The 72,089-nt window shown below is 32.8% G+C and overlaps 1 pseudogene; it reads right to left on the bottom strand.

Moving 5' to 3' along the window:
- Positions 1 to 13,916: 13,916 nt before the first annotated feature.
- LOC149555619 (endoglucanase 16-like) lies at positions 13,917 to 58,674 on the bottom strand (annotated as a pseudogene).
- Positions 58,675 to 72,089: the final 13,415 nt, after the last annotated feature.

The following is a 72,089-nucleotide window of genomic DNA, read 5'->3' on the forward strand; positions in this document are numbered from 1 at the left end:
AAAGTGGAAGAATAGACCAGTTGAAGATGCTACATGGATTTCCAAATTTGAGTTGGGTTCAGCTTAGGTTGTGACATCTCAATGATTCATGAGAATAATTTATTTCAACCCCAATTGTATGATGCAGGAGCATCCTGGGTTGTAGTGCTATCCTACATGTTTCCCAAGTTTCTTAGTTGCTGCCAAGTTGCACTTTCTTGCATTACTGAGCTCTCTATGTTTGTTGAGTTTCTTAGTTGTTGCCAAGTTATCCTTTGGTTTTCGAGTTAGAGTGGTTGCTGAGTTCTCTTTTGTTTCTAAGCTTTCTTTAGGTTCTAAGTTTGGAGTGGTTGCTGAGTTCCTTTAGTTTCCAAGTTCCTTTGGTTTTTGAGTTCATCAAGTCCTTCGTGTGCCAAGTTATTTGTGTGCAATTTCTAGTTGGAGCTGACCTTTGCATTTAATTTTATGTTAGGTATTTTTTGAGAGCCGACTTGTGGCTTGTTTTAGCATTTAATATATGGGTTTAGTTTTTTGTATTTACAATAGGCCAACTTGTGGCCATGTGTGTATTTAAGAATATTTTGGGGTAGAGTCTTGGGATATTGAAGTAGAGTAGGAGGAGCAAAAGGAAAGTTGAAATGTGAAGATTATTATTGTGGATCAAATTTGAATTGTAATGTTAGCTGTAACCTAGAAGGCCTTACAACTAGGCATGTATTTACTATTTGAATGAATCTATGAAAGCATTTGTTCCTCTATCTCTTGTGTTTGTTGTTATTTTGTGTTTTTTTTCCTCTGTGTTTACTCTCACATGCAGTTTGAATAGCTAGTTGTGTCTTTGGCCCTAGTTATCTCATCCCTCCCTATAGCAGTCTATACCATATATCTCTTCATCCAAATCACCATGAAGAAAAACTATTTTAACACCAAGCTGCTCCAAATTCAAATCTACAGTAGCCACAATACTTAAAATAATGCAAATAGAAGTCATTTTAACAATAGGAGAGAATATCTCATCAAAATCAATGCCCTTTTTTTTTCTATGCAAATCATTTTACAACTAACCTAGCCTAAAATATTTTCCTACCTCCATCCTCTTCTTTCAACCTATAAATCCATTTATTCTGTAAAGCCCTTTTACTTGCAAATGACTTACATAAATCCCAAGTTTTATTTCTTAGCAAGGAGTCTATTTCTTTAGTCATCATAGACTCCTAGTAAATCTTAACATCCACCTGCACAAATTCATCATAACATTCAGGTTCACCAGCATCATTTAGCAAAATACAGTTAAAAGAAAGAAAATCTTTTTTGAGGTCTACTTAGCCTTGTTGACCATCTAATATTCACTAGAGCATGTGGTATTTGTTGTTGTGGTTATTGTAGAACATAAGGAATGGTTGGAACATCATCTTTTGGAGTATCATCTAGCACTACATAATCATTTTCTTTCTTCTCATGCTACTACAAAAAATCTTTGTACAATAGTTTTTCATTGAATATGACATCCTTGCTTCTTACAATTTTATGATTTTCAAATTTCCAAAGCCTATAACCAAACTAATCAATGCCATATCTAAGAAATGTACATTTCTTTGTCTTTTGTTTCTAGCTTGGTTCTATTTTCAAAATCTATATGTGCAAAAGCTTTACAACTAAAGGTTTTGACAAAAGAATAACTCACCTTCTTACCGATCCATGCTTCCTCTAGAAAACCACAATTTAAAGGAGGAGAGGGACCTCTATTAATAAAATATAAAATAGTATTGATAGCCTCTACCCACATGTTTAAGGAAAACCCAATATGTAACCTCATGCTCTTTGCACAATCCATTATTGTCTTGTTCATGCATTCAACCACACCATTTTTCTATGGAGTCCTTCGAACATTTTTCTATCTATGAATACCATTAATGGAGAAATAATATTCAAATTCATAACTACAATAATCACCACCATTATCAGATCTGAGGCATTTTAGCCTTTTACTAGTCTCATTTTTAACCAAGAATTTCCATTTCTTAAAAGTTTGAAATACATCAAATTTTCGTCTAAGGGAATAAACCCATACTTTTCTAGTTGCATCATCAATAATGAAACATAATTTAATGAGATCCACCAAGGGAAGATACCTGAGTTGGTCTCCATACATATGTATGCATTAGCTCTAATTTCTCATTTTTTTTCCTTCCCATTCTTCACAAAACTCACTGTCTTTTGTTTTTCATACACACAACTTTCATAGAAATTCATATTGACACATTTAAAATCTAGTAAAACTTTGTTTGAATGAAGTAATTTCATACTTTTGTCACTCAGTTTCCCAAATCTATAGTTCCATACCATTGTTTCACAATCTACAACAACTATTTGTTCTCCCTACCCAACTACGACAACTCTTCTTGAACATTCATTTTTGTCTGAAACAATTAAAGTAGAAAGAATAGTATGAAATGTACAAAGATATAAGGTGCCTACTTTCACACCTTTTGATACTATAAGGGAACCTTTTGAAACCTTATGATCTTTATCATTAATAGTAACTACACAACCCTCATCACTGAGTTTTCGTGCTAAAATTAAATTCCCATCCAGCCTTAGAACATGTCTTACCTCATGTAGTAGTCAATGATTCCCATTCTGCAACTTAATCTTAACCTTTCCCTTCCCAACGATCTAATAGGGTTTATTATCCCCCAAATAAGCAAGCCCAAAATTCCCATAGACATAATCAATAAAATAACTTCTATGGGGTGTAGCATGAAATGAAGCCCCATAATCTAAAACCCAAGAATCATCAACACTTTCTAAATAAAGAATAAAACAATTCTCTTTAGATTTGTTACTTACCACATTTTCCTCCTTTTCCCCTTATGGTTTATCTCCTTCATTGTTCTTTTGATTCCAAGAATCTTTCTTCTTATGCCCCAGTTTCTCATAATACTAGTAATCTCTTGGTGCTCTAGATTGAGACCTCTTCCCCTTTGATCTTCCTCTTGATTCCCATGATTTCTAGAATTTCTTCCTCTCTTAGTCATTTTCTTCTACTTTGTGTATTCAAAGAACTTCTTGATGTAGATCCAATTGAGGTTTTCCTACAAGTTTCCTCATTTGAAATAACACCAAGTACATCATCAAATTTTAGGATATTAGATCTAGAAACTGAATTATTCATAACCACTACCAAGCCATTCCATCTTTTAAGCAAGAAAATCAAGATAGATTCTTCATCAAAATTGACATTTATAGAAGTTAACTAACTAGTAACTATATTAAATTGATTTAAATGATTTGCAAAAGATCCACCTTCTTCCATCTTCATATTAAATAAATGTTTCATGAGAAATACCTTATTTGAAGTGGACGGATTTTCATACAACTTTGCTAGGTTTTGCATCAACTCTTCTGCCATCTTTTATTTTTTAATGTTAAATGTTACCAATGGTGTTAGGCATAACTAAATGCTTCCAAGTGGATTTTTGTATAAAATATCCCAATCTTTATATGTCATAGTTCCCTATTTCTTGGCTTTTCCTTCAATGGCCACAATAAATCCTTCTGATAAAGATAGTCCTCCATTTTCATTGTCCATAACTGAAAGTTCTATTCATTAAACTTCTCAACTATCAACTTACCCTTGTTTTCCATCACTCCCACTCAACCGTGAGACTCCCACTCAATTGTGAGACTTTCTTGTGGAGGATAACTAAAAAATAACTAGGCTCTAATACCATTTGTTAGGATTAACCACAAAAATAACAATTACATGCAAATATAACCAACATTATAAAATAATAAATCTCATAGAAGAGAACACAAGACACAAAGATTTAACATGGTTCACCCAATCCCTAAGCTATGTCCACTAAACAACAAGTCCAATATTATTATTTTCTAGTGATTACAACTTGATTACAATCTGTAATCCCTTACAACTCAATACCACGACAAGAATAAATTATCACATCACACGTTATGAAATCCCTAACCCTAAACCATCTTATACCAGTATTTTTTTTGCTTTAGGGTTAAACTTAGTTACATTATGTTGGCCCAAAAATGCTGATGAATTATGGAGTATCTATAGTACATCCCTGATCAATCACTACAAACTAACATATAAATATACATATTTACATGTATATATACATATACATGTATAGACACACACACGTAAAACTTATATTTGTGCAACCTATAATTTATTTAAAAATGGGTTTCGAATTTAAAAATTGTAACTAATTTGACATCTCTCAACTTTATCTATATATATTATTGTAATCATCTAAAATTGGTTTAGAAAACTAAGAGCCCTTGACCTTGAATAATTAATCCAAATGGTAAACTAGACCTAATAATGTATCCATCAACTTGCATAGTTAATAATTAAATAAAATAATCAAATCATCATACCCTATGCTTCAAATCTATCTTGCAAAGTATTAACTAAGTCAATTAAAATTCCTCTCACCTTTTAGTTAAACTTTGAAAAATAAATAATAATGTAAAATGGTAAAAATTAGTGAAATAATATAAAAGGAAAAGAAAACCTTTTTGACCTATAAAGTGCACTCACATAGATCATTAAAGCAAGAAGCTCAACCCTCTATACCTTTGCATCCCAACCACTCATTACCTTTGAGATGTATAAAAGCATGTTGTACCCTATCTCTTCATAACCATAATTTTTATAATAGAGTCTTATAACCATCATTTGTAATTAACATATTCTTAATTTCAATAGAAGAAACACATTTTTATGGTACCGTGTCAATTGTAAATGTTGATTTTTCATCACGATCTTAAAAAATATTAATGTTCATAATGCAAAGACATGTTAGTAGCATACAACTAGCCATGATTATATCCAAATATAGATGGTGTAAGGAAAATGAGGCACTAGATGAAGATAAGTATTAGGGTGTACATTTTCAAAGTAGATAGGACAAAATAAGTTAAGGAAAAGGGAGTTAATTTAGAAGAAGATAGAAACAAGTATTATAATTCCATGTAAAGGAATATAAACAATTGAGCATGAGATTAAGTAGAAGTAAGTGCTAGGGTCTTAGGAAACTTGATCGAGTAATATGTCTAATGAACTTCATCTTTGAATACTTCAATTCTGTTCTTTTATGTGATATTATATTTTATTTGTGTGGTGGTCTTAATTCCATAATACACTTATACAAAATTAGTTTTAAATATAAATATATCAATAACTATTAAAAAAGTGAAACTATACCAAGTACAAAAAATATGCTAGTAAATGAATAAATGAAAATTCAAAAGGGAAAAGTTAAATGAACTCAAATTATAGGAAAGGTAAAAACTAAGTAATGTGAGATTCAAAAGCTAAATGATAAATTGTGCACATGCACACATGTTTTCTTTTCTTTTAGCTTTTAATTGATGACTATAATGCTAACAATGTATTTTATTTATTTAATTAAGATTTCTTTGACAAATTGGAGTTGGACTAGGTTTATTTTCTTTTAGTCATTAGTTTATGGCTATAATGCTAGAGTATTGAATCAAGGAATTTTGATTGACTATATAGCTAGGCATCATTTAACACCATAAATTTGTGAAAAATCGTATGAGAGGAATCATACAATCTAATTAGTAGGTGTTATTTAATTTGATCAAATTTCTACAATCTATTTGAAATGCTTGATTTGTTTATGGATTCCGTTGTGTGTTTTTTTTAGCATCAATATTTTTTTATCACACTAGATGTATATATTTTATCTTTTTATTCTTGCATTCTTCATCCTGATGATAGATCAGAGAGTGTGGTCCAAAACATTCATGCTAAACACACAAACACACACACACACACACACACACACACACACACACACACACACACACACACACACACACACACACACACACACACACACACACACACACAATTGAACCCATAATCAAATCAAGCAAATTTTATTTATATTAAACAACAAAAATATAAAAAAGTGAGATTTCAATTTTGAAGGCCTAATATTTTTTAATTAGTTTATGGCATCAATGAGAGTTGATAAAAGTGATTTATGATTTTTTTTTAGTATATGCACAGGCTATGGTCACTCCTATTATAATTATGTAAGAAAAAAAATCATATTATTATCAATAGCAATATAACAAATTAAACTAGTATAAACGTTTTGAAATGTAGTTAACCAAAAAAATTCTAAATATAAGTAGTTAATGACCATGATGATTGTTGATCCATATCATTTAAAATATTTATATATATAAATAATATTGAATATAATTTATTTTCATATTATCACTTTTTATTATATTAAAAAATAATAAATAAAATTAAATAATACTTGTAACAATTTTTTAAAATAAAAATAAAATAGGTTATACAAAGCTATACATTTTTATTTATTTATAATTAAAAATATTAAGATAAAATTCTATAACATGGTTCATATGCACAATTGGATAGCAATGATAATTTGATAGCAGTGAAAATTTGGCAGATGTCTGTTTTCCTGACCTCATTGTGTGATTAGTGGATGGCGTCAGTGGCTGGTTGATGAGGTGGAGGAGATTCTCTCTCCTCCACATGGTTTGGTTTTCCTTACCCTATTGCTAGTTGTGTTTTTTTTTCCTTTCATTTCTCTGCTTTCATTTTATACTCTCCCTTGCTTGCTTGTGCATTCTCTAGTTCTCATTTATGGAACCCGTCCCTCCTTATGGCTCTCTCACCGAGGCACCTGATATTATCATGGCTCTTGAGAAATCCCAACCTATTTCTTCCCCTTTTGGCTCTACAAATCCTTTTGGATCTAACTCTATCAACCCTTCCACCAAGAAGAAGTCATTTGTAGAGATGGTTGCTCCCTATTCCAATGGCATCTCCCTTATTGCTTGATTTGTTAAGGCTTCTGGAGGTAAATGACCAGTCGAAGAAGGTAAGGCTTCTATCTTTTTTTTGATTGAATCTTTTATTTCACCAAATGATAAAATTTTGTAGGAAATTGCCTTGAAAAAGGATAGGTTATGTAACACTACCATATTCTTTGCATGTATTGATGTTTATAAGTATCCTCCCTGTAAATTTCTTGATGATTGGTTAATAGCTTATGGAAAATTAAGATGGGTTTAAAAATTTCCTTCTATAGACAAATTCAATGTGGTCTTTTTATTATCTTCTTTCATAATCATGAATTGCAGGTTGAAGCGCTAAATCGCCATTACTAGATTGTGGGTAAGACCTCATTTCACGCTCTTCCTTAGTCATATGAGGCTATGGATGATGAGGTCCTTTAACTTTTGTGCCCTAGATGACTAATCCTAAGGAGTGTTCCACCTTTCTTATGGAAATTTCTACCCCAGCTCCTCGAAGATTTTGGGAAGATCATTCGAATTAATGAAACTGCTTGTCTAGTCCCCAATCTTGATGCTAGGGTTCTTATTTCTATTAAGCTCAGGGTGGATATTCCTTTAGATCTTAAGGTTAACATTAATGGGAAATTTTTTTTTTGTTCTATTGAGATTCTTGGCGGTCTTAATGCTTGCTTTCTCTAGATAAAAGAGAAAGCCACCAGAGGAAAGACTGTCCTATCATAGCTAATCATTAGAAACCTAATTCTACCAAGAAATTCAACCCTAATTTGGTCTCTACCAATAATACTAAGTTAGACACCCAATATGTTAACCCTAAACCTTGCCCCAAGCAAATTCCCCCTTCCACTAGTAATGCTTCCATTCCTAAGAACCCTACCCTGCCTGCTAAAAGCAAGCTTAGTATTCCCCAAAAAATTGTTAACCCCTTCTCGACACCAATAATTGGAAATAATACAACACCCGTTTTCCCCCAATCCTTTTCTAAGGAATTTTCTCTAGCTAAGTCTTCATGTCTAGATTATTTCTAGGTTGTTGTGGATAGGAAAAGAAGACGAAAAAATGTGCAACAATTGGCTTTGGATCAAATTCGATCTAGTAATGTCAGAACTAACCCGTATGAAATTCTCAACTCTAGTTCTATACTATTACTTGAAAATAAACCCCATAATGATAATAACACCAACAATAATGTTATTGTTGATGATACCATGCTTGATAACCAGGATTGTATCCCTCCTAATCCTGGCTTATCTTCATGTCATAACCCTAGTGCTCCCGATAAGGTTAACCAAAAGAATTTTGCTTCTAGACATACTTTGTCTGTGCTTAATGAGATTGAAGATAACTTGATTATTGAGGTTGTTTATGCTAATCCTCTTCTAAATAGAAATCACCCTCTCTCAACTCCTTCATCTTTCCTTGATCATTCCATTGGCTAAGAATTTGAGGGAATAAGCGATGATGAGGATGATAATGCTAGTTGTATTTTTTCCAAAAAGAAGAGAAGACCTCTTGGGTCAAAGAACAAAAAGAAATCTGCAAACCAATCTGGTCTTCCTACTAGATCTATCAATCAAAGTTTAGCATGAAGATTATTTTAGGGAATGTGAGAGGCCTTGAGTCTCCTGATCGTAAATTCATTGTTAAGAATTTTTTAAAGAGTCATAATAACCTTGATTGTCTGATGCTACAAGAAATAAAAGCTGTGGGTTTCACTCTTGATCTTGCTTTGGATTGCATTTGGAATGATGCATATAAATTTATTTCCAATCATCCCAAAGGAAAAGGAGGAGTTGCTCTCCTCCTTCATCCTAAATGGATTAAACATATTTATAGCTTGGGTATTTCACCCTGCAATAGGGTAGCTTGGGCTGTTATCAAATACAATAACTCTTGTTTTGGCATTTTCTCACTATATGCCTCTAATGACTATAGAGAAAGGATTCAACTATGGGATTGGATGGCCTCCCTTCCTAATGTCCCTTGGATTCTTGGAGGTGATTTCAATATGATTGAATCTGATCCATTAAAATTTGGAGGAGCTCCTTTTGAATGGAAGGGCTTAGAAAAACTTTATTGGGATTGATTTAAACAACATTTTCATAGATTTGATCCCTTTTTTGATCATCCTTGTGATATTCCTTCTTTAAGGTTTACTTGGTGCAACTTTTAGCAAGGTGCTAATCACATTTATTCAAGACTTGATAGAGTCTATGCCAATGTTGATTAATTTCCTTCTCCTCTTCTACTTCCATGCCTATTTCCATTTTTTTTGATCACTCCCCCATATCTATCATTATTAATTTAAGGAATTCTATCCCTCTTTCTTCCTCCTCTTCTTGGAAGTTTATTCTCAACACTTCTCTTCTTAAAGATCAGGATGTTCATATAGCTGTCATGATGGTCAAAATTTTTAATCTTAATAATAAACATCTATCACACATCAGTAGGTGGAATACAAACATTTCCTCATGGAAATTTTTTTTTTAGACCTTCAGTCAAGAGAAGGCCAAGGACTTTAGGAGGAGGAAAATACTCTTTAAAATTGTCTCTTATTTCTAGAATCCAATATTCAAGTCCAACCTACCTCTGTTGTCTTGGATGAACAAGTCTCCCTTGCTAGAGATAGTCTTAGAAAATGCCAGCAACTTAAAATTAAAGGGACTTCTATCAGGGCCCAAAACTAGTGGCTTCAATTTGGGGACAAAGGCTCAAAGCTATTTTTTAACCTCCTGAAACAAAAGCATGTGAAGGAAAGAATTGACAAGATTGTTGTTGATGACAAAGAGCTCCTCTCTCTTCATGATATTATTGATGCTTTTTGAGACTTTTATTCTAATCTCTTCTCTTTTGAGGATTCTAATTTTTTTGAAGGAATTAGGAAACAATGTATGAACCTTATTCCCAATAAGATTTTTGAGGATGATTCTTTTCAATTGCAGAATTTGGTTTCTCCTTAGGAAATTTTTGATGCTATTCATAATCTTAAGGATGATAAAGCTTCAGGATGTAATGGGCTCCCTACTAAATTCTATAAATCTAATATTGACTAGATCAGTCAGGACCTCCATAAACTATATTCTAAAGCCTTCAATAATGGTTCACTAGGTTCTTCTATAAATAATAGTATTATCAAAATTATTCCTAAGTCTGGTGACAAGGTCCTCATAAAATATTGGCAGCCTATCATGCTTATTAATGTTTCATACAAAATTCTTGCCAAAGTCTTGGCCACAGACTTGAAAAAGTTCTTCCTAAATTTATCTTTCCTACCCAAATCGGATTCATCAAGGGTAGATACATTTTGGAAAATTTGATTACTAGTTGGGAGGCCTTGGAATGGGCCAAAACTTCCAAATAGGATGTTGCTATGCTCCTTGTTGACTTTGAAAAAGCTTATGATAGAGTTGAGTGAAATTTTATAAATAAAACGCTCAGTACTTTTGGTTTTCCTCTCAACTTTTGCAAGTATGTTCAAGTTCTTCTTAAAGATGCTTCAATCCTTATTGAAGTTAATGATACCCTTTCTCAGCCTATTATGCTCTCTCACTCCATTAGGCAAGGCTATCCCCTAGCTCCTACCTTATTTGTCATTTCCTTTGATGCTCTTTTTTACCTCCTTTAGGATAATTCGCTCTCTCCTAGAGTTCATGAGATTACCCTTCCTGATGAGTCTGAACTTTTGAATATTTAGTTTGTTGATGATACCTCCCTTTTCCTAGAACTCTCCCAACACAACATCCATTGCCTTAACCAAAATCTTGAGATCTTTGGGAAAGCCTCGAGAGCTTGCATTTCTAGCTCCAAATCTATTATACTCGGCTGGAAAGAGACTCCTCTTGATTGGCTTGATCAATTTAGCTTTGCTTGGGGTGGATCTCATAAGATTGTCATATATCTTGGCATCACCTTCTCTATTTCCTCTTCCCTTAAGAATATGTGAGAGTGGGTCAAAGATAAGATTATTAATAAGCTTAACAACTAGAATAGTAGAACTCTCTCACTTGTTGGAAGGGTTCATGTTTGCCAAAAAATCTTATCCTCATACGACATCTGCTACTCCTCTGCTTGGATGTTGAACAATTATCAAATATTTGAAATTCAAAAGGTTATTTATAGGTTCCTTTGGTCTGATGGTAAAGGAAAAAGGAAAGCTCATATGGTCAAGTGGAATTGTTGTCATTTGGATAAAAAAGTTGGTGGCCTCGGTCTTAAAGATCTTAGATTATAGGGGATTTCCCTTGCTTCCAAATGGATCTTCTAGGCTTTTGAGGGAAATGAGCCTTGGAAAGTGCTCATTAGGAATAACATACAATGTGCTGTTCCTAAGAAAGCCAAATCCTGGAAAGGTCTTCCTTTTTGTGTTTTGGTTGCTGGCCATTTCCCTATTTCTATTCAAGGGACCCGCGTCTTCAAATCCATTTGGAAAGCTTGGGAATTTTTCTATAGCTTCATTGATAATTCTAATTTTGATTACCATCACTCCATTCATGGGGAGTAGTTTATATGGTGGAACCTCACTATGTCTGATAAGCCTCTTACTCTTACCAAGGGATGCTTTACTAGATCCTGGAATTATAAGGGCATAAAATGCATTATGTATATCATGGAACACAATACTCTTATCAGCTAGAACAATCTATCCAGAATGTTTGATCTTCCTAATTCTTAGATTATAACTTATAACTTAATTAAAAATGCTTGTGCTTCTTTGAATCTTCCTAGAAATATTGGTGTTGATTCCCGTTGGCACTTATCTTTTAGATGGAGGGATGGTTCCATTCTTACTAAAATTAAAGACAAAGATGTTTACACGTTTCTCAATTTTGACACTTCTGTGACTAATCATATCAACCGTATATGGTATTGCAACTATAATACTTCTAAATGGAAAAATTCCTTTGATAAGATGTGGAAGTCTCCTATCCCTCCTAAAGTTAAATGTTTCAAGTGGCAGCTCCTTCTTGATAAACTCCCTATCAGGAATCACCTTACTAGTTTTGATACTTGTCCTATATGCAGAGTTCCTGAAACTATGAGACATATTTTCTTTGATTGTATTATTTCTAAAGAGATCTAGTTAATGTTCAAAATCTCTATTTCTAAACATATCTATACTATTGAGATTATTACTAGTTTTATTAAAGGTCTTCGAAAGGATGCTAACCTTTTTTGACATATTCTGTCATCTTTCATTGTTTGGTTCACATGGAAATATAGAAATGAAGCCAAATTTCAAGGCACTAATAGAAGTCTTATTAGGTTTTTCAAAAAACTCACACATTTTAAAATTGCCTCTTAGGTTTGTTGCATTATGAATTTGGAGTAGGATAATCTGTTGAGATTCCTTAAAGAAAGACATGCTTCTATGTTTATATATGAGTTAAAACATGGTTTTGAATGGGCCAATATCATGGAGGATAAAAGTGCTTTTGACAAAGCTTTGAACACTCTGATCAAAGAAATTAGAGAAAATAGTGCTCCTCTTGAGAAGCTTGACATGTATGCTCAGATCTTGGAAAGGAATAAGGTGGTCTAGATGGAAGGCTCACATGGATGGACTACTTGGCTCGAGGATGGGGATGATATTCTACACTAGTTGCTTATGGTTCCTCCTCTTTTTTTTGTAATTTCGTACATTATACTATGTAAATCTGCCACTCTCTTTTGAACTTGTGGGTTTGTTGTTTTCCCTTGGTTAACTAGTTGTATATGAACTTTTGAACTCTCGATGTTTAATATATATAAAAAAGATTTTATTAATCTAGGCCGAGACTTATGTTTTCACCTCATTTACTACAATTACTTTGTGTGCATTATGAAAATATTAAACTATATTTGTAATGTTTGTATAACCTTTCTATTTTATTTTTATTTTTATTTTTTAAAGACTTTTTATTATATTTTTGCTATAGTTTTTTTTCATTTTTCTATGAGATATGCATTTTAAAGATGCTTCAATATGATTTTTTTTATTTCTATAAAACTTATTTTTATGTTTATATAGTTCAACAAGTTTATATTATAAATTACAATAAAATTACATTTTGGAAATTAATATTTTATTTCCTTACAAAATATTTATTAAATATATTTGTAAACATTTAAATTTTTAATATTATTTAATATACATTATTTATATATATTAAATATATAGAAAAATTATTAAATATAATAGAAAAATTAATTTTTTAATTTTTAATAAATTAACATTAAAAATATTATTTATTAAATTGGGTAAAAATTATCATTGCAAATTAATATTATCAAATCCCAAACCACATTGTTTAAATGCATGCCAATAGACAAGATTATCTTTTATACAAAACCTATTTCAGACAACATTTTTCTTTTGCAATTTAAAAAAAATAAAAATAGAGCTAGAATGTCTATCTTCAAGCACTACCAATGTTATAAATTTCAAAAGTCTAAACTTAAGATGCTTTATCCATATTTTCAAATTTCTGTACAAAGTTTTCAAAGTTTTCCATAGTTCATTTTTGATGATACTGATCCAACATATTTCCTTTCAATCTTAATTCATTTTTGCATTCAGCATAGGTGAGACTCCATTGTTTATAAAGTAAATAGATTTATATTTATTTTGAACTTTAAAACCTTTTTCCCCATTAAATTTTTTAAATCTAATTAGTAATTATTATTAGCATGTTAATATAATAATGACATGTTTCTTCTAGGAGGCCTTCTTTTATCTAACCTTCATAATTATAAAAATATTTCTTTTAATTTTTTAATTTTTTAATTTTTTAAATAATTACTTTTTCTATATAGAGAAGTCTTTGACATATTAGATGTCATTTAAAAATAGAGAAATGAAACTACATATTCACATTATATTTTTATGAAAATTATATTGTTTGATAAAATATGTTTTTAAGTGCAGTTTCCATATGAAGAAGACAAATTAAGATTCAACCTTTTTATAAAGAAAACACTTGTTTTTATCTAATACAAAGAATATTGCACAAACAGTGCTCATGGCACTCATTCAAAGTGTCAAAATTAATATGTCCACAAATTCAACATTGTTGGGTATTATTAATATGCCCACAAATTCAACATTGTTGGATGGTTTTGCATGTCATGGCGTACAATTTAGCAAGAACACCTACGGGAGGAGAATTTATGTATGTTGCAGGTTCAAGCATGTTAGATTTGGTCCTGAGTTCTATAAAGTGGTCATATGTATTTGATCCCCCTACAATTTCTCCAGTTAATGTGTTTGGATTAAAAGAATTTGTGTTTAACCAGTTCATGAAGCTTTCAATGCATTTGATCTTCGCAGCTGGTTGTTGATAAATAGAAACTATAGATGCTCCTCTGTGATGTGGTTGCCTTGACTATTTGGAACCATAACTTATCATATACGAAATGCCCAATGGATTCCTTCCTAATACGTAATCAATCTACAAAAGTTATGATTAGGTTTCATTAGATTGCATGCCCCACAACACAAATACAAATATATGTAGCGGGCTTAGTTGCAGCTTTGCAAAGCCCGTAACATCATTGGCTCTATAGATTGTGCTTCCACATGATAATATTTGCCTCTTATCTGATAATAAATCACCGTATCTTGCCAACAAAAAAGCAGCACTAGTAACATATTGAGTATTGGCACCATCTCTAACATACAACAAACCTCCTGCAACAAAACAATTTTAGAGTATTGATATCTATGATTAGAAAAGGAAGATAATAAGATCAATGAGAGTTTGATGGTTATTTGTAGAAAATAAACTATTGTTATCCGTACTGGTGGATAAATAGAGAGATAACCCTAACATGGAGTGCTTTTAACATAACGAATGGGACTATTTTGAAGAAGTGAACACAAAAAGCTTTCTACATGACTTCTGTAAGTTGTGAATTGGGCTTCCTCTTGGAAATATAACTGATTAGTGAAATGCACAATTTAGCTTTAAGCTAGAGTATGTTTATGTTATATTTTATTCAAAAATTTGCACCAATCATTCTATGCTTACATCTATTAGGAGCACTTGAATTCCTGCATATTTGAGATCCCAACTGAATTCATTAACATAGGTTCTTAGATCATCGTGTTGCTTAATGTAGTTTGAATAATATGGAGATATGGTAGCTCTGTATAGCCAAGATGCAGCCCAGAGAAGTTTGTCCTGAAATCATGCTCTATTGATTAAAAATGGAACATCTTGTTAAAAGTGGACATGTTTAAAGAAAACCAAATTATACTTATATTGTAGCTTGAATAAGAACAATAAAAGGGGCACTCTCCTTTGTATGTGCCCTTTATCAATCAGTAAAACTAAAGAGCTAAAGGAAACCTTAAAGAACCAATTAGAATTAAGATGGATGTATAAAAACAACTTCAAAATTTCATGGAATTGGTTGATTATTGAGTGTTAGTTAACATCAAGGCTTTTTAGTTTACTTGTGCAACCAAAGGGTAACAATACCAATTGAGAACATTGGAGGAGAAGGTATGAGTAACTAGGGTCTACCACTCTGAAAACAATAGAGGAGGTAGATAAGGCTGCGACTATTTCTGCTGCAATTTCTGATCCAGGGTTGTCTTTATCAATCTTGCAAAGAGTTCGAGGAGTGTCCATATCTTTTGGATGTTCCCAACAATTATGGTCTACCATGGGATCACCTAACTTTTTTATGTATCAACATCAACATTAATCTTGTTAGTGTAGTATTAAGGTGAGTGGCCTCTAGAAAAGTTAGCCTCATTACTATAAATGCTAATTATTCTATTCATTAAGAAATAGATTTCTTGTGAATCACTATTCATATAATAGTAATAATTGAAAACTACACAATTCAAGATAACAATAATAAATCTCCTATTTATAGAATGCTCATGAGGATATTAGAGAAATTAGTCATACCTGAGGCCACAATTGATTTGGAGTTGCACTAGCCTTGAGAAAGTAGTCAATGCTCCATCTGATTGCGTCCCTTGCATTTTGAATCTCTCCTGCAGCTTCCAACTCTTCCCCATAATCGAGTGTCCCCCAAGCAAGTGTTGTGATAATGAATGCCATGGGAAGTCCATATTTCACATTATTGCATTCTAGTAACCACCAACTAAATCAACTTGCATTTGTAGATGAAGTCAATTAAGAGTTATACTATGATCCACATGTCTATTTTTTATTCTCAAACAAAATGAATAAGGACCAACTTCTACTTACATTTTGCAAGAGCCCATCTGTGAGGCCAGAATCTCCTCTCCACTTAACTTTTTGAGATTATGGGAGTTTACCAGATTGTTGGGCCTCTAGAAAGAGGACAGACTTTGATAGAGCATTTCTTTGTGAACAAACTACCACTTACCACAAAATAGCAACAACAAAACTGACAAAATCTTTTGCATTGCCTTGACACATGTTGCCTGTCACTCGGCACCTTCAAGTGCCGAGAAAATTGCCACTCGGCACCTTCATGTGCCGAAAAAAACTGGCACTCGGCAATAGTTTATGCCAAGCAAAATTTTAGGTTTAGGGTTGTGAGTTTTAAATTGAATTTTATATTTATCACATGGTATCAGAGCTTTGAGGCCCCACATCTACAGTGAGTTAGGGCATTTTTTTTCTTGGGATATTTGACATGGCAATAGATTCAAGAAAAATATGGTAGTAGCCACCACCCTTCAATGGACAAAATTATGATACATGGGCAAAGAAGATGAAAACCATTATGGTTGCAAATGATTTATGAGAGTTTGTAATTAATGGGTTCAATGATGTGACCGACCCAACACAGTATGCTACACTCACCAATAATCAAAAGACTCAGTTGAAGGAGTCAAGGAGGAAGGATGCTAAGGCATTAAGTTTGATTGAAGCAACAATGACAGAGACAATATTCTCCAAGATTGCAGCAACAAATTACGCAAAAGAAGCATGGGATATCCTTGAGACAAACTTCAAGGGGACTGATAAAGTCCGCACTGTAAAGCTACAAAACATAAGGAGGGAGTTTGAGAACCTTTAGATGAAGGAAAATGAATTAGTTGCAGACTTTAGTTCAAGGACCTCCAATGTGATTAACCAATTGAAGTCAAATGGAGAAGAATATCAAGAGTAGAGGATAGTGGAAAAGATATTGAGGAGTTTACCTCATAAATATGACAATTTGGTCATGACCATAGAAGAGGCAAAAGACCTCACTATTTTGACAATGGATGAGTTAATGGGTACACTTCAAAGCCATGAGCATAGGATCAATAGATCTGTATCTTCTTCTTCCAAGGAGCAAGCATTCAAGGCTCAGTCAATTCCAAGAGGAAGGGGGAGAGGAAGAAATGGATTAGGCAAAAACTCCAGAGGCAAAGGCTAAGGTAATGGAGGACAAAGAAATGCTGCAGCAGAAAGCTCAGGATGAGCAGATGGAGCAAGTAGCTCACAAAATACCTCAAGAGGAGGTAAGAAAAACTACAACTCAAATAGGAGTAATATAGAATGCTACTATTGTCATAAATATGGGCATTATGAAAATGAATGCTAGAAGAAGCAAAATGATCATTCAGAAAAGCAAATTTGGCTGATGTGAACATGGGAAGTAGAAACAATGGCACTGCTTTCATCATGTGTAATGTTGGTGAAGAAGGAAGCTCCAAGGTTTGGTACCTCGATAGTGGATGTAACAACCACATGAGTGGTAATGAAACCTTGTTTTCATTCATTAACAAGAGTTTCAAATTAGAAATTAAGATGGGTAACAATGAAACCCTACCAGTTGTTGGCAAAGGATCTATTATGGTCCGCACCAAGAAAGGTGAGAAGAAGGAAATACAAAATATGTATTTTTCCCCTGGTATGAAGCACAATTTGATGAGCATTGGTCAGCTCATTCAAAATAGATATAAAGTGCAAATGGAGAATAAAAAGTGTGTCATCCAAGAAAAGGATGGGAGCAAGAATTTATTTGCAGTAGTTCAAATGACAAAGAACATAATGTTTCCCTTGAAGATAGAGACATGTTTCTCATCTCAAGTTAGTGCTGCACCTCCCACACAATCAGCTCTAAGGAGTGTGATTGAAGACCCCTCATGGCTATGGCACCTCAGGTATGGTCATCTTGGCTATTCTAGTTTAAATTTGTTATCAAATAAAAGAATGGTAGATGGTTTTCCATGTATAAGAAATTCATGTGACAAGTGTGAGGCTTGTATTTTGGGTAAGCAACATAGGCTTCCTTTTAATTCTAGAACTTCTAGGAGGGCTAGATATCCTTTAGAATTAGTGCATACTGACCCATTCGGTCCTATGCAAGTTACTTCCATTGGGAGGAGTAATTATTTTTATGACATTTATAGATGATTTCAGTCGTAGGACATGGGTGTATTTCTTAAAGAAAAAATCTGAAATATTTGATAAATTTGTAGAATTTAAAGCCTAGGCTGAAAGAGAATGTGGACATTATATCAAGGTCCTAAGATTAGATAGAGGAGGGGAGTATACCTCCAATTCTTTTGTAAATTTTTGTAGGAAACATAGTGTAAAGAAAGAGCTCACAGCCAACTATACACCACAACAGAATGGAGTGGCTAAAAGAAAGAACAGGACCATTGTTGAAATGGCAAGGAGCATGATGAAAGAGAAAGGTCTCCCTACTAAAATTTGGGGAGAGGCTGTGGCAACAATAGTTTACCTAATCAATAGGTGTCCTACAAAGGCAGTCTGTGATAGAATTCTAATGGAAGCATGGTCACGAAGAAGATGGATAGTTGGACATCTAGGGGTGTTTGGATGTATTGCATATGCACATGTGCGTAAAGAGAAAATGTAGAAATTGGATGACAAAGGTGTGAAATGTATTTTCACAAGGTATAGCCTAGAATCTAAGGCATATAGATTGTATGATCCATTGAACAACAAGATGATTCTCTCAAGAGATGTGGAATTTCTTGAAAACCAGTCTTGGGATGGCCCAACTGATGAGTCATCGAGCACTTCAAGTAAAGTGCCAATTATGAGTGAAGAAGATGCGCGCTGATGAACAGAAAGAAGAAGGAGCAAATAGAAGAAAAGGTAATCAGGTTTATTCATTTTCTAGCTCCTCTAGGAATGATCGAGTGTCAATGCTGAGTACCAGTGAAGACTGAGCTAGTTGACAATGTAGTAGTAGTGAAGATTCTGATCCCACACTCTCCTCCCTATTACCAAGAAAGACTAAGAGTCTTAGGGAGTTATACCAAGATGAAAGGTATGAAGATTATGATGAGTGTTAATTTTGCATTATTGTCTCATAGTGATCCAATATATTTTGAAGAAGCAATCAAAGAGAAGAAATGGTGTAAAGCCATGGATGAAGAGATAGATGCTATAGAAAGGAATGAGACATGGGAGCTAACTGAATTGCCTCCCAAGAAGCAAGTGATTGGAGTGAAATGGGTCTATAAGACCAAATGCAATGTAGAAGGAAAAATTGATAGGCATAAGGCAAGGCTGGTAGTCAAGGGCTACAAATAGCAGTATGGAAGAGATTATGATAAGACATATGCCTCAGTTGCAAGAATGGAAGCCGTGGGTTCTATCATAGCAATTGCAGCTCAGCAAAAATGGAAGGTATTCCAAATGGATGTGAAATTCACCTTCCTAAATGGTGTATTGAAGGGAGAAGTATATGTGGAGTAGCCACCTAGTTATGAAGTTACAGGTGAAGAGAACAAAGTATATAGATTGAAGAGAGCTCTTTATGGGCTTAAGCAAGCTCCAAGGGCATGGTACAATAGGATTGACTCATATTTGATGAGCAATGGCATTAGCAAAAGCAATGGTGAGTGCACTCTTTACATCAAGGCAACATATGGTAATGTATTGATTATTGTCTTGTATGTAGATTACTTAATTTTTACTGAAAATGACAAGGCTCTAATTGGTGAGTTTAAAGAGGCCATGAAAAGTGAATTTGAAATGATAGACCTAGGTCTCTTGAAATATTTTCTAGGCATAGAAGTAAAACAAATGCATGATGGCATCTTTATCTCTCAATAAAAATATGTAGGGCAAATCCTCGAGAGATTTAAAATGTAGAATAGTAATCCAACCCCCACACTAACAACAATAGGTCTAAAGTTGAGCAAGGAAGACTCTAGCAAGAGAGTGGATCCAACATTATAGAAGAGTATGGTTGGAAGTTTAATGCATTTGACTGCAACTCGGCCAGACCTAATGCATGCAGTAAGTCTGATTTCTAGATTTATGGAAACACCAAAGGATTCCCATTGGCAAGTAGGAAAGAGGATCCTAAGGCATGTGAAAGGTACCAAGGGATTTGAAATTTTTGTATACTACAAATGATGATTTCAAGTTGGTGGGATACACAGATAGTGACTAGGCTGGAAGTTTAGATGATAGGAAGAGCACTTTTGGATATATGTTTCATACGGGATCGGGTGCAATTTTATGGGCATCCAAGAAGCAACCTATTATTGCTCAATCTACAGCAGAGGCTAAATACATAGCAACAAATGTAGCAACATGTCAAGCTATTTGGTTAAGAAGGATTTTGAATGATTTGAATGAAAGGCAAGAGGATGGAACCACAATTTATTGTGACAACATCTCATCGATTGCATTGTCTAAGAATCCAATCTTCCATGGGAGAAGCAAGCATATAGAGATTAGATATCACTTCATTAGAGAGTTGGTGGAGAATGGGGATATCAAGATGAAATTTTGCAAGTTTGAGTAGCAGCTAGCAGACATTTTCAAAAAGCCATTAGGCATTGGAACTTTTGTACACCTAAGAGAGTGTCTTGGTGTAGTTGATTTGAATGAGCAGCGATCTTTGTTTGTGGGTCTCAGGACAAAGGGGGAGTGTTGGAAAAATTAAACATTGAAGAGCCAGTAGGTTGTCCTCGAGCCCCATGCCCATCTACCCTATCTGTGTGTTCCATGAATGACTGGCATTTATTTTTGGTAGGTGAGATTTTGAATTTGGACGTTGAGGGGGAAAATATGAAAAAAAAGAAAATTTTGAGATTGATTATTTAGAGTGTGTGTGATCAAGCAGATTAGAGAGAAGTTGCAGAGTAGAGTAGAGAAGGAAGAAGGAAAGAAGTTTGTGCCTGCAGTTGCACGTGTTTCCCCTGTTCACTTTGCAAGTTTGTCATTGTTGGATTCGACCTGTTGAAGCAGTGATTGCTTTAGGTACCATTGTATGCAGCCATTAGAGCTGCAAGTTTAAAGTTTATTGAAGTTTTACTAGTTTAGGGTTATTTTAGGGTTTTTTGATTGAAGACGAATGCTCCCAAATTTTCTAATAGTTTAAATCTCAATTGAATAGTAAAGAAAATAGGCATACTCGAATCCATTTCTCTTCCTTTGTTCATTGCATTTGAAAAGTTTTGTTTGGAAGCTTAAAGTTTTGGCTCTCTAGTTTTAATGGTGAAAGCATTCACGTTGAAATTTCTTAAGTTTAAATTTTTCAGTTTGAAATAGAACACTTGACATCCTCTTATGTTGTTAATATTTTTTAAGTTATAAATTTTAGTTGGAGCTGAGCTCACTCGGCATCCATTGGTGCCGAGCATTTCCATTGTTGCTAAGCATTTCTTTTGTGTGTCGAGCTAACTCGACACCTACTACATTTTCTTTTGTGTGCCGAGCTCACTCGACACCTATTGCCTATCACTCAGCACCTTCAAGTGCCGAGCAAATTGCCACTCAACACCTTCATGTGTCGAGAAAAAATGGCAATTGGCAATAGTTTGTGCCAAGAAAATTTTTAGGTTTAGGGTTGTGAGTTTTGAATTAAATTTTATATTTCTCACAAAGTCTTCACTTGCATGCAAGTTTGTCTCTATCGCAGGCGAGGCTAGATTTCATTGTTTAGAATGACTAACACAAGAATTTTAAGGCTAGCAAGGACTTCACAAGGCTAGGATTTTGTATAACTTAAATAAACGAGAGAAAAACTAAACAAGTGGAAGATAGAATGGCAGAGTGAATGTTAAACTTAATACAAAACTTGCAAGAGATATAAGTAGATCCCGTGTAATGCTTTGAAAATTAATTATAAAGCATAGTCAAGTGATAAATGGCTGAATTATACCTAGGTCCCTATATAACTTGGTACATAATATCAGATGCTACATTAATATTAGTTTCTTCCCACAAAATAGCATTATCTTCTCCCATCTATCCACCACTTGGTACAGGAGCAGCTCAAATATTCAAGCCACAGTTGAAGATTATAAAGACTGCAAAGATCCTCAAAACAAATAAGAAGGAAGGAATGTATAAAGAAGGTCATCAAATCAATTGGGTAGTCTTGGAATCTATAATGATGCCAAAATAATATTAGGTCTTCAAGATAGGTTTAGGTATATAAAAGAGTTTAATGTTTAATAAAACCATTGTATAGCTTTTCAAGTTGAAACATTAAATAAAAAAAGGTAATGACTAGTTTAGAGGGAAGTTTAGTTTGTAATAGTTTTAAAATACCCAACTCAACAATGATAGTTGGTTGGAGTCAGTTATTATAGGGTGTCTTATAAATTGGAAAGAGTCTCTGATGTAAAAAAAAGGAGAGAAAATATTGGAAGACTGGTATGTATGGACTGGTGAACAACAATATTAAAACTTAGATATTTTGCAACTCAAATTCCATATTGTGGTTTGCAAACTGATTGGTTGGCTCTAAAAATGCATTAATAAAGTTTCCTTCATCATTCCAAGTACTTTATTGATAAGTTTCACGTTATTATAGGTTTGTTGTTATGCATGTTGCAGAACCAGTAGATTTCCTTTAATTATTTATTTGTTGTAGCAGGTTTTAAAAGAAATGAAGATCTTTCCATGAGGATGAAGGCCTGATACTCATGGAAAGAGTTATTCTAACATGTATAATATATTACAAATCAAGCACGTGTAGAATTAAACAAGATAGAGATTCTACCCAAACAAGGGGTTTATTTGCTGATTGGAGACATTAAACAATGTCCATGTGAAGGTGATTTCATTGTTAGTTGGGATTGGAAGTGTGTGTAATCAGGTGATTGAGAAAGACCTAGTTCAAGAGTAAGAAGTGCTAGAAGGATTCTACCATATGCTTCCCTTGTAAATTGTGTCATTTATTATTTTATTTTCATTATTGTGAACTCTCTCCACATCACCACTCCACTTTCATACTCCCGCTAATATTCTTAGTCTAATTTGTCCATCCTTCCATATCATTTTAATTTTTTATCCTTTTGAAAATATGCACATATTACGGGTCATCCCACCTCTCTTCTTCATTTTTATCTCTTTCATCATTTGAAGCATAGGACATCCTACCTTTAGTCTTATCTCTTCCATTTAATCTATATTTTACTTTCCATTCAATTGGCATTGTTTTACCTAGTCACAACACCTTCTATATTCTCTGTATGGAAATAGGGGAAGAGAGTGATGATAACCCTCTTGCTAAAAGAAGTAAGAACCCCTCTATATCCTCCTCTGACAAGAATAATTCTAAAGAGGATGAGAAGGAAGATTAGGCTATGGATGTTGGCAAAGATAAGAATATTAAGAAAGTGAAGTCTCCAATTAAGAATATTATTGAGTATCTGATGTACAATTCTGAAGATGACCCTACAAACAATATTGTGAAAGGGGAGAATAACATCCCTTCCATTTCTATTCAGGGTGATCCTCCAAAACTTGGCAAGGTGAAGGATAAAGCGGAGACCTCCATTTCTTGTGACAATAGGGTCATCAATGAGATGAAAGTCATTAAGGAGGAAGTGAGTAAAAATGTCAAAGATTTGTAGCATGAGGTGGAAGTCCTTTTCTTATACTTTATTGCTCTAACAAAGGTGATTGTTAAATGTGACATAGGGTTAAAATAAAGGTCATTATTTATTATTTATATTTTAATTATTCTCGAGATCTCTAGACTCTTTTCCTTAATGAAAAGCCTCTCCTAATCTTGTTTTATATCTTTTTGGTACTTGCAAAATATCTTCTAGATTATAATTATTTAAAAAAAATGTCCTTACTTTAAAGACTAGAGATGTTGAAAAGATAGTGACGAATAAAATCTATGGACTTTAAATGGTGTTAGTTGGTGATTATATCTAACAAGATAAAACAAACAAACGTTTACTCTTAGAATTGCTTTGAACTTTCACTATATATATGTTGGGAAATAAAGATGATATTGTTATACCCAAAAAAACTCATCATGATAACCTAATATGCTCAAGGGTTAATGATACCAACAAATTGGGGCAACACCATATAGTTTTTATTTCTATCACAAGTATTGTACATTAGTTTGGATATTTATGAGAATAATGAATATAAACTCTATACTTAGGGCATGAAATATGACAAAAATATGTTGTGAACAGTTAATACAAAATTAAATTAAAATTAGAAAGAATTTTTATGATTAAAATATAATGTGTCCTCCCTTTGATTATTTTTCACATCTCACCACCTATTTTATTTTTCTAATGTATACAAGAATAATATATTTTACCATTACATCATAGTTTTATGCTAGGAATGCACAACTTATCCCAAATATAGTAGGCTTATTAATTTGTTATGTCTAATCAACTTCACCTTGGGAAATTTTATTTCTCTTCTTTTTTCTCCTCATTTAAGAGGTACCCGTCCTTTTCTATGTGATATTATATTCTATTTGCAAGTCAATCTTCATTCCATAGTATACTTGTAGAAAATTGTCTTCAAATTTAAAACTATCAATAACTATTGAGAAATAAAATCATAATAACTAAAACTAATAAAGTACCAATTAAATGAAAATTTAGTGGGGTAAAGTAAAATGAATTCAAAATCTAGAAAAGGTTAAAAAAAAGTAATGTGGCATTGAAAAGAAAAATGACAAATTTCACTTGGAAATATAGAATTTCTTTTATTTTAGCTATTAATTGGTTGCTATAATGCTAACAATGTAGCTTGTTTATTCAATTGACATTTCATTGACAAATTACACTTGGGCATGTAAAGCTTCTTTTCTTTAAACCATTAGTTGATGCCTATAATGCTAATGGTGTACATTACTTTTAAGAATCTATATTATAGGCAAGTAAAAGTGCAAAGTGAATTTTAATTTAAACAAAGATGTTCTTGACTATATTAGTTTACATCATTTACCACCTATAAATTTGTGATAAATATAATGAGAGAAAATGTAAGCTCAATTAGTAATTGATTTATGTTAAGCAATAAAGATATAAAAATTTAAGATTTTATATTTCTAGAGCCTAATAGTTTCATAATTAGTTGATGGAAGAAATTACTATTGATAAAAGAGATTTAATAAAACATTGGTATATACATAATCTATCTTCACTTCTATCAAAACCTCTTGACAAAAGTTTTTGGGTTGTATTTTTTTGGAGGAATTTCTTCCTCCATAAGTGTAACCCACTATTGTAAGTTCACCCTAATATCCTTTTGCATGCTAGAAATTTTTCTCTTTTGATGTGGCTATACCCAACAATTTTAATGGTGCTTGAAACTCAAGGAAATTCCTATAGTTGACATGACTACATGATTGTATTCATGAACAAGCTTTTGACCACAACTTTTAGTCTTTGGTTATGTAATAATGTAGTAATGCGAGAGTTCATGTCTTCATATTGTTGTCGCACTTTATTAATTCTAATTTCCATTTAACATGGCAAATAATATTATTTTCATACAATTTCTGATTATAGAGTAATATTAGTTGACATATAAGAATGATATTGAAACTTCTTCTTTGTGCTTTATGATTTATGTTGGAGTTGATGAAATCCAACTCTGAAGACACCTAGGATCACCTGCATGTAAATAACCTATCAAAGGGAAGCCAAGGAGGGAAGAGCGAGGAGCTAGGGAAAAACCCTAAACAGACATGAAAGAGAAAATATGCAAACACAAGGAAAATATGTATTTACAATATGCTGAAAGTCTTATGACATACAATGAGGGATCTCGAATATAAAGAGCTCAAGGAATCTCCTAGAACAAGCTAGAAGATGCTAGGATATAAGTGTGACAACTAAGCATACATCTACATGAGGTGGAAAGTCCTTGAACAAGGTGAGAGGATAAGTATGAATTAGGAGAGAACAAACTCCCATATTGTCAACAGCTTATAACAAACTCCTAGACTACAACTAATAAATGAAATGCATTTACCTAAGTAAGCTTAAGTAAATAGAATAAATAATAAATAATTAATTATTTACTCTGACCCCCCCCTTAAGTGCAACTTAGGGGAATGCTTTAAGCCCACAAACTAAGATGAAATGCAGAATGGGTCCTGGCAATGAGGCCATGTTAGGTACCCATGTACAATGCCAAGAGATGCAACCTCTATAAATGGGGAAAGAGAGAAAACCATGTGGGAAAAACCCTCCCCCAAAACAGGTAAGAACCTAGTGAAGAACTAAAGAAGCCTCCAACTAGGGAAGATGTCTCTACAAACATGAACAAAAGGTGATCATGAAGAGCATCACTAAAGCATGAAGAAGCCGCAAAATCTGTCATCAAAAAGAAACTACTGATCTGAAGAACCTCCATGGAAGAAGAAGGCATGAACTGAGCATGTCTATATGGTAGATGATCCATCTCACCGAAATGAATAGGTAGCTAGCCACTACAATTGCCTTGTATATAGGATCAACCACTGAATACATAGTTCACACTATCGAACCATTGAACCACGAATGCATTAAAACAACAACATAACCCCCCCTTAATGCAGATGGGTTGAGATGATAGGAAACTGAGAAGGTGGGCCAAAAATCTCCTGCAGATGAACCAAGAATGATAAGAGCAGAAGAGGTACAAAACACCCATAAAGACACGGTCAAATTGACTCTGTATGGGGCTAATGTCATGGAAGGGACACTCACTTGATAAAAGAAGATGACACAAACATGGAAACTACTATCCCCCCATGGTGCTTTATAAAAATAGTGCATGTACAACTATCTCAAAACAACGTTCATGACCCTTGAAATGCAAGAGTGACACTTTATCTCAATGTGATACATAAAAGTGCTTCAAAATGATAGCTACAATGATCAAAACCAAAAATAAGTTGCAAAAAAATAAGTTTAGCCCAAAACAAAGGATCCCATACCAAGAAAATGATCCTCAGACCTTAAGCACCCAAGATATCCACCATGGACCGAAAATGCCAAAAAAATGATAGAAAGAGCATGGGGTAGAATCTGAAGGAAATGACAACATTTTTGAAAAGTAGACAAAACCAGCTTTCTAGAAATATAATGTTTTCAAAAAATGGCAATGGGATGAAAAAGAAAAGCTTGCCGGAGTAAAAAATAGGAGTTTTGACTTTGACTGCAACAAAATAGTAAAAACTAAATCAAAACTTGAAAATACCTACACCAATTTCAGATTAGAAAAATACCTCTGTATGCTCAAGTTATGGCCAAAAAATTGAAGGTAGGTCCAACATGAACCTTGGAGAGGTGCAAGAGGCTCAAGATATATTGATGTCATGATGACATTAGCATTCTACAACATTAAATTTGATGACCTGTTAGTCGTCATCGTAAAAAACATGCCACGTGGCAATCCACGCGATAATGCCATGTGGCAGGCAAACAAGGTGGTAGGGTCCACATGGCACTTGTGCCACATGTCACCCCCACAACACGGTGACTAGGCACAAAAAGGCCAACTAATCTATAGAACTGTCATTGATGCTGAGTTGGAGCTAGGTGGTAGAGGAGCACTACAGGAGCAGAGGAGCGGCAGAATAGAGGTAGCGATCTGTAGTTAGGTAGTGGGATCTAGCATAGATGCTAGTGGAGATCTGCAATGGGTGGCAGGTGGGCCACGATGGTGCTACGATTGCGTAGTTGACTGTGGCAGCCCACGAGTTAAGCACGGGTGGCACAATGGCAGCCCCATGGTGGTGCAGTGGTGGCCACCTGGTTGCGGCCCAAAAAATGTTTAAAAAAAAAAAATTCGCTCAAAAATTCGTACGATCTGTATGAAAAGTCATGCAACCAAATTTTTTTCCTCCCGGAGCTCTGTCTCCAAAATCAACAAGTTTTATATGAATCCTAGCTGAAAAATGCCTTTTGAATCCAATGGTAGCATCCATTTGGGTTGAAAGTGCTCTAAAAACTCACTGTTCCCTTGATTTGAAGAAAAAATGCACAAACAAACTAGGGTTTGTGACTTCAAATCATGGATTCAAATTTTTTTCAATGAAGCAGCAACAGGAAGGCTTTGATACCATGTTGGAGTTGATGAAATCCAACTTCGAAGACACCTAGGATCACCTACATGCAAATAGCTTGTCAAAGGGAACCCAAGGAAGGAAGAGTGAGGAGCTAGTGAAAAACCCTAAATAGACATGAGAGAGAAGATATGCAAACACAAGAAAAATATGTATTTACAATATGCTGAAAGTCTTATGAAATACAATGAGGGAGCTCGAATATAAAGAGCTGAAGGAATCTCTTAGAACAAGCTAGAACACACTAGGAGATAAGTGTGACAACTAAGCATACATCCACATGAGGTGGAAAGTCCTCGATCAAGGTGAGAGGATAAGTATGACTTAGGAGAGAACAAACTCCTATATTGTCAACAACTTATAACAAACTCCTAGACTACAACTAATAAATGAAATGCATTTACTTAAGTAAGCTTAAGTAAATAGAAAAAATAATTAATTATTAATTATTTACTCTAATAATTTATTTGTCCATTCATACGTTTAGGTTAGTTATAGTGTTATTGCATGCAATTGAGGTTACTAGAGATGGTTAATTGATATTAGTAATTAAAAATAGGATACATATAAGTGGTCAATCTTTTAATTGACATATTGTTAATTTCAATAGAAATAGTTTAGTTTATTTTATTGTAATATATAACTATAAATGTTGAGTTTTTTTTATATTCTTAAAATATGAATGTTCATAACATAAAGATATGCTAGGAATGCACAACATATCCCAAATATCAATGAACTTAAGTAGGCTTATTGATTTGTTATGTCTAATAAACTTCATCTTGAGACACTTTATTTCTATTCTTTTCTCTCCTCATTTCATAGGTACCAATCCTTTTCTATGTGATATCATATTCTATTTGCAAGTCAATCTTCATTCCGTAGTATACTTGTAGAAAATTGTCTTCAAATTTAGAACTATCAATAACTATTGAAAAATACAATCATAATAACTAAAACTAATAAAGTACCAATTGAATGAATGAAAATTTAGTGGGTAAATTAAAGTGAATTCAAAATCTAGAAAAGGTTAAAAATAGTAATATGGCATTCAAAAGAAAAATCACAATTTTTTTTTGGGAATATAGAATTTCTTTTATTTTAGATATTAATTGATGACTATAATGCTAACAATGTAGCTTGTTTATTCAATTGACATTTCATTGACAAATTACATTTGGGCATGTAGGGCTCCTTTTCTTTAAACTATTAGTTTATGCCTATAATGCTAATAGTGTACATTATTTTTAAGAATCTATATTATAGGCAAGTAAAAGTGCAAATTTTAATTTAAAAAAAACATGCTCTTGACTATATTAGTTTACATAATTTACCACCTATAAATTTGCAATAAATATAATGAGAGAAAATATAAGCTCAATTAGTAATTAATTTATGAACTAAGCAACAAAGATATAAAAATTTAAGATTTTATATTTCTAGGGCCTAATAGTTTCATAATTAGTTGATGGAAGCAATTATTGTTCATAAAAGTGATTTAATTAAAAATTAATATACACATAATCTATCTTCACTTCTATCAAAACCTCTTGACAAAATTTTTTGGGTTATACTTTTTTGGAGGAATTTCGTCCTCCATAAGTTTAACCCATTATTGTAAGTTCACCCCAATATCCTTTTGCATACTAGGAATTTTTCTCTTTTGATGTAGCTATAACCAACAATTTTAATGGTGCTTGAAACTTATTTTATATAAGTATATGTTGGAATTACAAATGGAAACATATACTTCTAGGGAGGGGGGTGAATCAGAAGTTCAAACTTTAGCACTTAAAATCCTTTTACCATTCATTAGATGCATGTAATAAATTGAAATGAAATGTAAAGAAAATGCATCAAATAAGCATACACACATTTGACACCTGATATTATTACCCAGAAATGAGAAGGTAATACTGGGGTGGGGATGACACCCACAATGCTTCACTACTGTAGCAATGAAGTGTCATCTATTAAGGTTACAAAACGTTGACCATGAAATATGATCTACCCTATGAAAGGCCTACCCTATTAAAGACTTACAAGAGATTGTTAAGTCCCACTCTGCTAAAGGATTTTAATACCTTGTTAGAAGTGTGCTTGATTAAAGGACTTTAGAACATTCACTTGGAATGTCACCCTATTAAAGGATTTCATAATGACTATTAGGTCAACCTTATCCAAAGGATTTCACTTTGCTGATATAGTTGTTAGAAAGTAATAGTAGAATGTTTGATCTAATGACTTATAACTTTTTCTTCCTATTTTTAGATCTCAATTCTGTCCTCCTTGATCCTTTCTAATCTGATATGTCAATTTTGTATCTTTGATTCTTTGTTCTATAAACTAATTCTATAATTCTTTCATTTTGCTAAGTGAACTTGAATGATCATTGATCAATTCACCCCTTTTCTTCCTTCTACTTTTCACTCCCATTCCTCTCTTGATTATGGGGCTTTTTCTTCCTTATAATGACTTTGGTGGCTTAGGGTTAGGTATGAATCTATGACTAAGATTCATTCTTTTTTCCATTTAACCTTTCTAATTTTCTAATTGGTTGCATGTTGATTTCATAAGGAACCTAAATAGATTTTCCCTTATCTTTAAACCTTCAAGATCTTTCCATAATTTGTTATAAAAATGGTTTACATAGTTGTTTGTTCCATCAAAAACAACTAGATCTAATTTGTGTTATTCAAGACTTGATAATACTGATGCTTGACACATATTCTAGTTCTATTTTTGGCTCAGCACCTGAATTGCTCAACATCAACTACTTACTCAGCACTTGAATCACTCGGCATGGTCTATCTACTCAACACTTGAGTGACTCGGCACATGAGTGACTTGGCACTCATTGCAACTTGGCATCTATACATATTATACTCGGCATGAACTTAGTAGATATCTTAAGTGTGCTGACACTCAATTTTCAAAAATAATATGAGATCAATAGTCTCCCCCTTTGATATGAGTGTCAAAAACACTTAACTATACATAACAAATCTAGTCTCCTCAAGTATAATACATCCACAACTTGGCATATATACAAAGCTTCAAAAATTTTCAAATTTTTTTAGTAGACTATATATCTCAAAATTTTTGTAACTCCCCCTGAGTTAATGTTCCTATTCTGTATCAAAAATTTGTTCTTCATGAATTTGTCTTTTGCTGACACCCTTTTTCTTCAAAAATACTAATACTCTTTATTTGATAGGCTCTATGCTCTATTTCTGCTCTTTTGCTATTTTCTCCTCCTTTGGTTTATCTCCCCCTCTTTTTCTATCTTTATTCTCCCCCTTTGCTTAATATCTCCCCTTGTATATTTGTTTATCTCCCTCTTTTTGACACTTATGTCAAAGGGTCTATACACTAATTATGTATTTGTCCAAAAAGTTCTTGTGGACTTCCATTATAATCTTTAGAATAGCATCTCGTTTGTCTAATGCAACATCTAATGATTTTATTTGGATGAATATCTCTACTACAAGGTGAAATAGTCCATCTGAGGTTGAAATATTTGGATCTCTCTTCATCAAGGTCTCTACATATCCTAGTTCCTTGTGGATTATCTCCATATGAGGGGTAAGGGAGGCTTGGATGTTAGTCAACTTGGCTCTTATATTAACCTTTTCTATTGTTAACACAACTAGTTGACTTTGTATATGAAGCAATGAATGGAAATGCTTCTCACTTTGAGCTGGATTCTTAGGTAAATGCATACCTAATACTTTTAAATTTCTCTCTAGACTTAGAATCCTATGACTTGTTTTCATTGTGAAGAGTGTGGAATCACACAATTTTATTTATAATTAGAATATGTTCTCAAGTACTTTCTTCACTTTTTCAATTTTATTAGCCAATTTTGAGAGTGTTATATCACCGGATATCTTCTCAATGGCTTTTCCTTGAAATTTTCTTTTAGACCATTCCATAAGTTTGACATTGGTTTCCTAGTCTTCATTATTCACATATTCCAAAATATCTGATAACTACTATAATATTGGTTTTGATTCATTAGGTGTTTGCAAGCTAAAATAATCTAAAAAGATGTCTTTAATATCTTGTAATGCTTGCCTCTGTTTGTGCTCTTTTCTAAGCATTTCTTGGTTTTTCTTTCTTTCCAAGGCTACTTGCATTATGCCTATTTTCTCTAGTGTCATGGTTGCATAATCATATTTAGGTATCACTATTTCCTCATCTAGAATTATATCCTCATAGTGAAATACCTTAGCAACCATGGATGAGCTAGAGTTTGGTGCTGAAATTTGCAGTGGTATTGGATCAGTGCTCAACCTCTAAAGGACTTTTTTTGGAGTGCCAGGTGCTGGTAAATTTACCAATGTTTGTGTGGCTTCTTGCTCCCTCTCCTTTGGTATGTCCTTTTCTTTAGTTTTGCCTTTGACCTACTCCTTGTGTTTGTGTATTAGGTACAAATACTTTTTTCTATCCTGCTTGTGCTTTAGTAACCTTCTCTTCTTGAGCAGTCTAAGTTTGTTGTTCAACCATGTCAACTTTGACAGTTGTGTCAACTTTTGTAGATGTATCTACTGGTGTTTGCACTAGAGGTTGCACATGGGTAGCTAGAGGGATGGCAAAAGGTGGCTCTTGTGGTTTCACCTTGTCCTTTGTAATATTAGCTACTACCTTCTGAAGTTCTTCCACACTCACTAGTACAAGATTTTCACATAACTTTTCTTGTAGTGTATACTAATCTAATATCCTCTTCAAGTCATTTGAAGTTAATGGATTGATGTTCTAAGGTGAAGCATCAGGAACATCCTTAACAATAATTGTCTCTATTGACTTGTTTATGTCCTATGGGGGGCTAACACTTGGCACTTGTGTTTCCTACACACTTTGTTCCTTTTGCTGATCATCAGCTATTTGTGTGTCATCATCTTGTCTTTTAGGTTCTTCCTCAATAGTATTGTCTATCCTCTCATCTTCATACATGTCATCATCATGTTTTTCATCATCCTTGCTATCTTGCTTATCCTCACTCTTGTCATCCTATTTTTCTTTAGAGAGATCAACCTCTCCTGGCTTTACAGTGGTTAACCCATAGATTAATTTTCATATTTGGGTTGATTTCTTAACCACATCATCTATATTTATTTGTAGAATGCTAAAGGCTCTATATTTAGGTGTAAACCTAACTACATATTTCTTTACTACCTTGGCAATTTGTCCTTTTGTTAGCTCTAGCATTACTTGAGCTAATGTTGACTCTCTAATTTGTTTCTCAAGATTTAAACAATAATACCACTTTTTCTCAACAATATCATATAGATTTTTGCGTATTGTGTTGGAAAACTCAAGTGGAGTATTCTTAAATTTGGACATCATAGCATATATTGACTCTTCCAATAGATTCTTTTCATCTCTACTCAATTTATCAAAATCAATGTTCTTTAATGCTATCATATATCCATTATATTTAATATTATCACAAATATTATCAAAATCAAATTTAGGTGCATGAATTACCACCACAAACTGACTTGTATCTTAAAACTCTGTCTTTTCATCATCTATTTGAGGTTGAGCAATATAATTCCTTCTTTGTTTCTTCTGCTCATGTCCATCTTGTTCTGTCTACCTTGTTTTCTCCTTATCCTTTTGTGTGGTTTATCTTGTGCTTGCTTTGGTCATAGGAGTTGTAGGATTTTCTGGGCTAGGCTTAACAATTTTTTTTCCTTTGGTTTAGCCTTAGCCTTTCTCTTCTTTGGTGCTGATTGGGTTGGTGCCTCTTTGATTTCTTCTTCCTCAACACCTTCTTCTTCTTCATCCTCACCCATGCCTTGGGTTAAAGCTAAAGGTTTTGGTGCTTGTACCTCTTCTTCCTCTTCATTCTCTTCATCATCATCATCATCATCTTCTTCTTCATCTCCTACCTCTTCACCAAATTTGGTCTTCAGTTTTCTTACCATTTTGTCCTTCTTTTTCAATGTAGAGGCTATTTTTAGTTCCATTTCAATCTTTGAATTTACAACATGATAATCACCAAATATTTTGGCTGATTTTTCAATTTCTTTAGCAAGGAGTGTAGTGATGGCAGCTGAGGCTTCATCCACATTGATTTCATAGCCTAGAGGTCTTAGCCATCTAACCCTAGATACTAATGCCTGAATATAAGTGTAATTAATGTCTAAAAGGAAACATATATCATTGTAGTATTGTTTTACTAAGGAAACATGTACCCTCAATCTCTACTTCATAGACTTCTTAAAGTCTTCAAAATAGCTTGTCATAATTGACTCAAAGTTCTCTCCCATTTTCTCAATATACACATTGATTCGAATAGTCACAGATTTGTTGGTCTTCCATCTAATTTTACCAAAAGATGGGAATTCATTTTGTACATAGAAAATTATGCATACAATCTGAATTAATCTAAACTTACATTGTACACTTTTTGTCTTTCTGATGGCACCTAGGTTTTCATTTATCTATTGCAACTGAAGTTTTGCAAGATCATAGGTGTGGTCTTTCTTGACAATTTTGTATCCAACATCCACTTCTATGCATGGCCCACTATTTAACCTACTTGATTGCTAGAACTTGTGGAAAATAACTCTAACAAAAAAATCAAGCAAAGGATTTGTAATGGTGTTAATGGTCATACCATGCTTGTTCCACTTTGCACTTGTATTTTTCTCAATGACTTCTTTTGAGTTGCTTCTTAATGTCTTGGGCGGATCTAGGGTTGGATAACTAGTAACCCTATGGATAATCCTTTTTGAAATTTTGATCAGTCCACCCTCTAACCACAAACATCCATCATGAATTCTTCTTAGAATTATTTTGATCCATTCAATTTTTAAAATCGTGGGAAAATCTAAGGCACAAGTAAAACCCTTTCTCTCCACAATCTTGAACTCTTCCTTTAGGAGTCCATTTTCACATAGTTTCTCATATGCTTGTCTTATTTCCATATCACCTATGGCTCCTACTTTATAGTTGTAACATTTACTCATGTCTTGAACAATTGTTACTTTAGGTGGGAGCATGGATAATGCTCCTACTGGGTCTTGTTTGTAGGCAACTTCTAGAATAACTTTGAAATTTGATTGTTTAACTTCATTGCTACCTAATTGAACATCAAACACCTTTTTCTCTTATACAGTTCTTAAACTAGAAGCCATTTTGACAAACTAGGGTTTATCAAATTTAAAATTGTGCAACTTGGCTTATGAAGAATACCTTTAAGATTTGATGAATTGTTGCTTGATCATTGTGTGAATCCTTGCAAATGCTTTGAACTAGTTTGTAGATTGCTTCTTCGCTCTTCTCGTTCTCGCTGTGAATTCATAATGACAAAAAATAGAAGAAAATTAACCTTATACCCTTTAAAAATTTGCAATTAATGCTTAGTCATGTACAACTGTAAAACTTAGCATCAACACAATTACTATTCCATTTGACATCTATAGAGAATTCTATTTGCTTGACACCTACTATAGACTCAACTCTAACTAACTTTGACTAGTAGCTAGACACACACTAATATTTACTCCAACTCTATTGAGGACTCTTCATACTCAACAACAACATGAAACTTGAAGATTTTAACCTTGAATTTTCCTTGAATTCTTGCATCCTCATTCATGCTAATGGAATCATTTTAGTGCTAATTTATTTTGGAATTGATGTATAATGCAACACTTTAAGAATCAATCCTACATACCTCTTATTTTCTTAGTTTGATGAAGTGTGACCACTTGACCCATTGGGTAAAGTGACCCCTTCTCCATTTCATGTACTGCCAGCATCTTTCTTCTTCCATTTCTTGTTCATCTCATTCTTGATTTTCTCAACATCTGCCGTGCCTTTACCTTTATCAAATTCACAATTTGGTGCATTGGACCTAGTTGGAAAATGCTTGCTGATGTGACCAGTCTTGTTAGAACTAAAACATGTGGTTTGACTAAACCATTTCTTGTAGTTACCACTCAAATGTGTTCTTATACAATTCTCAGGGATATGTCCATATTCATGACAATAGTGATAGCTATAACTTGTATTATAATCCCAGTTATAGGAGTTTTCATAGTTTCTTACATTTGTTTGCTTGTTAGATGACCATGTAGACTTGGATCTGCATTCAAAGGCTCTATGTCCATGACTCTAACAATTGTAGTAGTGTCCTTCAAATTTTGGTGCATGTATGGTTTTGGTTCTACATTCATGTGCTTGATGACCTTGTTTGTTGCACTTGTGACAAAGAGTCATGTTCTTTGGCTTAGCATTCTAACTTACATTCTTGCTCCTACAAACATTAGCTATATATCCTTTCTTACCACAATAATGACAAGTGGGTTTGGAGTTCTTACCTTTTTCATTTCTTTCTTCAGTAGTCTTCAATGATTCTCCTTCTTTAGTGCTTGTGTAGCCTAGTCTTTATGTATCATTGCTAGTTCTAGGAGATTTTAGTAATTTCTCAAAATACTTGATGGCTTCATTTGGCTTGTTGAAGCTTTTAGAAAATTCTTTTTCTCTTTTCAGGTCATTCTACAACTATTCATTCTACAACTTTTAAAGTGGTTATTTCAATGTCCTTGACATTCAACTCATGATGATCATTCATCATTTGACTTAAGGTGTCCAATTGCATGTTTGAGATCCTTGATAGCTCTATTGACTTTTCCTCCAATCTACTTGCCAAAATTCTTTTGTTTTCTCCAATCATGGCCTTGCCTTCTATAGCTTTCTCCTTTTGTTTGGTCACCTCACACAATAGTATAGGTTGTTATTCTTGCTCCAACTTGAGTTTTCTAATCTCTTTAGCTTGTGCTCTATTCTTTTCCATTAGATCTACAATTGCTGCATCAAATTTACTAGCGTTACCATCTGCAAATAGCTTTGTGGTGTCAATCTCTCTGTATTGTGTGCCATTTTTTGCTATAGCAATCTCTTTCCTTCTTTTTAGAGAACTCTTCAAAGAATCTTTGGCTTCATTCAATTGATGTAGCATGAGATGTATCTCAATCTCCTAATTTTCAATGGTCTTTCCCAACTTGTGGACTTTCATTTCAAGATCTTTCCTTTAAGTTGCAAAGCTTCTTCTTCTGAGAATCATGCTCTAATACCAATTGTTGGAATTAAAAATGGGAAACATATACTTCTAAGTGGGGGGTGGGGGTGGGGGGGGGGGGTGTGGGGTGGGGGTGGGGTGAATCAAAAGTTCAGACTTCAACATTTAAAATCCTTTTACCATTCATTAGATGCATGTAATAAATTGAAATGAAATGTAAAGCAAATGCATCAAATAAGCATACACACATTTGAAACCTAATATGATTACCCCAAAACCCTCCAAATGAGAAGGTAAAAGTGGGGTGGGGATGACACCTACAATTCTTCGCTACTACAACAATAAAGTGTCACTTGTTAAGGTACAATATTTTGACCGTGAAATATGATCTGCTTTGTGAAAGGCCTACCCTATTAAAAGCTTACAAGAGACTATTAAGTCCCACCCTGCTAAAGGATTTTAACACCTTGTTATAAGTGTCCTTGATTAAAGGACGTTAGAACATTCACTTGGAATGTCACCCTATTAAAAGATTTTGCAATGACTGTTAAGTCAACCTTAGTCCAACGAATTTCACTCTGCTGATATAGTTGTTAGAAAGTAATAGTAGAATGTTTGATTTGATGACCTATAACTTTGTCCTGTTGTTTTCAGATCTCAATTCTATCCTCCTTGATCCTTTCTGATCTAACATGTCAATGCTATATCTTTGATCCTCTATTCTATAAAATTGATTATGTAATTCTTTCACTTTGCCAAGTCACCTTAAATGATCACTAATCATTTCACCCCTTTTCTTCCTTCTACTTTTCACTCACATTCCTCTCTTGATTATGAGGCTTTTCTTCCTTATAATGACTTTGATGGCTTAGGGTTAGGTATGAATCTATGAATAAGATTCATTCTTTTTTTTGTTTAACCTTTCCAATTTTTTGATTGGTTGCATGTTGATTTCATGGGGAACCCAAATAGATTCATCCTTACCTTTGAAGATTTGAGATCTATGAATAATTCAACATAAAAATAGTTTACATAGTTGTTTGTTCTATCAAAAACAACTAGATCTAATCTGTGTTGTTCGAAACTTGATAATACTAATGGTCAACACATACCATAGTTCTATTTTTGGCTTGACACCTAAATTACTCAGCATCAACTACTTACTTGACACTTGAATCACTCAGCATGGTCTATCTACTTGGCACTTGAGTGACTTAGCACATTAGTGACTCAACACTAATTACAACTCAACATCTATACATATTATACTCAGCATGTATTACTAGCTTGGCATGAACTTAGTAAATATCTTAAGTGTGTTGACACTCAATTGTCAAAACCAATCTAAGATCAACAGTGTATTTATTGAGTGCAATTAGGCTTGTTGAACTGTTGCAAAATTATCAAAATTATCAATTATTTCCTTTTTAATTATATTTTTTGACCTTTCGTTAGCGTGACAAGGTTTTTCAACAAGTGATCTCAATTTTTCTATATCCACTTGAGGTATATTATCTTGACGAGGGCACAACTCAAGAAAAAATGAACACAATACGAAATGAGACTTTTATTATTAGAAATTATATGTTATTATATTCATCACAACAAAAATAGACTCAACTAGATGCCCTATGGGATTACAATATTGTTAGATTTTGGAGAAAAACCTTTTTTATAGTATCTTGTCCCAAACTCCACAAAAATTACCTTTACAATGCAAGAATCGACCTTAAGTAACCTAAATTAGGTTTAGGGTTAGGAATAGATTTTACATTCTATCATTTTATGGCCACCACAAAAATTGAAAGTTCTAGAAGTCACATTAGAAGTTGATGCAAAATTAAAAGATTTAAAAAATAGTAATCCAACTTCCATAAGGCATAACTTTTGATCTAGGAATCCGACTAACAAACCATTAAAAAAATGGAAATTATCTCTCTAAGAGATCTATATGATTATAGAGGAACTTTTTCTTCCTCATTTTTTGAGGTTTTATGGGGTTGTTTAGGGCCTTAAACTAGGCTCCAAAGCATTCCTAGGAGATCTCTAGGTAACTTAAAACTATAATAACTTTTAAATCATGAAACCTTTTGATCTAATTCTTTTTCTAGAGCTCTTAAAATTAATATTAAAACCTTCCCTCCAATTTACATCCTCGAACTCATAATAACTATGGCTTTTATAACAAAATAACCCATTTTTTTACATTGGCATGTATCCTAAGGTGAACAAATACACTAACCCAAAAAAGTAATAACATAATTATAAGTGATATATTGTATATATGACCCAAATGGGTATCCAAAAAAAAACACGTTAAACAAAAAGTACTACTAAGCATATTTTTGAGTGATACAAGATTTCCATTACACCACTAGTTGATTTTACATAGGATCTATCTTTCTACAATTAATTTTCTTATTTATAGTTTTAGCTAGATCTATATGTTCATCCATACTAGTAGGAGGAATTGATCTTGACGCTTCTCTAACAAATATTTATTGAGATTTAGTGATCCCAACCCTTTTGCAATATCCATTACTTAAACTTGAGTTAAATATTCTCCAACATACATTTCTTCAACTTGGGTTGACCCTTCCACTTGATCTTCTCCTTTAACTTGTACTTTATTATTTTTATAAGCTACCCACAAGAAAAAACCAAATTACAACAATAAGCTAGATGAACTTAGAAATAAATACATACAAATAAAACATACATGATAAAATTAAAAAGATTACAAAGGGATCATACATAGAGTACATTCATCTAAATATGACATTATAAAGATGACATATGTATAAATTGATGTGTGTGTGTGTGTGTGTGTGTGTGTGAGAGAGAGAGAGAGAGAGAGAGAGAGAGAGAGAGAGAGAGAGAGAGAGAGAGAGAGAGAGAGAGAGAGAGAGAGTCTAAAATATAGTAATTAAGAGGACATAGATGTATGTGTATTAGAGAAAGATATAGAGAAGATGTGGTGAAAGGAGGTAGGGAGAGGGAGAGGGAGAGAGTGAAACTAAAACAAATATATAAATCTCGACTAAAACATGATTGAAAATATACAAGAGAGAAAGAGAGAGTTAAGAGGAGGGGGATGGTAGGAGAGTTAAGGATATATTTTAGGTTAAAGGGAGTGTCGTGAGCCCAAATAATAGATCATGAGATAGTGACTATATTTTTATAGACTAGTGCAAGGAGGGGATGAATAGCTAGGGTCAAAGACACACTTAACGATCCAACCACCTTGTTGAGTAAACACAACAGAAGTAAAAAGTGTTGAAGTTGATGAAAGATCAACCCCACAATTCCCAATAATCACCTACATGCAGACACCTATCAAAGAAAGAGAGAAGCAAAAGAAATGGAGGCTAGAATTCTTAGATCCATAGATGAGACATTCTTGATGAGCAAAAAGAAAAAATTTTGTAATCGAAAGTACAGAATAAAAGTTTAGAATGAGAGATTGTCCTTATAAATGAGATCGAAACCCTAAAAAGGTCTAACCTAGGTTGCATCATAATAATTAATTATTAGATGCCTAAATTTTAGCTTAAGAAAACTAGAGTTAATTAGGAAATATCTAATTACTCTAACAAGCCCCCTTAAGATAAACTTAGGGAGTAGCTAAAAACCTAGAAACTACTATAGAAGGTAGATTTGGGTCCTAGCAAACAAAGACCTAATGAGGCACCCATGCACAACCAAATGTTTGAAAAGAGGAGGAATAGAGGAAACCACATGGAAAAAACCCTACTCCAAAAAAAGATGGAAAACATGTTAAAAGAAACTAGTGAAGGACTGAAGAAGCCTCCAAACTAGGAAATATCCTAGAAGATAGGAACAAAAGATGATCATGAATAACACCACTCAAGCATGTAGAAGCTACAAAGACCTATCAAAAAGTAAATTCTAATCTAAAGAACCTCGATTGAAAGAGAACCTAGCCAACTAGAGAAGACTATAATATGAATCAAATTAGAAGGCACACAAAGGAAAATAACTAAACTCAAAGATATAGATGGCATGAAATACCAAATCCTAAAGATCTGATCAATCAAACATGGAAGGCTACAACCAAAGTAGGAACAAAAAGAAGAGTGTCTATATGGTAAATGATCCATCTCATTGAAATGCATAAGTACCCAACCACTACATCCACCTAGTATGTAGGAAAAAATACTGAATACATAGTTCACTCCATCGAACCAAGGAAGCATGGGAAAAAATAGAAGAACCTCCATTAATGCATACACGGGTGAGGGGACAGGAAACTACAAAATGGGCCAAAAGAACTGCATGTCAAGGAACCATGATTGAGATGCACAAAAGAGTACATATGTATGTATTGAGGTTATCAATCCCAGACACATCATCATGTTAATGTCTTAGAAGGGAAACTCACTGGATAAAAGAAAATGGAAAACAAAGGAAAAACGTCAACTCCCATGGCACTTTAATTAGAGTAGTGAATGTACAATAAGGCATAAGATATGGTGAATATCAATAATACAATAATATGTATGACTATCCTCAGATGATACTACTTGAATTAGAAGGAAAAACAAGGCAAAACTATTGAAATGAAAATATGGATGCAATATGACACTTTATCTCAATGCGTTTGCAAGAATGCATACAAATTATGTCTAAATAGACTAGAAGAGACATAAGGTTGATATAATAGATAGTACAACCCATGAAAAATAATTTGAAGTAACAAAATTGATCATTGGACATGAAACAACAAAGATATTGACTAGAATGTTAGGAATATTCTTAACAAGCCTAAGTTGCTAGGAGGGGAGGGGTGAATCAATAACTTCTAAAAATTCTACAATTTTAACTCTTAATCCAAAAATCCAATTAAAATTTAATACTTTGCATATAATCTGATCTAATTGTATGCATACGAAATTGAAAACATGTAAGCATTCATAACAATTTGACACAAAGATTTAGTGACCTAGAAACCTTCCAAATAGAAAGTAAAACTGGGGTGGGGATGATACCCACAAGGTTTAGTACTACATTATAAAGTTGGCTTGTTAAGGCTTACATTGATCACTTCTGATGATTTTCCCTATTAGTAGCAATAAGGACTACTAGGTCCACCTTGTGAAAGGATTTACAAACATACAATAAATTATGGACTGGGTAAAGAGATTTACAAAAGACTGTTAGGTCTACCTTGTTAAAGGATTTGATTGATCCACTTGTTAGGATGAAACAATAGCTAATCTCTAATCTGCAACTTGGTTTGCTAAATGAGATTCCTTTAACTATACAAATCACCTTGCTATGATAGATGAATCTTTGTTACTCCTTATATTGCTATAGCCTTTGTAATTCACACTCTCTATTCTTTTCTAATTATTACATTGATTACACACACACTAGATGTGATATAGTACATTACATATATATCAATCTAATTATAAAAATTATAAAGTTGACCACAATACAAGTTTACAAAAATATTACAAAGTTAGCTCTAATGTAGACACTCAAGCTCTAAAGACTAACTCGGTGAGGTTCTAATACTTGGAATCCACTATCATTGCTTGACATCATCATGCAGTTGGTAGACATAGAAGCTTGGTCTATACTGATCACTTTCAAGTAGTCCTTAACTCAGTCTACATTGGTGACTCTGTAGATACTATGAAACTCATCATATAAACTAAATCACTTGTTTACTTTTGCATAGCTCGATAAATACTTTCACCTTGAGCTCAGTATAAACTGAGTCACTTGGTTAACATTGAGTAGCTTGGTTACACTGGACTTGCATCACATTAACTGCAAACTCAGTAAGCATTGCACAACTTAGTTTGCACTTGTAAACTTGGCATACACTGAGATGCTTGATTTACATTGTTGATCTTCACAGTAACTATAACTACTTGCTAAACACTAGAATTTTTCCAAAGGACTCAGTAGCAACTATAGAAATTGGTAATAACTAAAATGCTTGGCAAACACTATTAACTATACAATAAGCTTGGTAGCTACTTACAATCTAAATAAGTGTATGTCACTAATAAAAAACTTGACTGATATGTCAACAATCTCCCCCTGTGGCATTAGTGAAAAAAAAAATTATCATCCAAAACTGGATTCAAAAAGTTTCTTGAATACCTTTATTCAACACCTAGTGATTCTTAGCTTAGTAGAGTTTATTGTTTTTGAGATTTTCCAAAATTAGTTTTGTAAGACATATATTTGTACATGGTAAGGCTTCTATATAGTATACTGTATATATTTTCTATACATTTCCTTTCTATATACAATGTATATTTTTTTTCTACACATCTATCCCCCCCATTTCCTTTAAAACTTATGTATCAATTTTGCAATGCATTTTCTCCCCCATAACTTATTATTTCCACATCTTCTTTGTATCTTATTATTCATAGTATATACTCCCCCCTTTTGACATTAATGCCAAAGATTTATTCTATATATTTATATGTTAATGCCAAAATGAGACAAAAAGTCTAAAATACCTTGAGTATTATAGCCAACATCTTGTCCCAATTGTCTTGCAAGACCTTACATGTGTGAAGTGCAATCTATACTTCTACTGACAACTCAATCATGTGGTCTATTATGGAGAAGTTGTTGTCATGGATGAGGATTATAGAATGTGCAATATGTTTCTAAAGTGAATCCATGTTGGGAAGGATCATGTTCTAAATATCTACTAAGGTAGATCTAATTCTAGCCTCTTCCTTAAGCAATTTTGCCTATAACTTAGTCAAAAATTTAATCTTATTGAAATAGGGTTAACCTATAGCTGGTGAGCACTTGCCTTGAGGCCTTCATCTATCTTGGATAATTTTTCCTTCATTTCCTTAGTACAATTTGAAACATCACATAACTTACCAAAAAGTATTGATACGTTTGTATATGAAGTTTTTAGAGAACCCAAAATGGTAGAGAGTTCTACTTGATAAATAGAAATTTGTTGAGGAATGTGCACTAACACTTTATTCTCAATCTTCTTTTCTACCTTTTGTAGGAACTTATCTTGTCCATCTATATCTTCATTGAACTTTTGAATTGCCTCTGCTAGTTGATACAAAATTGTTTATGAAGAATCAGCCTCTATACCTATAGTTTCTACCAAAATATTGTTGGCATCCTTAATGATTTTAAATTTCTAATCTCTTTCTTCTCTAAGCCTCTACTTCTTTGCTTTCTTTTGGAGGAGTTCACCAAATGTTTGCATCTAATCTGGAGTGAGTTTGGAAATGTCCCAATTTGGAATTAAAATTTCCTCATCTAGGCCTATTTCTTCCTCCATCTCCTTTCCTTTTCTCAAAAATTTTGTGCTTGGCTGAGACTTGGTCTTAACTATCCTTACACTTATTACTTGTGTACTCAAAATAGAAACAATACTAGACATATTAGGACTAGTTGTGAAAATTGATACTACACTTATTGTAGAAATATCTGAAGAAATACTTGTAGTAGCAAAAAATGATGTATTCAAAACTAATGTTGCCAACACAGTAGAAGAGGGAAGAGTCTATAGCTTGGTAGATGAAGTAGAGGTCACTTCAATCAATGATGTACTTAGATGAGTTGGTGCAAAGATTGATTGGCTAATTGTGCTTTGAGTGTTAGTCACAATCAATTTTGTAGAGGTCGTCTTCATGCTTGATGTGGTCAATACCTTTTTTGGAGAATGAGGAACTGAGGGTATAACCATTGCAGCAATCTTCTTCCTCATCCTCTACTTCCTCATCCTCACCTTTTCCTTTAGTCAACAAAAGGGTGGAGCTAGTTTTCAATTTAGCAATTCTGTTCTTTCCTTTGTTTACTGCTTGAGGGAGCTTGATCTCTAGTTCTATCCTGGCTTTTTCTTCATCATAAGTACCAAAATATGTAGCCTTGGGATCAACTAGTTCATTTTCAAGTGCCTCAATGATATCCTTAATTTCATCATTATTAACCTCATATCCAAGAGGTTTCACCCATGAAATTCTAGGCTTGGTTGCTTGAATGTATACCTTATCACTATCTACCATGAAACATACATCATCCTTGTAGTCTTCCACTACTTTTCATGGAATTGTGAATCTATTATTCATTTTCTCTTCAAATGCATCAAAATACTTATCCATGATACTATTATAGTTCTCTCCCATCTCAACAATATACTCATTAATTTGGTAGATAATTGGCACATCTTTTCTTCATACAACTAATCCTTTTGAAGGGAAAAATTTCTAAATATAAAGGAATAAAAAGGTCAATAGAGAACCAAAGTTACATGGCTTGTTCTTTGTTTTTTGGATGCTTTCCATGCTCTTGTTGAATTTCTTCAATAGTAGTTCAGCAAGGTCAAATGAAAGATTATTCTTGACTACCTTGTAAGCAAGGTCAACTACTTCACAAGACACACTATTCAAATGACTAGAGCTGTAGATCTTGTGTGCAATAATATGAATGCTGAATTTTAATTCCATATTAGTCATACTACTTATCTTCAAGCCTCTATCATCCCATTCTACTAGGGTTTTCTTCTCAAGTTCAACGTAACCTAGGGTTTTGGCTATTTTAGCATTGACCAACAATGGGAGACCAGTGATTCTATGAATCATCTTCTTTGTGATTAAAATTGGCTATTCCAACCATAACTGACCATTGTGCACCCAACTAAGAATATACCTAATCCATTTTACTTAAAATTGTAAGAATTTGGCTTAGGCTAGAATTTACCCAAGAACTAAGAACTCAACACAAGCACACCATATACCAAAATAGACAGAATATGATCAGAATGATGATATTCATTCAATATGCCAGCTTAGCCAACTTGAGAGTACACTAGGAGTGCTTGTATATAAAGGCCTCAAGAGAGCTTCTAGAATGCATAGAAGTCAACATCATGATATGTCATACAACTAGGCACATGTCCACCAGATATGGGTTATTCTCCATTAAGCACGGGATTAAGTGTGATGATGTGAGGATAAACCTACAATGGTGTAGCACACAAATCAATGGTGTAGAAAACATGTGATAAATGAGGAGTGTGGATAATTGTGTTGTCAAAATGACAACTTAGTGAATGATTCATACTCTTGTGTTGTAGACACCATGTGCATAATTTGAGTTCTGTAACTTAATGAGAGTACACAAACTCCTAAGTGTCTCACCTAAAATAATAATAAAATAATGCAAAATAATAAACTTAAGTAAGTGTAATAAGTAAATACTTATTTATGCCAACACCCCCCCTTAAGTGCAACTTAGTGGAATGCCCTTAAGCTTACAGAATCTAGGATGAAATGCAATATGGGTCCTGGCTACTAGGCCATGTTAGGTACCCATGTATATAATGATATGAAATCTCCCATAAAGCGAGGAAAGAGGGAAACCTCATGGGAAAAACCCACCCCCAAAAAGAGAGATAAATAGGGATGCATGGATGGATGGAGTAATCAATATCCCCCCATTACAACATACATCAAGTATATACATAAGAGAATGATGAGAAGAGGAAGAGAGACAGAATAGGCTCCCCTCCTCAAAAGAAGAATGTCGAACAGTGACTACTACGATGAAGAAGCTGATCCAGGACTGTAGAATGGTGTTCCTCTCCTTAGGAAGAAAGAATGCCAAGGGTACAAATGAGATGCTTCCATTGTGTGTGGAAAGAATCCCATGGAAAAGTGATGTCTCTGAAACTTGCTCAACTAGTTGAAGAACCCGTCCCAAAGAACTGTTTGTCTCTGCAACTGATGAAGAACCCTATTGCAACCGCTAATCGTAAATATCCGCAATCACTTCAGCCTATGAAGATCGATCATGTAGAGAATGAACAAGAGAGTCAGATGGAGTCCTCTTGACAACTGAAGAAGGTACTTTTGCATCAAGAAGAAGAGGTAGATAATCAATACTATCTCCTAAATCTATCACTGAAGCTGTATCTAGAAGACTGGATGTACCCTATTGTTGTAGACCTATCACTATGGCTATGCATGTATGTGGACTGAACTGATGGAGTGACCTCTCACTGCAACTATCAATAGAACCCCACGTGTCTAAATCTATTGAAGCACTATCAGTTTCCATAATGTATGATGTGAGAAGAGGAGTAGAGGACAAGCTTGGTGAACTTTCCTCTAAGTATACATCCTTCTCCACACATGTCTAGTCATTGCAAAGCTCAATTAAGTGTCAAGATTTGGTTAATATTATTAATAATTATATTTATAAACAATTATCATAATTATCAATATATGTTAATAGTTTAAAGATAATTAAACTATATTACATTTTAATTTTGAAACTAAATAATAAATATGAATAAAAATATAGCATTTGTAATTATATTTTTAAATTTTAATTATTTTATTTGAATTAAACTATTGTCATTATAACTATTATTAGTATTTACCAGTAGGCTTAGGGCTAAGTACTATTGTGATACATTTTTGGATTTTAGCCTTTAACTAGTGATTAAATTTGTTTCTTATTTTTATGAGTAAGAATAAATCATTGTAATTTCTTTTATCAAACTAATATATTGCATAACATAGATGCAAAAATTTTAACTTGAATTTTTTTATAAAATATTTTTCAAAGTTATGATTGGATGAATCCATTAATTTCATTTAGCAAATTAGCTCTTATATTGGTTGGATATAAGAGCTAAATATTTCATTTTCAATGTGATTCATTAATGTTAATATTTTAATTTTTTTAATGTAAGTGCATTGGTTTATATTTTATATTTTAATAATATATTTTTTTATAAATTACAATATAATATTACTTATATTATATAATCATTTAAGATTTATTATTATTATAAAAATATTATTATTTTTATATTATAATTATTTATTATATAATGGAACATATATATCAATGATTATATTTATGAATAAAATTTAAATTTAAATTAACATCATTACAAAAAAAATAATTATATAAAATTTTAATTAATTAAAATATTTTATATATTATAATTAATTTATTAAATTTAAATTAGATTTATATAAAAACTAAAGGCAAGCACTAAGACACTATATGGCACTTGTTTTATATCTTGCATCAATTTTATTTTATAAAATTTAATATATCTTCATTGAATTTTTTGTATCACCTTTACAATCAAAAATTTATGATAGAAAGGAAAATCATTTATTTATATTATATTATAACTATAATAATAATAATTATAAATTTTATTATATATATATATATATAATGTTTTATATAAATAATTAAATTAACCCAAAAATAAGACGTGTATTCGAAGATTCTACCTGAAATTTCAATTGACTAAAAGAAAGATCGACGACTTGAGATGAATTTTGGGACAATTTTATGGAATGTTTTCCCATGTGCCTAGATTCATTCGAAATTGTGACACATGTCCAATCATTGCAAAACTTAATTAAGTGTTAGGACTTAGTTAATAGCAATAATAATTATTTTTAGTCTTTAACAAAAATTATTACTTAATCTCAACTCAATGATGCTATGATTGTTAAGTTATGACAATGGCATGAGATGAATTTTGAGTAAATTTTGGGTCTACCATTACTGTTGTTAAGAATCATTCGGTCTTGACAATAGTGATGACAGACCCAAAATTTACTTGAAAATCATATCGATAATTAAGTTCAATTTTTTATTAATTAATTAATTTAAAATGAACATTGAACAAATTTAAAAATTCAAATGTATATTAATGTAATAAATTTTTATTTTTTATTATTATAGTTATGTACATAACTAGATTATTCAGTCTTTATGTCATTTACATGTACATTGTACATACTATTAGTAAAGTACCTAGAACCATTAATTACTTAATACTTTCATTTTAACTATTAACTATTAACCTTCTATGTTTTTAGAGTATGAAGTTGAAAGTTGTGCAAGTCAAGAGTTAGATATGATAGGGTTTTCAAATTTCAACTTTTCAAAGACTGACAGAATTCCATTTTGTGTTCTGAAGACTAAATTTTGAAAGTGTGAAACTTGAGTATTAGAGGACAACACCAATTATTGAATCTCGATTCTGGGTATTTAAATTTTTAAAAAAAAATTTCATTGCAATTTGTAGCAATAGAAATCTTGATTTTAATTGTCTTAGGTTTACACTTTACAATTTTTTAAATAGGGCTTGAAGAAGAATTTTGTGTAATAACCAGTAGCAAGCATGGGCAAAAAAAAGTCAAAAACCTCCCCTATGAGTGCAAACATAAAGGAAAATCAAAATAAAGACATTAAAGAGCTCAGGCAAGTGCTACAAACTCCAAGTTTCACCAATGAATGTCATGATATTTTTGATCTTGTTATCCATGGAGATTTTGTAATCATGCGAATTAGAAATTCATTGTTTAATAAGTGGAAAGATCTATAGAAGGGGATAAATGATTGCAAATATAACAACAGTATTCGTGCACATACAAATAAACTAGCTATTTTGGTTACTGGACTAGCAAACCTCATTATACCCAAAGTATTCCCTTTCCCTGAAGTTGTAATGCTATGCGCTTAGAATTATGATGAAAATGGAAAGGTAATTTTAAACCAAAACACTTATAAGGGAATTTTATCCATAACTGAGAGTGTTTTTTTCACTCTATTAGACCTAGGGCTAGGGTTTAAACCAAAAAGCTTTAACAAGCACATTGACTTGGATAAACTAGCATAGGCTTATGTCAAACTGGAAAGAGTTTTTCAAGATTCATATATTAAGGGTTTAATAAACTTAGGTTCCTCTACTAGTGTTACACTAGACATAGACCATAAGCCTCCTTATCAGTATGATATTTTTGTCCCATGGATTCATAATACTATTTCTTTGTTATAATTTTACCTAGGATTGGATAGTAACAAGGAAGTGGGGGCCAATGTTCTTGAAATAATTTATAATATCCATTTTTGAGGTCAATCAATTGAGAAAGTAGATGTAAGGTATAATTTTGTTTAGCACATTGTTGAATCTATGTAACAACAATTACTAATGATTAAACAAAGTACAACTACAAGCAAGATTAAGACATTTAGGTTCACAAATTACTTGTGCTACCTTCTTTTAGCAAAGCATCACCCAATATTTGAGACAGAGAACAACGAGCTTGATATTGAGGTCTATAAGTTTGATGAGAAAACCTAGAAGAAATTAGAGACTCCAAGTCGAGTATATGAGTGGACACATAAGATGAGGATGACTGCTAACAATAAAAACTACAACCATTTTGTAGACTTCTTTTTGACACCTATTTACCAAAAAATTATAGGCACTATGATTGCCTATGTCTTGTAAAGATTGCATTCAACTGGGAAGTCAGATTCAATTGGCTGACTGGTTCTTCATGGAAGAGTACACTATCTTAAGGTTTTACAGTTTTGCAGTTGAACCTTGCAAACTTCCAATGCATGTTACAAAAAGGGTTTTTACACTAGAATATGTATGGCAGATGGAGAGTGCAAATGAACATTTCACTATACAACAAAATAAAATAATATTTCCTTCTTTTCCTTTCGCAATTGGAGGCCTCATATTTGAGAGAAAGGCTTTCAAAGTGGCAAATGAATTCGTAACTTTTTTTGGCTTTGATTTTGTCAGTCACTAAAATTATGATCCAATGAACATAATAAAAATAAGACTTATTTCCAAAGGGGACTCTATGAGAAAATATCAACATCAGGAGATGCCATTGATAGAAAAGTTAAAAAATAAGGATTCAATGGATGAGGTTAAGAAAGAGATGGAGAAACATGCAACAGAGAATAATATTTCAATTCAAGAATTGTCATCCCAAATTACAACATTGTACATATAAGAGTTACACAAATTAGAGCCTCTTACATACTTCAATTTCTAAAAGAAAGCATCTCAGCCTTTTAAGAGGTCTATGTCAATTTCTAAAAGAAAGCATCTCAGCCTTTTAAGAGGTCTATGTCAAAAGAAATTAAAGAGACATGCATAGTTGAATTGTGGTGTCAAACCAAGATGATTGATTTTTGAAAAATGAAGAAAAATTTGGGTGAACCAATGAAATCAGTAGGTTTTGAGGAAATTGAGGAGGATGGACTTTTCAACCATTATTGGAATAAAGAGCATGCATTTGTACTATATGATTTTGGCAGTTCTAGTGATAGTGATATTGAAAGATAGAAGGACCTTGAGTTTGATGCTGACATTCAAGGTATTTAGGATTCTAGGTCAGTTGGGGGTAGACATATTGTTAATCTTCAAATGAGTGATTCTAATAAACAAATGTATAGTAAAGGTGCAACTATGATACAAAAAATGGGTTATGCAAGTATAGGACCCATTGGTGCAAGTGGTGAAGGGATTTGGAATCTAGTTCTAGTACCAGACCCATCCAAAAGAGGAATAAATTGAATCGTTGGACTCTCTGATGAGATTGAAGATAATTCATCTAGATAGGGCAAAAAATATTATATTTCTACTTCTAAAGGTCATTCCAACACATTATTTGTTAAATCTTCAAATCTAGTTATAGTTGATCCCACTGGCATTGGCACTCGCACATATGAACCTTGTGCAAAAAATAAAAAAGTTATGAGAATTACACCACGATAAATTTTAGTAGTTATTTCACCAATGTATGCACCAGTAGCTTCTGTAAAAAAACCCTAAAAATAGTCCTAAAATGCCAAGATTTGGAATGGGCCATCTTCAGTATGTTGGCAATTCTCAAAATACAATTGTAGGTGGAGTAAGTTTAAGTGGAGTTAGAGGAGCATACAATAATACAAATGATAATTCACCTTTCAAACATTCAATTTTGTCAGCAAACCTAGATTTTAGTTTGAATGAGTTTGCATCAAATTTTGAACATACAAGTGAAAGAAATAGGCAAATTATGAAGACTTTGAAAAGTGATGCAGCTACTAAATGTCAGGGGTCTACTAACAAAATATTTCCAACATATGATCCAAATAATGAAATGATGAACTTCATGGTTATTATGCTCCTGGGTAGAGATAATAATCCACTAGAAAATGTTATAAATTGCAACAATGTACAAGTTACTAGTCTTCAAATGGATTTGTCAAAAGTGAAAAATATTGACAAAATCAATATATCAAAAGAGAGCAACAAAATGGTCTACTCTACACTTCTGCAAGTAGAGAGGGAAAACGAAATGCTTACAAAGAAAATATAAAAGTTATAGGTAGACTTTGATAATGTGAAGGCCAAGGAGAAAGCAATAGACAATAGGTTGAAAGAATTGCAAAAGAGGATAAAGAATTCTTCTCCTACAAATGTAATTGTCTAGCAAGAAAAGATAAATGAAAAAGTAAAAAATTTAACTAAAGAATTGGATGAATGCTAAAAAGGAATTCATCATGAAAAAGCCTTTACTACATAGCTGTTCAAGTTTATAGAGAGTAATGCATAGGTCAATAATAAATTGAAAACTGACCTAGACTCTACTGTTAATGAAAATAATAATTTGAAGATTGAATTGGAGAATGAAGAGAAAAAAGAGGAGTCTAAGGCAAGGATAATTTATTATATGTAGAAGGAACTAGTGAATGAGAAAAAAAAGGAGGATTCTAGTGCAAACATAATCCACAATTTGAACAAACAATTGGAGAATATGAAAAAAGAGAGAGGAGTCAATTGCAAAAACAATCATTGATTTAAAGAAGGAATTGGAGAATGCGAAGAAAATAGAGTCTAGTGCTATTGCAAGTAGTAACACAATCCACCATATGAGGAGGGAATTGCAGAATGCAAAGAAAAAAGAGGAGTTAGTTGCAAAAAAAATCCTAAATTTAAAGAAAGAACTAGAGAACACGAAGAAAGATGAGTCTACTCAAACACTCCATGATTTGAAGAAGGAATTGGACAATGCAAAGAAATAGGAGTCCACTACAAAGACAATCCATAATTTGAAAAGGGAACTCAAGGATGAGAAGAAAAAAGAGGTAACTACTACAAATACAATCCAAGATTTGAAGAAGAAATTTGAGAATGAGAGGAAGAGAGCAACTAATTGGCAAGGGCAACTAGAGGAAATACATAAAAAGAGTGAAAAAGAGATGTTTGAAATGAAGAAAAAGATGGAGAATATAATTGCACAAAATAGAATGACATCTTCCAAAGACCATCATGCAAACGATACTATAATAAACATGGTTAAGCTTATCAAACAAGAAAATTGGGATAAAATAATGAAGAATAATGATAGTTTGTTTGAATGGCTTGATTTAAATAGCAATCTCGGACTTCTTTTTGAAAATGTAAAAAAAGATGTTAAGGCTAAAAGAGGAATCTTCAATAATTCCTTAAAAAATCATACTAAATAAATTTTGAATAAAGTACAGAGATCTAGTGATAGGGATTTGGCAAATGATGGAATAAACAACCACTTGGATGCCTCTGTAATGTCCTTTGCTGTCTATCACAATTGTAAACAAGTAATGGAAATAGATGAAGCTCTCAAATCTACTTCCAGAGACTTGATGAAGATGAATCACAACATACTAAACTTGCTAAATGTTGGATTACCAAATCTAGCTAATTTAGAGCATAGATTCATTGGAAAAAAAGATTACATGAAAAAGTTACAGAACACCATAATTTTGATTTAGGCAACTTTCTTGAGGAAACCATTCTAGAGGGAATTGCAAGTTGCGTCAAACCACTATCAACAATGAATGTAGTTATAGGGTAAAAGTACAAAGCTTGCGACCTTTCAGCCCGACTTTTCAGAATGACTGAATTTGAGTATTTTATCTAAAAATGATTTTTTTTCAAACATACATTCTAGATAAATTCATTGTAGCTAAGTTATATATGGTCTCACACTTTTCCAATTAGAAATGTCTATTAAATACATGTTTTATACTAGTTTGTATCCAATTACTAAAAAAATAAAATTATTTTAGAAAAGTGACATTTCCATAACTCTTACTATTTTTTATATATATTTTTTAATAACATATAAACACCATTTTATAGAGCTCAGAGTCAAGAATATTCTCATATAGATTTTATAGTGTTTTAATCAAATACAGTATATTGTAATTAAAAAAATTCTACAAGAGTGTATTTTAACACTCGAAAAAGTGTCAATTTTGAGAAAGAAAAAATATTAAATCATATAAAAATTATATGACATTCTAGAGGAGAAAGTCCTCTTTTAGAATGTATATTTTTCTCCTAGTTAGAATAGATTTGTTTTGAAAAATGTGGTGAGAGATGAAAACTATTGATTTCAAGTGAGTTGAAGTTTGAATCATTACAAAAGAGAAAATATAGTTCTAAAGCTAATTTTAATTTTTGATTGTTCTAGCTATATATTTTATCTATAACATAGTCTGAGATCAAAGGGAAATAAGTTTATTTCCATATAGTTTTATGGTAGGAACTAGACCCCTAATTTTTAACATTTTTCAATAGCTAAAAAATATATATAAAAATTAGAAAAATATAACAATTCTTATTCCAAAAAATTATTAAAAATTATAATCTTAAACTTCATCAATTTCTACACATTTCATTATCTTCATTTTCAAATTCAAACTAATAATACCAATTTTATGTCATTGAACGTGAAGAGGTGTAATTTTGTTAGCCTTTTCCTTTACAAAACGATGACACAAGTTTGTGCTTTTACCCTATAGATAAGTTCCTCAATTCATGTAAAACTATCTCTGTGAAGTATTCATTTTTGACAAGTTTACAATTATTTAGCTACAAATTCAAAGAAATGTAGCTTCGAAATGATGCAGAATGGAGTGCCATAAATAACTTCATTGGAGCTGAGTCATCTTCTCAAACTATTACTATTGCTATCAGTGGTACTCATAGCTGATAGCACTAAGAAGTAACAACTTAGTAAGTGATAGTACTATAATGGTTTTTTTAGTTATTTCATTTTAATTTCAACTTTGTTTAATGTTAATTGTTACAAAAATCAAGAGCTAGCATATCAAGATAGTTGGATAGCTAGGCACTGGCATACTATTACTACACAGAGTAGATGGGAAAAATTTCCCTGCTCCTACTTGAAAAAATTGTACAATTGGCAATGTGAAAAATTGGTAATGTGATTGAACACACATAATTTATTATGTAGTAATAATCTAATTATATATACAATTACAAACCAACCTACAACTATTATTGCTCCCTTGTATATGCAAAAGAGAATTTAGGGTCATTTCAATTTGACATTGAGTCATTTGCAAATGGTTGTAATTGTTTGTAATTGTTAAATGTATTATGTTACAAGCTGATTTATAATTATAAATTATAATACAATTTTTTTAAAATAGAGCTTATTCTGTTAAATGCATTATGTTACAATTTCTTAAAGAAACTAGAATCAATGAAAATCTAAAAGTAAGAATGTCTAAAAACTAGAATGAATGAAAATCTCAAGGTTAACATGTATTATTGTATTAGAACTAGAATCAATGAAAATTTCAACATGTTTAAAATATACAAATCAATGAAAATCTCAACATATGTAGACTCTAAAAGTAATAACTAGTTTCAATGAACATCTCAACATGTAAGTTCGCAACATTAACATGTTTAAAAAAAAATTTAAGCATCTATAAAAGGATAGTGAATGGAGACTATAAATTAACTTCTACAAACATAATTAATTAGTAGATAGTCTTAGATCAAAGCTACTAGCCTAGTACTTGACTCAAGTAGAAGTTAGAGCTTGAAGTTGAGAAGTTGCTATAGTTTCCACTCCCCCTGGACTAGCTGAGCATCACTATCATTAGAATCCTCCTCATTTATTGCATATAAAATTTCATTGTTCATTGTATTTTTTTTTCAGATTCACTGTTAGCATTAGTATGCATGCCAAAGTCAACATCATCTTCATTGCTTCCACTATCAGGACATGAACCACTGCCACCGCCACTACCACTACCACTGCATCTGCCACTGCCACTGCTACTACCACTACCATTGCCACTACCACTACCACTACCACTTGGGTTTGAAATGTGGGCAATACCTCTTCTTTGAAGTTGGTTTCTCCAAATGTTAAGAGCCCTTTCATAAGGGAAACTATCTACCTGATACCTAGAATTATAAAGCATTAAACAATATTCTAATTTTTTTTTTAATTTGTTTCTAACTTTTGACTTTAGGAAGCCTAAAGTACTGAAAACTCTCTCATCCTCTATTGAACCTAATATCATTGTCAAACATAAATCGATAAGCTTGAAATATTCTGGTATTGACTCTCTCAATTGATTGCTCTCACGAAAGTTTTTCTAAAGCTTTATTACTGCTCCCTCTTTATTTGGGTTCTCCATAAGATCATATTGTTCCCTCATTATGTTTGCAAAAGAATATGATTGATCTCTCAATCGAGATTCATCTAAAATTCCATTTATAGTTACTTCATTGATTACTTTAGGTTTACAAAAATGCTAAATCAAAGTCATCATCCTAGAGGGAATCTAAATCATATTTTTGACAAAAGATTATGGAAAACTCACTTGATAGAGTCAAGCATAGATTCTTTGATCATCTTGAAGTCTTCACTTATAACACGTGAAAGTACCTTCTTTGGTTCTTATTCGACTTTGCTTCCTATTTCATTGGGGTTGGAGTTAGGGTTGATGTGATGCAGAGCCACACCTTGGAAAGCTCAGGAGGAATACTCACTCAACTGAGTTACTTCAAGGGGCATGACATCAATCAGGCGGGATCGAACTCGAACCAAACTCAAGATTGGATTAATCAGAATATATAAATCTCCATAGTTTATCTTCACCTGCACACCAAGATCTTTAACCCAGAATGTCCTTCCAAATCAAATTGTTAAGGCTGAGACTCAAAGAAAATGTATTCCATCTCCATGCCGCCTACACTTTAATATGATCAGACTCAACAAAGGTTTGCATGAAGAATAAAATGGAGTGATAGAACATGTAGAAGATCCACCAGAAAATAGACTGTAAAAGAATGTTATAACGTCTCATACTAATCCTCCTACAACATCATTCAGAAATCTGCACCTTTATGCTTTCGCACAGACTCACCACAATCTTTCCTCACCTTTCGTATTCCTGTCTTAGAAAATCGGGTGCAACTGAATCATAAATGCCATGCTTGAAACAAAAATCTCAAAATCGTATATCTCTGCTGAAAAACATCAAAAACACCATAGAAAACCAAAACTTTGCATAATGGAAATCATTTCATATTTGCCAGATGGAAACCGAAAAATCTCAGTGGTTTTTGGAGAGTTTTGAGAAAAAAAAATGATAACTTCAATGAGACTTGCACAAGAAAACCAAAATGCATTTCATACTAAAAACTAAACCATGCACCAGGAAAATCAGAAGAAACGTTCTATTCTCTCCAAAATTTGATTCTTCCAAAGCTGAAGAGACACACGAAAAAATTGCAACTTTTCTATTTTACTCAAACTCGAATGAATCTCTTACATAGCCGAATGGCTTATTTAAAACTGACTCTCCTTTTCTAATAAAAGGATGAGAAATGTTTTTTTCGTCTTCTACCCCAAGAAAAGGATAAGAATCCAAAAACTGCCTACTACCTATTATTGGAATCTGACAATCATTAAAACTATTTTAATTTAAAGAATCTACACCCGGTCCTAGGTGGCTATATCTGGAGAGCTCATCAAACTGCTACTCTAGGTATGCCACCACATGTAGGACGTTTATTGAAAACATTAAATTTAAAATACACAAAACATAAACATTTCTTATTCTATTTTCCGTTCTGCTACTACAACATACTCCCCTATAGAAAGAATCTCAAGTCCACTTGAGATGAGGTGTTGTAGTGATAAACTGTGCTTGTTGCTTTGTTCCTCATCCATCTGAATATCTTTTGTTTTAGGGATGTTCTTCCATATTACTGGATACTGAATATATTGTCTCCTTGGAGTCTTTTTAGAACTATCTGCAAAAAAAAATGTTAGAAAAGAAAAACCTTTCTTCATCTTTAGTTTAAGCTTATATTCATCTTCTAGTTGCAATCCTGCATTTTCTTGTCTTTGACTCCCTTGGATTTGTCTTTCCTTCATCTTAATCTTTGGTTTGTCTCTATTTCATAACATAAAAACTATTTGCTGCTGATCATTCATTTCTAGTAACAACTTTATCCCATGTAAGATTTTTACTACTACATATATTTGTGATTCCACAAAATACACTTTCCAATTAAATTGCTCTTTGTTGTCCTCACAAACATACCACATCTTCGTACATAGAGAATATGCCAAAAATTGATCTCGTTCGTAACCCTTAACCAACTTTTCTATAGTCTCTTCTTTTGGAACCAAATTAGGTTTCTCAATCTGAGTTTCTTCAACCTTGTCATAAACACAATCAGAATTTGTTACCTTCTCATAAACCCATTCAATGTCAGCTTCTGTTTTCATAACCTCATTAGATATCTCTTCTTTAAAAACTTTGTCATTTTGAGTCTCTATACTACCACCATTCCTTTTCCATTCTTCCATGATGGCTGCAAAATCTTCCCATAAATCAGATTCTTCTTTAGAACTTGCTATTTTAGCTTTACTTGACATTTCACTACACTATGTGATTTTAGGGCTTCATCATTTGCCTCCAATCTTTCTTTCATATGAGTACTTTCCAGCACTGTACTCTTCTCTGTTTTCAAAGGACACATTATTGTTCCAACCATAACTTTATCACACTAAAATCCCATAGGACTTTCCTCTTTATTCTTCTCATCAACATTTACTTGCTGCACTCCTTCTTTCTACATTTTACCTTCTCTCAACTTAGCTTCATTCTCTTCACGTTTTCTTCTCAAACTTTTTATTTCCTCTTCTATCTTGTTTACCTCTTCTCTTTGTTTTCTCATTTCTTTTTCCTCTCTTTTCTTCTTTTCTATCACTACCACCTTCAAGTTTGAAGACTCCATCTCTGAATTTTCTTCCCCAGTCTGATTTTCAGCCTCCTTCTATAATTTATCTTTGAGTATAGGAACCAGTGTAAATAGTGGATATGTCTTCCCTTTTTCCTCTTTCAAGAACTCTTTCTTACCCATCATCATAACTTTGGCTTCTGTGGCTTTTGATTCTTCTTGACTTGGCTCAACTAAAGGTATCAGTTCAATGACCTTGCCATTCTTTGTAATGGTATATGTATTCTTCACTCCATCATGATGTGCCTTGAGATCATATTGCCAGGGTCTACCGAAAAGTAAATGGCATGCATCCATGTTAACAATATCAAACAATAATATGTCCTTATAGGCTCCAATTTGAAATTCCACCCAAGCTTACTCTTCTACTATAGTATGCTGCCCTTTATTTAACCAAGATATTCTGTAAGGATACGGGTGTTGTATTCTTGGTAGCTTCAACTTTTCCACCATTTCAAGACACACAAAATTTTCTGTAGAACCAGAGTCTACTAGTACCTTACAAACTTTTCCTCCAGATTTACAGGTAGTTCTGAAAATGGACTTCCTTTGTGGTGGTTCTTCTCTGACAGGCCTTTTCAACAGTGTTCTTCTCATCATAAGTGCTTCCCCTTTTTTCGAATAACCATGATTGTCTGAATCTTCTTGTAAATCCGCTTCTTGTGCCAGATGTGTTCTTCTTTCGCCATGAGTACTAGAGCTTGCTTTTGCTGGGCATTTGTGTGCCATATGACCTTCCTGATTATAGTTGTAACATCTTATTGGTCCATTCGTCCTTCCTGGTGATCTTCCTCTGAAATTTGGCCTTCTACCTGTGAAACTTCCTCTAAACTTATCAAAATTATTAACTTCATTATGCATCTCCATTTGTGGCTGAAAATTTGGATTCCTTTCTGCAAATGTACCTCTTCCTCTGAATGGTTGTCTTCCTCTAAAGGGATTCATATGTTTTTCTAATGCTTCATTTTGCAGGTGTTTACAAGGGACTTGGAAACTTTTGAAATTTGGGAGTATGGTGCAGGAGCACGTCTGCGATAGGAAGTTTGGTGGCGACAGGAAGACAACTTGCAATATGACTAAAATGCAGGGTACAAATCAAATATCAGAAAGTTTTGATTTTAAAATTTAAATTTTGAAATGTTTGTGTGTGTGAGTGTAGAGTTTTATGTTTAAAAATAATGTCCTATGATGTGGTGGCATAAATGGAGGAGTGAAATGATAAACTCTCCAAATATAGCCACTTAGGACCATGTGTGTTTGTTTTAGTGGAAGAATCTAATCATATCCTAAAAAAAGGACAGATAGTTGGTAGTAGGAATATTCATAATTTTTGAAACAATATCCTATTCTTAGATAGGGGAGTTTCATATTCCTTATTTAGGGAGTCAGTTTTTAGAGTGGAAGAGAGAGGAAGAAGACAAGTTTTTATTTTTGGGTTGAATTCGGTATGTTTGCAGAAATCAGTCTCAGTGCATTTGTAATATCTCCCAAATGCATTGTTAGATTTTGATGAGCTTTGGATATGTTGTTATAGGCCTAATTATTCCCAACTTCACTAGAGCGATCGAATAGTTTTGATTTGGTTCAAAAGTTATTCATGTCTGAGTGCAGGTCTATCTAGAGATAGCAAGAAGTAATATTTTGCAGAAAAATGTACTCTGATGCGTGGTCAATATCTCAAGTTTGAACTGTTAGATTTCTCTCACATTTTTATATGTTGTTTGAAACATAGTTATGCAAAATTTAAATGCTTGTATTGAGTAAATATTTTTTGGTTCGAAAGTTATTCATGTCTGAGTGCAGGTCTATCCAGGAGGCAGCAAGAATGTATTTTCTGGGCAATTTGTTTTAAAACTTTTGTTTAATGGATTAAGTGGATGGAAAAGTATATAGAATGGATTTAGAGAGTATATGCATTTTTAATGTGTATGAAGAATCTCAATTAATGCATTGTGATGTTGGATTTTAGTGTGTGATCCTAAAGGTTGTAGATGCCCCTTGATGCAACTCAGTTGAGTGAGTATTCCTCCTGAGCTTTCCAAGGTGTGGCTCTGCATCATGATGTAGGCATAGTACTACATTAGTATGTCAAATCCATGTACCCTAGCATAAACCTCATCATTTGCACAAATATGTAAAAAGTTCCCAGGATTGTTCAAATCTATGATTTCTATCCACTTTGCAAACTTTGATTCATCTAATGGTAGTGATTATACATAGTATCTAGGCTATTACATCTCATTTTTCATAGCTTATTATATTCTGCAATGTACATAGCTCTTTGTTGAACCTTTTTTTATAATATTTCTCATGTTTTGTAGCATGATGAGAATAGCTGTTAAAGTTAAGAGTACCTTAACATTAGTTAGACTTGAATATAGTCGAGGGAATCTGTCTCGTATAAAGTGGATTAGTCAAAGCAATGATAGATAGTTAGAGATTACTCAATGCACTACTCCATCCAAAGAGATCAATCTGGTATCATTATCTTTAAGAAGCTTCCTCCCATCAGTAAGTCCTTGAGCAAAGTGTTGAAATTCCAGAACTTGTTTTAGACTTTGACAAAAGTATTGGTAAATCTCTTTGATTAGAGATTCCACTTTACTTACACAACCAAAATCACTAACAATTTTGAAAGCTAGATTTATTTGATGGGCTATACAATGAATGGGAATAGCATAGGGTGTCAAATCATTCTTAATCTTTTTGCAAAGACTTCCTTTATGACCTTGCATAAGTGAAGCTCCATGCACTCCAACACACAACAAATTTTTGGCAATCTCCATGTTATCCAAACCTCCACATTCAATTAGAGTAGTCTTTGATAATTCATATAAATTTTTAGTTGTCACACTACAATTTAATTTAGCAACATATAGTAGAAAGGGTTGATGACAAAGATCATTTACAGTATAAACATGCATGCACACCTAGGAAGTATTATCAATTGCTATAACTTTATCTAGAGACAATGAAATGAAATTTGAGTATTTTATTTTTTCCCTCATATCTTCTTTTTCAACCTATGCAAGACATCTAGCCCATTCCCACCCATTGTTTATTGACCAATGACTATTTGGATAGTTTCAAATTTTGAAAAAGTGCAATAAGGTAGTAATTGAAGGGTATTCCATCATAGGACGTCCTCTACTCAAAATATAAAAGACCACACTTAATTGAACTATTAGAATTCTTTTAGAATAACTGAGAGGGTGGGGGGGGGGTGAATCAGTTATTCAAGGTCCAAATGCCCTAATAACACTTTTTCACTACTTTTAATGAATCCATACACTTTTGATTCATCCAAACTTATTAGCAAGTTACAGTAAATCAACATGCAGAAATAAAACATGCAAGATCAACACATGACAAGTGATTTACATGGAAACCCAATTTGGGAAAAACCAACAGTAACATGCTACTTGATTTTCACTCTTCTAAAGTGATGCCCTGTTAAAAGACTGCCCTGTTAAAGGCTTACAACACACTGTTAAACGTGACCTTGTTAGAGGATTTTACCAAACTGTTAGGAATGGACTTGGTTAAAGGACTTCTGATCATTCACTTGGAATGTCACCCTGTTAAAGGATTTATCTCATGGCTATTAAACCAACCTAAGTCCATAGGATTTAAACTAACTGTTACAATTGCTAGAGAGTAATGATAATGACTTTTTGATCTGATACAACTTACAACATACTTTGCAGATTTTAGATCACTTCTTCAGTTCAATCTTTTGCTTGGCTTCAATCATTTCAGCTCTGACAGCTTGTCTTCCTCTTCAAGTTTCATCTCCTTGAGTCTTCTTACTCATCATACCAATGCATCGATATCTGAGGTCTTCTTATTGAAACATAGTAACTATGCTCTCTTTCCTCCTTAGCATCTCCTTCAACATTTTATGCTTTCATGCTTGACTGCCTCTCTCTCTCCTTCATGAACTCCTTAAATAGAAATCTGATTTGCCTTTGTCGCTCAATTCTCTCTCTCCAATTTTAGGGTTTCTAATGGATTAGGTAGGATACATTGTATCTACCCCATATCTTGCTCTTATCTAGAAACTTCGTCTAGCTTCCAGTTGTAACCTCAAAAATGTTCTACATGGTGTTCTGTGCCACCAGCTCATAATTCTTATCTTCCATTTAATTTATAGACTTCTAGCTAACAAACTTTTCAGCTTGGATCTGGCAAATCTTCAATTATCGAAATAATGCAACAACTCGGAATTATTGGTTTATTGATGCTCGACACCTCTGTGTTACTCAATACTATTGGTTTTACTGGTGCTCAACATCTTTGTGTTACTTGGCACTTATATCTGCTCGGCACTTGTATTTTCTCGACACTTGATATCACTCGGCACTTGTATTTGCTCAACACTTGATATCAGTCGGCACTTGTATTTGCTCGGCACTTGATAAACTCTGTATCACTCAACCTTTGAAGTTTAACTTGCTCGGCATCTGAAGTTTACTCGCTCGGCTTCAACTAGGAATCTGTTCGGCACCTACTAGCTTTTCTCGGCTCCCTCTCTCTAATGATCTTAGTTGGGCTTTACAAAAGACTTAGCTAAAATCTTACATCTTTGATATGTTTCAATGTGCCCATTCTCTGTGTCTTATAGTATGTCATCAATACATTTATTTCATCAATGGCTTGACTGATCCTTGTACTTCATTACAACATCATAACTTCAACCTTTCTCTTGGTGTTCTAGTTACATCTTATTGATTGTCTCCTTCTTGTCAATCAACTAATTGATAGTATTTGGATCACTAAAGCAATTGACATTCCTGCAAGTAGCAAGTTTGACATCAACGATAAAAGAATGATTGAGAACATTCTTTACCAGTTCCATATGATCATTCCAACAACTTTCCTCATGATCTTTTCAATCATTTCCAACATGAACTACTTTTCTCGCATTTTTCACTTCCATTGCTTTCCCAATAAAATTTTCAATGAAACATTTAGAAATTTTCAAAATTGTAGAATGCTTCTCCCATAATTGCTGGTGTAACTTGTATATTTCAACATTCCTAATATGTAAACAATTGTTCTTTTTTTTTCCAAGTTAGCATGGATTTTTTTAACTCCATCTATACTTTCCTTTTTGTAAACTTTACCGACATGCTTTTCTATGGTATCAAGTTTAAGCTACAACCTCTTCTCGTTCTTTGTTATCTTTGTGCAAATCTTACATCTACATTCTATAGGAGGCTCATCATCAATTAAATTGGCCACTAGTTCAATGAACCAGTACTTTTGCACCCATTCTACCTAAAAAATCCTTTTGGACAGATCCTATCAAGATCAATCTTTCTTTGATTCCAATTTTCTCTTCCCCTTTTGTGTATAAACATAATTTATGGAATCACTTTTAGTTTTCTCATCTAACTGGTCTAGGACTGACTCCAACTCTATAATATTAGCTTATGAATCCCTACTTAGGGGAAGTGCCTCTAAATTTTGTTCAAGTTTGTCCTTAGCTGAGATATCAGGTTCACCAACTTGAACTTCTTCAATACAGTTTGAGTCTCCAACTTGTGATGAATCTTCTTTTTCAATAAGCAATGGAGATCTAACTTGTGAATCTTGTAGGTTGCCAATATTTCCATCACTAAAATATGCCACTATGGTTCTATGTTTTGGTAATGATGACCTCTTTTCACTTTTGAGGATCCTACCAGAACCCCTGTTACTCCTCTTGTTTGAAATTGCAAGCTGATAAAGGCTATAAAAAATAAATCAACTTAGTTTTTGAATAAAAGACTCAAATATTGATGATTCAAAGATTGTCAATAGTGATAGTAGTCTAAGTCAATAGTGATAGTAGACTACTTAGAATACATTTAATAACAATAATATGATTCATCCTCCAAAAAAAGGTACTACTACTACAATACTACCCAATATAATTCACAAACCTATAGGCTATCTTAGCATGTGAGATGTCCAGTCACTAGTGGACATTGAACATTAAAACTTAAAAAAAAACTAGTACCACTATACCAGTATGGTAGTGCCACTATCAACATGAAAGAAATTAAATATCACTTGCCTTTTACAAAAACCAGGGTCCACGAGTCAATCGGCAATGCACTTAGCACTCTGAAACTTCGGTAGCAATAAGAAATGCTAGTCTCTAGACTAGAAAAGAGAAAATTGTGTAGAATATAATATCTTATAGTCTAATCTAGGTTGGCAAATTACATGGGATTAACAACCCAAAATTTTAAATGTAGCATGAATGCACCTTCCTATGTAAGCCCATAGTAGGAAATAGTTGGCTAAATAGGGTTGGTGGTTGACACATGTTAAGAAAATGGCAGGCAATACCCAACCCAAGGAAAAATTATTTGGTTGTAGTAATGGTGAAATAAAGTGGGCCAATAAGAAATAACATGCAAAGGATGGAAAAATGTTTAAAATAAATGTATCCAAAATGTATATTGCATTGGTGATTATACCAATATTTTTGACTAGTCATGTAATGAACTTAGGTTTACTTTCCTTGACTCATATTTTCTCCTACATATTATTGGTGAACCTAACTATCAATATTTCTACTTTTGATTTGGTATTATTCTCCTTTGCATTCTTTTAAAGTTAGATTCTTTGCATTTTTGAGTTAGATTGTTGCATACAATTTGATATCTTGTTAAAGATATCTATTATTTTTACATTGTATAGTTCATAATTAGTTCATACCATAAGATTAGATGTGTTTTATGTTATCTTTCTCTTACCTTGCCTGATGTATGATCTTTGTCACCTTAATCCCTACTTATAGTATGCCCATTAGGAGAAGTCATAGACTTGTGGCTCCCTTTGATTTTAAATCCTCACTCTTATCATCTCTTTAGGAACCTAAGTGATATTATGGTTTACCATGATCCTATCCCTTCCATGGATAGTGACTCTTCTCATTCATCTCATGATGAAGATGAAGCTTTAATTTTCCCTCCTAACCAAGTTCTTAAGCTTGCTACTAAGATTGATGAAATGCATTATTGGCTTTTTCAAGAGAAACACAATATAGATATTGTTTCTTCTTTTAATGCTCTTAAAAAAGTAATCTATAATTATGAACATGGTATTAATATTTTGTGTGGTTTTACTCACCTTTTCCACTCTCATGTTAAACCTTTGGCTCAAACCACATCCAACATAGGAATAGTTCCACCCGTCACTACTATTGAACTATTCTCATTTATTTCCATAGCTATATCTAGTATTCCAACCTATATTTCTCCTATTGTAACTACATCTATCAGACCATCCAATCCTCCTATTACAAGGACTCATGTTCACTCCCTACCTATGAGTGTTCCACATACTTTGTTTCTTACCCCATAGCCTTCATACAATAGTGTTTCTTATACTTATCTTGATCCTTTCTCTATCATGGTTCCTAGTGTTCCATCTACAAAACCTTATATTTCAGCTAATTCATACACTCTTCCTAGTTTTTTGAACATGTCATTGCCAACTATTTCTTGTAATGATTCTACTACTATTAGTCTTTCTCAAACTATTGCTTCATTAAAATAACAACTTTCTTCCCTTAATCAATTTGAGTTCAATATTCCTACATATGATATGGGTAGTCTTTTTTTACTTTGACATAATATGTACCACTTTCCCTCAACAAGATGATATTCCTCACCTTGATACTTATAATAGTAAGGGCAACCCTATCATTCATCTTAAAAAATTTCAAGTTCTATGTAGTGATTATTGTCATGATCATAGGATCTTAGCTTTGTTGTTTTCTCATACTTTTCATGATAAAGAAATGCAATGGTATTTTCCTTTTCCACCTTATTCTATTGATTCTTTTCCCAAACTTGATAATTATTTCATTCAAGCATTTCAAAATTACATTTTTCATCAAGTGTCTTTGATTGATTTGATGCATTTTAAACAAGCTCCTAAGGAAAAAGTGAATGATTTTATTGGTAGATTTAATAATTTTCATGCTATATTTCTTATCCTATGCCTAATATTGATATTTAACATATGCTCATTACTAATTTACTAAAAAAAATTAGAGATAAGATATTGCTTACTAAATTTACTTAATTTTTACAACTTTGTGTAGGGATTCATCATTAACAATTACAAGTGAGTTAGTTTGAGAGTGCCACTCTAATGGGATCAACTTGCGGGGGCTCTCTCTGCTCCTGCTTCAAATGTTCTTATTTTGCACTCTACCATCTATAGCTAGGGTAGGAAGCTAGAATAGAGAGATGGGTAGGAGTATAAGAAAAGGTAGCATAGGTCCCTAGAGCACCAAATTTTGTATATGGATACTCACCATAGCCCTTTGCCTTAGCCCCCGCCTCCATATGTTCTTTGCCTATCCTACTAGCCATATCTTTGCTATTGTTCCCCAACCCTATTGGCCCAAATTACTCTATTGTTTCCCCAGCCTGATGAACCCTGCCCCTATTGAATAATCTATTTAGGGACCCAAAAATGCTAAGACTAGAACATTTACTACTAGTAGATATGCACCCAGAGGCTGGCTATTAGATGTGGGACTAGAATTGGTCAGATGGGTAGTAAAGACCAGCCTGGTTATTCCTTAAACCTATTCCCTACACTAGGATTTGGATCTTCGACTGCACTTGTTGATAAGAGTGAAGCCACACCTAGTCACAAAATAATCATTAACCTAAAAACTATGTTAAGATAAAAAACTATGAATATTTAAAAAATGAACAAGAAGCATCTACATCCAAAAGTGTCATTGCAACTTCCTCTAGTTTTTGGATTAACTGTAAGTTTACTCTTCTTTTTGAGTCCTTTCATTAAATTATGGGAAGGCTAGATAGTGATAATATTATTATCTCCATCTTGTTAGACTAATTATTCTTTCTACCACATCAAGTCCATACGTTGACTCTAAAGCCTTTTGTCAATATCATCATCAGCTTGTCCATGAGATTGGGCAATATTATACCTTAAGACATAAGATTGAATAATTGATTGATTTGAACACATTGTCTAGTAATAGTCATGATAATGGAAATACATTTATGGTAACTTCTAAAAAAGACCTTCAAATATACAACAATCCTTGACCTTGACACATTACTAATATAATTTCTCAACCTTCTTCTTATTCCCTCGATACAAACATTTCTTATGATAAATAATGGGAAGAGATTGGTCATATTTTTAACACTATCAAATGTATACCTTCACCTCCACCTAAGAAAAAGGTTTCATCTAAATCTCATGATAAACCTAAACCTACTCTTTCATTTGATGATTCTAACATTTTTCAAGCTCTTAATGGTCCTCTTTGTATTGTTTCTAGAGTTGCTAAGTATCCTTCTTATGGTTTTATTGTTGATCCCACTTTCATGGTTAATGTGATCACTAAGAAAAATATGTTTTCTAATAAATTACACCATGATTTCTATGATTCAATTAATACATGGATTCAAACTTGTAATTGTTTCTTGTATCCCCCTTATGGTAAAGTGATGAATAGTGACTTTGTTATCAATCCTACTTCCAATCAATGTGAATTGGTAAGATGGTTAATAGTTATTATTTCATATGAAGATGACATGTTAGTCAATTCTTATAATTCATGTGAAGATGACATGTTAGTTAATCATAAATATTTTATGCTATCTTGAAATCTTGGAAAGTTGATTATTGATCATAAATTAATGGTAAGTGAAATGGTGGTTATCCATTATGATGGTTTATGATTAATAACTTGTTAAAGAAATTGGGATTATATTGAGGAATATGATGTTGAAGTGGGGAAACATTGCTAGAGAAGGAATTTAGTATTAGAGAACCAACAACCATTGAGCCAACGGGTATGAATCTTAACCATCATGGTTAAGGGAAAAATATAGGGAAGTGAGGGTATACTAAGGGATAACCATGAGATAACCAATTAAATTATATATCAAGTTTAATAATAAAAATCACTAAGCATAGAAAACTAGTTATTTTCTTAATTTGAGAACCTTCTATTGCATATAGTACATCTTAATATAATAAAAACATGATACCTAAATATATTCATACATGTACCCACATATATTTTTTAATTATAGGTAGGAAAGGTTAAGTACTAAGAGGGGGTATTGAATTAGTACGTAAGTGAAATTTTCATTTTCCACTATTTAACTAATAGTTTGATACTACATTAGTCTGATAACCTAAATCTAATCAATATCATAATAATTTAACCCTTAATAATTCATATGAATGAAAGTAAATAAAAATTCATGAAATAAATTCATACACCATATATTTTAGTATCATAGAAAACCCTTGGTAAAAGGGAAAAACTATGGTGGGGATGGTACCCACAACTTTTTGACTACAATCAAAAGTGTTTGCCAATTAGGCATGGAATAATGTTTTCTTATGAGAAAATCACTCTATAAGGAGTGACCAACATAATATTAATTCTATCTTTAGCGTATCAATACTAATCCTCTAAGAGATTTAATCCTTCATATCAAGGCGTTCACCTTGTTAGAGGATTTAATAAAAGTTCCAACACAAACTCAATAGTCCTAAAAAAGATTTTAAAAATCTTGTAAAATTGATTAGGTAATGTACAAGATAACTTGGCCTATTCAATGATCCTCCTTAAGCTTATTGTATCAAATTTTCTTCTATCCTTTCATTGTAATGCTCTCAGCTGAATTTTCTGCTTATTCTCTCTCTTTCTGTATATCCATTTCTCTCTTAGTCCCTTTTTATCATTCCTTGTTTGATATAACCCTAGTCATATAATTCTAACAATAGATCTTAGGGTTAGTCCAACTCAAAACTTCTCTCTCAAGCTTCCAATAATATTACTTATTCTTTTTCAATAATCCCTTTTTGATAATGTCTTATGTACTCTCAAAGAAATTTTTTCTTAGTGATCCCAATAGCAACGTTAACTTAGAGATTTTGACATAAATGAAAATTTTGTAGTTAACAATCTCCTTCCAAATTCTTACTAACTCCAACAATCTCCCCCTTTTCTATTGATGATTAAAACTTGTAAACTGTACTACTCTATATCCATAATATATACTCACTCATTCATGTGTATTATGTAGTATGTTCTAATATTTGCATTTGGCCCTTCTCTTATCTCATAACCTCTTTAGTATCTCCTCATTATTACTCCCCCTTTTTTCTCATGGTAGTCAATGCCAATAAACATAGCCAAATAGAATACAGTATGGAGTGAAAAGTTCATATTTGTCTTACAATTTACTTACAATAGGTGTAGATTTGGAATCAACAATTCATAGCAATGTTTCCCATGTCCTCTTTAATGGTTGAATAGTGAGAACATGTCTCTAAAAATCTTCTACCATATTCCCCATTCCACCAATTTTAGTTTCCTCTATTGCCTATATATCATTATATGCTTTCAATAGACTATGCTTCATCACATGAATGTGAAACTTTATCATTCATTTCAAATCTCCAAAACCTTTTCAATCAGTTTATCTCATTTGGCTAAAAATTATTCTCCTCTAGTAATGGAATCCTTCAATTTCAATGAATGTTGTATAATATTAACTGATGAGTCTAGTCTTTTGTTATGACTTAGTCTTTGAACTTAAACTTTGATAAGACAAGTTTCTATTTTAGAAGTAAATGTGTCAAGACTACACAAAGTAGTATATCTACTTAATATATTATTGACAATCTCCTATAGGGTAAGTATGTCTTGTATTTTCCTTTGAAATTTGTAAGCTTTGTTAACAAATTATGCTTTGTTTTATCTTCTTAGAAGTTGTAATCTTTCCTTGGTGTGTTTATAAACCAAGGTTAGACCTCCTTTCTTTATTGTTATAATATATTAGGATATAAGCCAAGGTATCCTAATATATTTCTTTTTTGTCCTTTTTCCACTACATCTCATTTTTTCATCTAGTGGAATATGTGAGGACAAATATTTATTATAATTTGTAATTTATTTTCCTCCTTAAGAGGAATTTCACACTTGGCCTCACACACTTATGAATGGTGGAATTCATAGACATGGGAGGTACATTATAATTCCTCTCTCTCATCTCTATTTAAGAGTTGACCCTCCTCTCTCATTTCTCATGAGGTTTCTTCCTCTTCTCAATTATTGTATGAGTGATTGCTCTCTCTCTCTCTCTCTCTCACTCTCTCTCTCTTCTTAGGCTTTTCATGCCTCATTCATAATGTCACAAGGGGTTTTCTTTGCTTTCCCCTTTTCAAATATCTTGTCTCATGGTGTTGGATCTTGAAGCTTTCTCTCTCCTATCTTATGGTAATATCTTTTCATGCATTAACTCACTTAGATTCTTTCTTGGTTTTGCTTATTTACATATTTCTTTTTCCATTTCTAACATATCTTCTATTCTAATTACCATTTTTTCCTAAGTGTCATTTCAAATTACTTTAGGTACTACCTCCATTTGGTCTGGATTAACTTTCAACTCTCTTTGGGTTAGTTTCTCTTTATCCACTATAACATCTAGCATTAGATTTCCAAACATTCGTAAATTTTTATTCAATACTTTCCTTTTGATCCTCTTTGATTTTTTTGATCAATCTCCATTTTTATATCAAACTCTTTCTTGAATATTAATCTATCTTTCTTCTTCAAACTTAACAATAGTTTCTTGAATATATCAAATTGGAGATCATCACTTCATGGATCATTATCTTCTTCTTCATCTTCTTCTTTATTTTGACATATTTTGGTGGTATTATTTTATCATGGTCCTTCTTCTTATCTTTAAATTTATCTTCATCTTCATCATCATCACCATTATTACCTTTTTCAGTTTTCCTCTCTGCTCTGATAGTTGTCAGCTTTGATGCAATAGGTCCTTGACTATGAGTGCTCTCACTCTTCCCTTATTATTGTGTGTTTCCAAAGTCCTTAGATTGACTCCTTGCATTACCATTGTCTATTTGTTCACAAATTAACTACCTTTAGCAATTGTTAATTCTCTTGGTGTCAGTGTTGATGTCAATATTAGATGTTACTATTTAGCAATTGTAGGAATTTGTTGCACCCGTCTT

The sequence above is a fragment of the Cupressus sempervirens genome, chromosome 5 (genome assembly GCF_028749045.1).
Source record: "Cupressus sempervirens isolate cs-2001-9-10 chromosome 5, ASM2874904v1, whole genome shotgun sequence".
NCBI classification, from domain to species: Eukaryota; Viridiplantae; Streptophyta; class Pinopsida; order Cupressales; family Cupressaceae; genus Cupressus; species Cupressus sempervirens.